This window comes from Bactrocera tryoni, chromosome 4 (assembly GCF_016617805.1).
Source record: "Bactrocera tryoni isolate S06 chromosome 4, CSIRO_BtryS06_freeze2, whole genome shotgun sequence".
Classification (NCBI taxonomy): domain Eukaryota; kingdom Metazoa; phylum Arthropoda; class Insecta; order Diptera; family Tephritidae; genus Bactrocera; species Bactrocera tryoni.
Genome location: NC_052502.1, coordinates 76,365,620 through 76,437,708, shown reverse-complemented (window position 1 = coordinate 76,437,708; position 72,089 = coordinate 76,365,620). Strand labels below are relative to the sequence as shown.

Sequence of the window (72,089 nt, the reverse complement as noted above, 5' to 3'; positions counted from 1 at the left end):
ATTTTTTATATTCGAAATTAGACGCGTTTGCAGTTTGTGTGTGGCGGTGGCAACAATATGTAACATTAGCCACATTGCATTATTGTAACTGCTTAGCAACTTTTGTCTTGTATTTGTTGTAACTTATTGCATTGAGGAGCACCTCACTGCCTGCTGCCACCTTCTAATGCCAACTGTTCCACTGCACTCACATTGTTACTACAGCTGCCTTTGTTTTTTGATACGCCTCATTTTACCGCTGTTTATTTTAAGTTTTTTTGTTTTTATTTAAAGTTTTTAATACTTGCATGGTTTTCTATTATTGTAATTGTTTTCTTTGCTGTGGTCGGCGCATAATCGATAAAATTTTATAGTTTCGAAGCAGGACACGCGAACGCAAGCATATTTACAAGCATGCATGTAGGCAACAGAACAGCGCTACATATTTTCCAATTGCAACCGTGTGCCCAAAGTTTTCTCAAATACTTAGAAATCAAATATTTATTTATTTGCATAATATAGAATTATCTGTTCTTGGACTCATTTTCAAGGTCCTTTAAGGTTAAAAATTTCCAGAACTTTCATAAAGCGTTTATAGATCTATTTTTCGGAGCGAAAAAAACTATCAGCAATACAATCGTAACTACCTGTTATTGTTGTTGTTGGATATTTACTGTTGTAGTGTCGGTTATTTCCGGTTTTGATGCGTTGCAATAACCTAGGTTCAGCAACTAGCAACACAAAAACATGTTTTTAACAAAGTGCAAAATGCAATGTCGAATTATGGTAATTTTCTGTCGAAATCATTTTTTTTTAATCCAGAGCGTTTGCTCTCAATTGATCGTAACTGCACACGGCGTATGTCACTTAGCAACATGTTGCTGGTTGCTTGGTAAATGTTGCCGGTCACTTGGCAAATGTTGCCGGTCACTTGGCAAATGTAGCTGGACGCGTTGCCAACACCAGTCAGCCAAATAACACTACTTTTGTAAAAATGAAATTAACAAAAAATAAAATTTTGAGGCGATTGCTTTGACAGCTGGTTATTGTTGTTGCAAACAGAAAACATTCCTTTTCATTTCAAGAAAGGGTGCCGAGTTGGTAGTCCTTGGCCGGATAATAAACCTGATCTGTTCCGGTTACTTAGAGCCGATTGCCGTCGGAACGGCGCTTTGACAGGTCGCTGCATGCGTTATTTGCATATACTGAACCATTATATAGTGTACCATTCGTGCTGAGCACGTATGCGCTGCAACGCTGTGCAATCTCAAGTTTAACATGCCGTGTTTCATTGATTTTTCTATATTTTCCCACTGCTGTGTTGACTTTACGATTTTTCTTCCGTACTGTTTTGTTACTTTGTACTTTTTCGGTCTGTTTTTTGTTGTAAGTTTTGTTAGTCGCGCGTTTCGCCAGCTCGCCAACGCCGCGCCTCGCCGCCCTTGTCTGCTAACACAATGCAGCGCACAGTTCATTTATATTTCTAAATTCGTTTCCGTGCCGTTTTTTGTTTTTGCTATTCTTAACCTTTTTACGCCAAAGTTCTGAATTTATTTGCTTACAGCTGCTTTTGCTTTTCACCACACATTTATTTTTTTTGTTTTGTTTTTTTTTTTTTATATATGTATATTGTGTGCTCTTTTAACATTACACTTGTGCGCTGACGCTGACGGCGCCGCGAAGGCTACTTCTGCCGCCGCTGCGGCTGCCGCTCGCTCCGTTGTATTCTACTGTAATTGCCAGCGCGTTCGTGCGCTTGTACCAATATACATATTTATGCTTGTGTATGTGTGCAAGTTTTGTATGAATTTTCGTGTTGTGCACTGCTTTTCAGTCCATTTCGGAATTTTCTTCAGTACACATTGTGCGACGAGCTGAGCAACGTGCCCGCGTCTATTTCTTGATTCACGTTCTTTTCCGCGTTCCACTGCCGTTTGCCGCGCGCTCGCAACGCCGTTGAAATTAAAACGCACGCGAGCACTAAAATACAGCTGAAAAACAGCTAAAAAAGCGGTTGAACGGTTGAAACAAAAGCGACACAGTGCAAAATCGAAAGAAGTGAAAGACAAATAAGAAATTTAAAATAAATACAAAAACAAAACAGTTGCGTTGGCGGCAATGCGTGCGGCGCTGGCGTCGACGACGTGCTTTCTATACGCCATATAATAGTTCGTGTGTGTTTGTGTGTGCGTGTATTGTTTGAAGCTTTACGCAAGTGCCGCAGTCGCAGCGCTCACCCGGTGTTACAGAGGAAGTAGTGCCGCTCTGACTACTGGAGCTACGCTGCGTGCGCGAGTGTAGAATTCTCTATCGCTGTGCATATATGCGTGTGTGTGTGTGTGAGCGCTTCTGTCTCTTCAGACTTAACGTGATCGCGTTGCTCATTTTTTGGTTTTCTCCAAATTTTTCGTAATTTTTATTTCTAAATTGTGCTGTTTCGAATGTGAAGTGCTGCTCTGTTTCAAAATCTGCTACAAAATTACTCTTTTTACATAATTATACATAAATATTCTTGATCTCCAGTGGTGTGTTTATGAAGCTTTGCGCTTCTTCTAAATGCAGCTCGTGAAATGTTGCTTAATCGTTGTGCATTACTCGAAGGTAATAAAAAAATGAAAAATCAAAAATAAAAAACATAAAAAAGTCAAATAAAAAACAAGACAAATCATTACCTTCACTATCTGTTGGCGCATTCGAATTATTTTATTCGCTTTGCTGCCACAGCTCAGCCAGTTGCGCGAGTTTATTTGTTATATATAATTTTTATTTTACATTTATTATATCTCTCTACTTATTTCTTCTTCTTCTTCCGCGGCACTAACATAATCGCCGTTGGCTTTGTGGTGTGTTCTACTTCTTGTTTTTCTTTTTTTTTAATTATTTGTATTTGTTATTTGCCATTATCGCCTTCGTCACTTTGTATTTGCCGTTGCCGCGCACTAATTTGGCCGATCGTTTGCTTAGACAACGTTCGACCTCGGCAAAGTGCGCTAAAGTGTCTTCCGTTCGTAGACGCTTCACAACGGTTACTCATTTTTTGCGCCTACAAATATTGTAGTTGTGGTGGAGCAGGTGGACGGCGGAGCGCTGATAAAAAAGCGGTCTGGCAAAATTTACATTGGAAGTTGAAGTGGTATGGAGTAGGGTTACAGCGCTAGGAGAGTTTAGAGTTTGTTTAGCGTGGTTTAATAATTATGAATTTTAATATTCAGAAAATTCAAACTATGAAAAAATTGAAATATTAAAAATTTGTTTAATAAAAGTAAGTAAAAGTAGTATATAACGACGTCTGATAAGTATTACGAAATATAAATGAAATTAAAAACCAAAAAAATTATTTATTTAATAAATGATAAATTTATTTTTGAATACAATAATAAAAAAATAATAGTTGTGTATCAATGCAATAAATATAACAAAATATTTAAATAAAGATATGTAAAAAATAAAAAAATCGCGACTGATATAAAAAAAAAAATTTTATTTACAAAAATAAAAAGAATCGCGAAGGACATAAAACAAATATCCTTAAACGAAAAAAAATTTTAAAATAAAAAGAAGGAAATTCATGAAAAATATAAAAAGGAAATTAAATTAAATAAAAAAATGTAGAAAATATATAAAAAGAAAGATTATATATGAAATAATATAAAAAAAGATGTTTAAAAGACATTTAAAATCAAACACATTTATCAATCACTTTTAAGTTCATATAAAGCAAAAAATACAAAAAAATTAATAAAAATAGCTAAAATAGCTCAAAACTATAAAAGAAACATAAGAATTACAATTTATTTAAATTTGAAAATATAAGTTCTATTAAATACGAAAAAATAATGGATCTGGTAAGGTTAGGTTAGATAATGTGAACAGGTTTTTCCTAACAGGAATGTCGTTTGGACAGTTTAGAACGCCAATTCGTTGTGGAACCGAAAGCTTCTATACGTCGGGTGCCTTTTATATTTCGGGATTTGATAATACTGGTTGCGATTGGGCAATTACTACTTTGTTGGAGAGTTTGACATTTTTGATTTTATTTATCCGTACTCGGAACATTTTGATATACGAGCGCTATTTGTGTTATTTACAGTAACTTGAAATATTCATCTTGGCCTGAAAATGGTATTAAACGCGAACACTTTCGAGAACATTATATTTAACAATTTTCAACGTGGTTTAAGGCAACAATAGTGCATCAATGAACTTAATTTAGTTTTTGGCGATGAAGTTCCATTCAGAAGCAGTTTTTATCGATGGTATAGTAAATTCAATTGAGGTCGTAGATTAGTAGAATCTCGTAAAGGTCGACAAAGCGCTTTGAGCCTATCACAGATTTGTTGAGGCGGCTAATGTCAGTTTCGAACTAGGTTAAGTAAAAACAATTCATAATTATTTTATGCATTGAATTGAAGGTTTTTTTTTCTAGAATTTAGAATGATCCCATTTGAGTTAAATATGCAGGGGTTTGTTCGTTAAATTATTGCTATTTTCAAGGTAATATCATAATACCACTTTCATAGGGAACTTCCTCTACTTGCTTGCTGACAGATTCGGACTGTAAGTTAGATTCATAAGAGTTCCTAACCAAGTTTTCAGAGCTTCTTGCGTTTTGTTATTGATGTCTGTGGCCTGGCGTTGTCTTGCTTAACCCAATTCCTCTCCTATTGACCAAAGCTGGGGGCTTCTTAGAGCTTTCTTTCTTCAGATGGTCCCATTGGTGATAACACAGCTCCGAGTTAAGAAACAATAGCCGCTGGCAAAGCTATCCTCGCATTAAGGACGCTGACTAGGCAGTGGCAAGAAAAGGTATCCAAATTCCATCAGTATGTGAACGAGTGGGGTTCCCCTGTCTTCGCGCATTCGCATGCTGAATTTATGGGATTTTGCGCAAATTCAGCAAGCGCTGATCAGTGGATTAAGTGGACACTGTCCCATTGCCACTCAAGCGGCGAGGTTAAAGATTTTGGAGGACCCAACTTATTAAAATTGTAATGAGAAAGATGAGGTGTAAACATCCGGACACTTTTTTCTCCACTGTCGAGCTTTCGCCAGTTTGCAGCATCTCGGTTGCCATACTCTTTACGTACCCAGCGAATTGACTGTAATTGATATCAGCCATCTCAAGAAATTTGTGGCAGGCTCTAGGCGTTTTTTTTTTATGTACGACGGTGTTTTTGATCCTAGCAGTCCAAGTTGGGTTATTCGTAGCTTCACGAGAAATCAGCCCATTTACGTAACCTAGTTTGGTCGTCAGGGAGCAGCTCATAGTCAATCCTGGCTTGCTCGCCATTTGCTTCGCTTCCTTGAATAAGATGTTTGGTGTCAAAAATATATTAAACCAGCACGTACTCTTTCCATACGTTCATACATTTATTTGACAAATGCCATTATTCGCACTCTGTACTCATCGCCTAACCACCGTCATATGACTGCGCCAGCTTGCGGTAAAACATCTGATTCATACGCTTTTGATGTCACCGCAAAGCAATGCAATTTATTATAAAATTTAGCCAAAGCTAATGCAAACCGCTGTTGTTTTTGTATTTGCTTTGGCGTAATTTTTCAAAATCGCAAATAATGTTAAGATGTAGCTGCCTTGCTTTTGTTGTGCTCTTGCAGGAGCGTTTTGTGTGCGTGATAAGGTGCAAAAGCCAATGGAGAATTTCAACTATGCTTGATCATTTGTCGCAATTAATTATTTCTTTTTTCCTCAACGCATACACGTGCGCCATTTAAAATTGTCTAAACGCACACATACATACATTTTACCATGTTGTTTTTGAAAAAACATTGACGAAATTAAAATATATGCTGTCCACACCTTTTGCTTGCCGCTAAAAATGTGCGACATTGCCGCGTCACTACTAGATTTTAATTTACATTTTTCTTCGCTTTAAATGTCACCTCACAAAAGCGGCAGAAAACCGGGGGCGAAAATGTCAAAAATGCAAAAACAAAAAAAAAAATGGCAAAAAATCATTAAAGAAAAATCGCAAAAAAATGGCAAAAAAATAATATTTCAAAAAGCAAAAAAAAACTGAAGAAATATAAAAAAAGAAACGTGAAGCACATGCACATCTTGTCCGCGCTCGCTGGCCTTTCGTTACTACACAAGCTCATCAATATATGCTTAACGTTTGTCACCGAAAATGACGCAAATGGCGCTTTGAATGTGAAAAATTAAGCGAGAAAGCAAGTCGCCATTCATTGTAAACTGCCTGTGGGTGCTGCCGCAGCATGGCGATTTTTCGGTGCCGCAGCCGCAACGCACAATATCAAGACCGCATCGCCAGCGCAGCGGTCATGCAAATCTGAGCGCCAACTGCCTTTTGTCTACCTGCTTGCTTGCCGTCTGCCACCCGCTCAACCGGCGTTTATGAGATGTCGTGTTCGGCTGCGCAACTGTTGTGGCAGCAATTGCTTGCCGCAGTCGTGTACCGTGTTATTGACCCAGATACCTGAATACCCAGAAAAATGTAAATTTCTGTTGCGGCGAGTGTTGCTCAGCAGCCGCAAAACGCCAGCACTGCCCGGTCCTGTCTTGCCCAGCCCAGCCGTTGGCGGTTTGTGCACTTGTACTCGAGTGAAATTTGAAGAAAATGAAAATTGAGAATAATTATGCATAAGCAAATTTTCACTGTTTTTCGTTTGCACATTTTCACATTCACACTAGAAAGTAGCACCGTAGCACCTGTGTTTTCTCAATACTATATGTTTTCTATATTTTTCGTGTACGCGTTTTCTTTGCCTGCGGATGCTCATATATGTAATTTCATTTTTCTCTTACTGAAATCGGTAAAATTCCACAAAATATGTAAAGATCTACATATTTATGTATGTATGTGTGTACGCGCAGCCATTTGGCGCAAATTGAAAATATATTCATTGGGTTAGGCTGATTTTTGTGTAAATTTTTTTTTGATTTCGAATTTGAGTTTCTATTTATGTATATTCCTCCGACTTTTTATGTGCATTTCATATTCAATTCTATTCGATTTGTTTTTTTAATATTTTATATATAATTATGTTTTTAGTACTTTTCTAGATTTATTTTTTTGTAATACTATAATTTTTTTTGCTTATGAACGTTTCATTTTGTTTTAAGTTCAGTTGTTTTTACTAAATTTTATCTTTATTTTTTTAATCAATTATTTTATTTTATTTATTGTTTCAATTAGTTTTCTTAATTCATTTTTTATTTTTTTTTTTACTAATTTTTAAATATTTTTTTGTTTATCATTATATTTTAATTTAATTTTTTTATTACTATTTTATAATTTTATTTTTTTAATTATTAATTTCGTTTTTCACTTTTTATAATTATGTTCTTAGTTTTTTTAATTAAAAACGAATTGTTTAATTTAATTTTTTTAATTAATTTTATTTCATTTCTCTTTTTAATTAATTTTTATTTTTTTATTAATTTATTGTCAAATTTGTTTATTATTATTTTTTATTTTAATTTTTTCAATTAAATTTTTTCTTACTATTTTATATTTTAATGTTTTTTATTTATTAATTTTGTTTTTTAATTGTTATAATTATGTTATTAGTTTTTTTAATAATTTATTTTCTATATACATATGTATGTATGTATATTCTATGTATATATGTATATATTTTTTTTAATTTATAAACGTTTTATTTCAATTTTGAGTTATGTTTTTGTTACTAAATTTTTTAAAATTAAATATTTAACTTAATTTTTTTAATTAAATTTATTTAATTTAATTATTTTCCTTTTTTTAATTTTTATTATTATTATTTTTTTAATAAATAGTTTATTGTTTTTCTCGCTGTACCCCCAATCATAGAAGCAATCTCCACGTGTAGAGTATTTGATTATTATTATTAATTTTTTTTTATATATTGTTTGCTTATTTATTTATGTTTTTTACTACTACATTTACTACATTTAATTTATATACTTATTTTTTTTTTGCACTCTGATTTGTTGAAGACACCTTCCCCTTTTATTTACTTATTTCTTTAATGTTGACTCATAAGAGCCCACAATTTACCTCCATTTCGCAGCATTGATTACTGCTTGGCTCTATTATTTGAACTGGCAATGAACTGGCAAAATGCCAAAATTCAATCGAAAGCAATCTATAAACACGATTATAATTAACGAACTGACATTATATTTTCGCATATCATTCAATTAAAATTGTTTGCCAAAAGTATGGGTTTCATCGCAAGCCAACAAATTTTTAGTGCAACGAATAACTGTATATTTGTTTTTGAGATAAATTGTCGAAAATTTGAGAGAAATAACGAAATTGACGTTATTTATGCCGTTATAAATATACAGTACTTTTCGAATAGTCGATAACTGTTGATTAACGAATTTCTTATGAAAAGGGGGGTTAGAAATATATAAAAAAGTATATTTAAATTATAAATAATAATTGAAATACAAATAAATAAATAATAATGAAACTAAAAGATCATAAAAAATTCTGAAAAAAATCGGAAAAATTATAAAAAAAAATTCTGACAATCGTCAACATAAAAAAATAAATTTAAAAAATAAAAAAATTAAAAAAATATAAAATCTGAAGAAATTTAAAAAAAAATATAGAATAATTAAAAAGAAAATCTAAAAAAATATTAAATACAAAAACTAATAAGCTAAAATGTAAAAGTACTTGTTTGGCTCTGTATGAATACCTTCATTCATTTTCAATTATTTTTATTTTCAATGCTTTGCCTTGTTTGTGTGCAGTTTTTGTCACTCTTCTTAAAAATATGCGCATCCCAAGTGTTTATCCCGTGATTTACTGCAAAGTGGAATAGAAAAAAATATGCAGATGAATCCGAAGCCATTTTCATATGGCAGCAGGAAAAAGAAACATAAAAATAGAATTGAAAGACAAAAAAACCAATCAGATGATATAATACGTGACAAATGCCTGATTGATTGGTGATCTTCGCTGCGCTGGCTGAATGATGTCACTTGTCAGCCAAATGCGCGTATTTGTTGTTGTGTGATCAAAAGTGCATGACAGTTGCCAGGCGACTAACGCAAGCGGTGAGCGTTGTTGACATAGCGACCAAGTGCTACCGCACTCAAATACTTTGTAAATTTATTACGTACACTTGTAATTTTATCACGTTTATGCGCAGAACGATAGCCAGTTGGACTACAGCTGTTTTGGCTGCTAGGGTAGTAGTATCTATGGTTTAAATTCTCAAAAACCAAACTAATACCGTTTTATAATAATGTTTAATGATAATTAATATTAAATATAATAATTAATAATAATTATAATAATTAAAAAAATTAATAATAATTTATTTTGAAAATATATTGGAAATTTGAAAAACTACTTTTTATCAAATTTAATTAATAATTTTTTTCTTCTTTTCAGGTAAGTGTCCTAAAGATTTTATTCATAATACAAATAACTCCACATATAAATTCTGGTAAGCTATTCTGAACATCAATTTTTCAATAACTGAATTAAGTTTTGAGGCTCAAATTTAAAATTTTCATAAAAATATTGCTTTTTGCTGATTTTTTTAAATTAAAATGTGATTTTTAGAAAATTTGTACAAGTACTATAATGCTTGTATACTGTTTCTATGAAAAACATTTATTGTGCAAAAAATTAACAGCAACAACACTTTTTTTTCATTTGTCACTCGATGGCACGTCTTCGATAAAAAATAATAAAATACATTTAATTGGTTCAATAGTATTATTAAAAATACTAATTTTTGTGTTTTAGTTTCCATTTCCGATGTTTTTGAGTTACTCAATAATGTTTTAGTTTTTTGTAACAATTTTAGTTTTTTATTTAATAGTTTTCGTTTTTATTTTAATTAATTTTTCTTTATTTATTAAAATTACATTTAAAAATTTTTTTATTTTTATTTTATTAATTAATTGTATTTAAATATTTATTGTATTTAAATATTTTTAAACTATTAAATTTTATTTTAATTTAATTTTTTTAATATAATAAATATTATTAAAAATTTTATTTATTAAAAAATATGAATTCTTGAGTTTTTGTTTCCATTTCCGATATTTTTTGTACTTCATTATTGTTTTAGTTTTTTTTTGCAATAATTTTAGTTCTTTTTTTAATAGTTTTCGTTTTTAATTTATTAAATTTTCTTTTCTAATTTTAATTCTTTTTTGTTAAAATTAAATTTTAAACTAATTTTTTTTATTTTTATTTTAATTTTAAATTTTTTTTAATATAATAAATATTATTAAATTATTTTTCAAGCTTAAATAATTAATTTTTCGTATTAATAAATGTATTTTTTCATTAAAATTCTTGTTTTAATTTTTTATTAAAATGTTTTTTTTTTTTAGTTTCAAAAATTTGTTTATCTATTTTAGTTAAAATTTTTTTAAATATTTTTTTGTTGAAATATTTTTTTTTAATTCAAATTTATCTTTTTTTAATTTAACAATAGTTTCATGCATTGATTTATTTTTTATTCTTCCCGTATTCCGCTCAACTCCTACAATTCTTTTTTATTTGTATCTTTTGCAAGCAAGCAAAAAAGCTCGTAGTTGCAAAATCAATTTTCTTTTGTTACCGAGCTTTTACTGATGGCATACGTACACATACGCAGCTCCACTCTCTGTTGCTGTCACACACATACACACACACACACTTAATTGCATTGTCGCTCATTTTTCGCTCACACACATGCTTGTCATTGCATATTTTTAGGCTTCACTGCAAACGTTGACAAAAGTCAATCATGCTCAGGAAATTGTTGAGGAAATTCGCATTTCCAGAAGAAGTCAAATGAAAATAAATAGTAATGAATTGTAAAAGCGATGAAATGGATTGAAAATTGCATAGTGATGCGTTGTTGCCAAAATGCGAATAATTGAATTCAATACACGTTACTCATACGCTGTGGTGTACATCAATGTCGATGTGAAAATTAATTCTAAAGCTGTTAAAAATTCTTAAACTGTAAAATAAATTTAAAAAACAATTAAATAATTGATAAAACTTATCAAGTTTCTGAAATACTTCAATATATGTTATTAATATACCATTAATTATGGGTATTTGTGCGTATCACAAATCTCTATCTGCAGTTTTTATATTTTGCATCGAGTTTTTCATTCATAAATTCCTATTCAAAGTAAAACCAAAGAAAAAGTTATTTCAAAATTCCGCAACAACCCACAAAAAACGAAGTCAATGACTGATTGCCCCATAGTCTGACTTGAAATTGGGCTCAGCGTTGCGGCATCTAAATTTGCCTGCCCACAACTCGACAAACAACAGGTTTAGGAAAGCAGCCGGCAGCAGTTACTACGTCGCAGTTAATTCTCTCTTTTGTCAAGTAAGCGTCAGAAGCACCTTTGTTGTTGGCGCCGGCTTTTAGCGCATGCCTTGGAGTGTTATCTTAGCAGAAAATGAGTCAGTCAACAAACAGTGCGTTTATTTAAACGTGACTTTGTTGAGTTATTTACCTCGCTCTCTCTCTCTCTCTCTCGCTGAGCATAAAAGATCAGTGTACACTCTCTTTTGGTGCTTTTGGCCTCATTGCCCTGCACCGCTTATCTTTTGTTGGCGTTGCTGGTTTATTGATACAGATTTCATATCTTTGCCATAAACTCTGCCGGAATTCGATGAAGCAACAATAATAAACTTACAAAATTAAATTATTTCATATTTTCTGTCTTTTGGCCTATCGCTGGCCATCTAACACGCCGTTATTTGTCTTTCCATCGGAAATGCATATAAAGGTGCGTTTACATGGCGCAAGGCGACAAATTGCCGCAGTGCGTTTTGACAAGTGTCGCGCTGATGTGTAAATTGTGAAATCACGTAGCGTTTTAACGAGTTTTGCTTTGATTTCGCATTTTAATTAAGCATTTCTGATGGCGTTCGGCTTCTTAGTTGTAGAGTTGGTTAGAGTTGTTGAGTACTTGAGAATAGGCGCTCGGGAAAACCAATGAACTAGAAATACCAAGTTGACAGACATGAGCCGGATTACGTGACATTTCGTTTTAAATTAAATGAATTGGTTAAAACAGGAATTATTTATTTTTTATTTTGACAATATCGGAATTATTGTTTTGTAATTTTTATTATTTTTCCAAACTTTTATAATTTTTTAATCTTTCTTTTTGTTTAGTTTTTACATATTTATTTTTTTGTTTTTAATATTTATTATATAAATACATACATATATATGTATGTATGCCATTTCAATCATTTTTCAATTTTACTAAATTATGTATTATTATTTTTATTCCTTCAGTGCAGTTTCAGTTATTTTTTTTTTGTAATTTCTATCGTTTTCTTGGTTATATAAGGTATTTATTTTGTTAACAATATTTTAATAATTTTTTTACATATTTTTCATATATTATTTTTTTATATATTTTTAAATTAAAAAAAATTTAATATGTAAAATATTTTAATATTTTTTTAAATTTTTTTATATATTTATTTTTTTTTTTTTTTTTTTTTAAATATATTTTTTTATAAGTATTATTTTTTAAATTTTTTTATTGTTTCTACTGTTGTGTCCAGTACGGAAATACTGCAACAAAATTTTCGTCTTCCATTCTATCGCATTTTTTTGTATTTCTGATACGCGTGTGTTTGCTCTCTGACCCTTTTGACTTTTTCAGCGGTCTCTGCCTTTCGCATGCATAATTTTGTGTTTTTATTGTTGTCAATGCCCTATCATACTTGAATAATTAATTCCATGTATTAATTTTTCACGCAGGAGACCGGAAATATTTTTTTCTGTATTAATTTTCGTTACATTTCATTAAACACAAATAAGAAAAAGCTGAAAACCGTACGTTAGCTTCTTACAACTCCCAGCTGCTAATTGAATGAACGCTTACAACATATTTTGGAAAAAATATTGTTTTTGAAATTTTTACATTTGTTCATATTTTTTATTAATTTATTTTTTAATATTTATTATTTTAATTTTGGTACCTATTTTGCGGAATTTTTTTTTTACATTTTTAAGTTTTATTTATTTAATATTTATATATATGTATGTATTTACTGTTTTAAATTTATTTTTATATTTTTTATATTTATTTATTTAATTTTTTATATTTATTTATTTAATTTTTTATTTTTTTTATTTAAGGTTTCGTTTTTTGTAATAATTATTTTCTATGTTGAACACTGCGACGTGTTTTAACCTAAGCAAGCTGAATTTCACGACCCCTAACTACATACATACTTTACTAAATTGCCAATTTCTGTTCACCTCAGACAACAATTATTTATTGTTTTTGTTGTTCGTAGTGTAGAGCTCATCAATACCTTCCAAATGCAATATATGTATATACATACATATAGAAATTGTTTATGTTTGTAGCACTTATGTTTTGAATGCTCTGAGTTGAAACTCGCACTGCCACGAGGTGAGCCGTGCTCACGAAGTTGTGCAGTTACTCACTGACAGAGTTGTCAGACTGTCAGGTTTTCGATATTCCTTACAATAATGTCCAAAACTATGTATACAGTTGGAAAATTGAAGTGAGGTTATGAGCGAAAAGGCTTCGAAATACAACGCTCTATAGTTTTTTGAGCTTTCAAACAGAAAAATTTAGATTGCTTAGCTTTCCACATCTTTTGAAAAATTTTATACAACTTCTAACTTAAGTAGCGCGAAAATCTGGCAACACTGAGTCAACTTCTCCCAACCGCGATCGTGGTGATCTTCACTTTCCCCCACTTCCACGGCAACTTGTTATCCAGCACACCGCAACAACAACAAAAAACGCGAAGCACACAGCAAATTCCTTCATGTTGCTTTTCTAGTTTGTTCTGTTGCTGTTGTTGTTTTGCTTTTAGTTGTTGGCGCTGGTTGGTGGGCTATCGATTCTGCGTCCATCCGCCAACAACACCATCGCCCGCATCGTTTGCGCTCGTCACCGCTCCAACACACACTTTACAGTTTAGTTTACTTGTAGACGAGCTACGAAGCAGTCAGAGTGTGCAGTGGTGTATTTTCGTGTTTCTACCAACGCGTGAGTGTGTGAATTCGGTTAATTAAAAACGCCAACCAAAGTATAGCAGAACAAGCTGTGCGCGCATTCGTATTCGTATTTTACGATAACAACAATAACAAATATAACTAGAGCAATACGTCCCCGTCGCCGTCCGTGCTCCGATCGGTGGTAGTGGTCCCGATTTCGTCAGCGATTTCGCGTTTTCGGTTTCGATGTTTTTTCAGCAGTGAATTCAAATTCGTTTTACTCAATTTAAAAAATCTAAATCAATGGGTCATTTTGCAAATACAACAACAAGCAATTGAACTTTCTGCCATTAGTATCGATTGTCAAAAATCGAATAGTTTTTGAATCGTCCCGATCTTCGTAAACATTACGAAAACGGATCTAAAGCGTCAACGTCGTCGCATTCACGATCATCGATGTGTCTGTTCCAGTAAAATTCAAAATTGCATAAGCAAAATTTTTCTACATTCAAATACAACCACGTACGCACAACAACGTCGTCCGCATTTGAAATTCCATCAAAAGCGAAAAAAGCGAAGGAAGAAAAAGTAAAAAGTGCGGCCGACAAAAATATAGTAGATACGTGAAAATTTGTACGTTTCAAACGACGACGAATAGTAGCAGCACATTTGCTGCGCTATTTTGGGAAATTTTTCAAGCATTTAGATGTTTTGGGTAATTAAAAAACAAAAAATATTAAATTTTTGCATCAGAAAAACCGAAATCGATATGAAAAAAATATATCACTAAATAAAAATGCAACGAAAACGAACATTAAAGAAACATGAAATTGAAAAAAATTAAAAACAGACTGATAAATCGGGAGCTTTAAATTCTGAAAGTCAAATTTTCAAAAAAATGTTTTTAAGACATTTTCAAAAATTTCTAAAAATACGAAAAGAATTTTTGAATTTTGCAAAAAGAAACTTAAATAATGTTTATACTTTTCAAAAAAGTGGAGAAAATATAATTTTCCAAAACAAATTCTGATAAAGTTTGAAAACCCCTTCAAATTCGAAAAGAAATTTGTTTTTTTGCAAAAAAACTTAAATAATGTTTATACTTTTCAACAAAATTAAAAAAAATTAATTTTCAACAACAAAATTCGAATACACTTTGCCTAATTGCTGAAAATTCGAAAATAAATTAGCTTTTTGCAAAAAATTTGCTAGCTCCTCAGCATTGCTCGCTTTCACACAGTCGCAGCTGAGCAGCAGTTGGTGCCGACAAAAAGTTCGCAAATACTCTTAACCTATTTTTTATTCGCACAAAAAGAGCAAATTTTTTTTTTTAAAGTGTATGTTGTTGTTATTGTTTGTGTAATTGTTTTTGTAATCGAACACTTGAATAACACGCGCCAATCAAATTTTAATTGAATTAAACAGCAAAAGCAGCCGCCACAAGCAGCTGCTGCTCTTAACGCCTCCAACAAGCATCGGTCGCGCCCACCTACCCGCTCACCACTTTGAAAAAGTCGTGCTTCCACTTAGCGATACGACTTCCTCTCCATAGACTATAGCAGCACTCTCTAATATGACTCTTCATTTTATTGAATTTGCATTTCGCGTTTTTGTTTTTTTTTTTTTCAATTTTTCGCAATGCCTGGAATTATTCATATAAACATGTTATATTAAGAAAAAAAAAAACAAATGAATTCGTAAAAGTTGTCAGAACGTGTCTTAATCAGTAAATATGCATATTTATTGTTGCTACTCTACTGGCAGTTATCGATTTTCGATATGTTGTGCATTTTTGAATACAATGAACGCTATTAATTTGCTGAGGTTATAAAAATACGATTTCATGAAAATGCGTTAACTGTTAATTAGTGTTGTATTCACAAACTTCAATTGCTGCATTTTATCGTTTTTTTTTTGGTCCATAATTTTTACCCAATTGCATAGCCGCATAAGAGTTATTAACCTCCTTCGCTGCTGTCACAGGCCATTTCAAATTTGAAGTGCTGATATGCACTCTAACAAAAAGTCAACAACAAAAGCAAAAAACAAATTTTATCAATGGAAAATTTTCGCAACATTATGACCTGCTCACGCTTCTCCTCAACCACTTTTTACTGCGCGCTCTAGCGATTTTTGCGAATTTGAACCGGTTTCTTTCTATTTATTTATTTCGCCTTTTTTTGCCATGTCGAAATGGCTCTTTTTTAAGTTACTGCCTTTTATACCTGTTCGTTGATTTTTACCTGTATGTATGTACGCTCGAATTTTGGCCAATAAGTCTAGTGACTGGCAGTAAAAAGGCAGCAAAGCTGGCAGCCTCTTCTTGCTTTTCTCCACATTAAACGCATACATAATACATAATACATATAGTACGTAGTTCATATATTCTCCGATGACTACTCTTAACGAAAGCGGTCGGTCGTACGTCGTGGGCTCGCTTGCTAGCTTAGCAAGTCTATGCAGGCTGGCTTAGTTTCATGTATATGTAGGTTTAAAGCGCATCTCTACGCCTGCTCTTTGATATACTTGCCGATTTGAGCGTAGTTTATAGCTCATTCATCTGAATTTCTCGGCTGCATTATTTTCCACATTTGTATGCCTACATTCATAAATGGAGGTGTGAAGTTATGTTTTATACTATTTTGTCTGCTATACTCGGCCCCTTTTAGGCCGAACTCTTCTTTTTCCGTAATAGTGGAAAAGCAAAAATCGGCTAGGAGCTCACTTACGCCGTTGTAGCTTCCGCGAGAGACCAGCGGCAACTCAAATTTCTGTCTACATGGTTGTTCTTTGGTTGAGCACCTTAGAAATTTCTGGAAATTATTTTGCAGTCGTTGACACGTTTGCTTAAACTGTTAGCAAGTGCTTGTACTTAGCGACTTTAATTCGTTTGGTAAATTGATAAATTCCTCACAAGACGTGACGATATTTGGACTACATACATACATACATGATGTACAGATTTTTACGTTCTTAAACTTTTGAGAAACCTTTTTAAAGGATAAATTATAGCTACCAGCCGCTTTTGATGTAAGCGTTTACGTAACGGTTGAAAGGGGTATTTTAGCTATATAAAAAAGCAATCCGTCTTGTAACACGTCAACATTACCGAAAATCCAATATATTGCAACTCATAACTCCTCTGAGTAAGAAAGTAATGAACGATTACCTGTGCACAAGAGTTTCGGTTAGATTTTTCGGATTGATTTAACCGATAGTTCGCCAGTAGGGTTATTGCATAGCTCTCAAACGCAAGGTCATTCATTATAAAAATAACGAGCTTAGTTCATAATGCTTGAAAATTTGTAGTAGTAGTTACATTCCGCAACATCCGCCGCCGCCACACCACCTGGAGAAATTTCGGCCTCATTATTACTCACACGAGCGACGTCACTACTTATTCTTTCACAATTCTCCCTTCTTGGCACTTTTTTACGGCTTTGCGGATCACTCAGCCACATTCCTCGGCAGTCAGCGTTTATTTTAGTACCAAAATGTATGCGCACGTTAGTCTTACATCATGGCTATGTGCACACTTCGGTGCGTGCTGGTGGCTTTTTTCGTTATTCTATGTATGAACGGGGGTATATATTTTCTGACATTAACTTATCGAGGCATCGGCTATGTGCTCATTCCCAAAATGCATGTTTACAGTATTAGTTATCTTGCTCACTATAAATACATTATACATTTCGAAACTATATACATACACTCTATATATATATATGTATATACATATATACATATGTATATATAATATAAATATTTATTTATTAGTATAAATGTAAAAATACGAAAAGACTTTTTCGACTATCCAATATATTAGAATTTCTAAAATATAGTGTTTCTCCCATCAATTCCTAAATATAAATTTCTCAATTCTGCTTTGAAGCAATATCATATGCTTATCAGCGCACCGCATTGAGCTTAAGTTACCACGTGATTCAGATTTTCGAAACGGAGTTCATTATCGTAACCCAACCGCTTGCAGTTGCTTGCCCTTATGCACATAACTTTGTATGTGGTTTCGGTTAATCCCCTAGGAAGAGATATGCTTCTTGGAATACGGCACCTTATGCTTCACTCTACATATGTACTTATTTCTCTCGGCTGCTATATTTTCTTATATTCCTTATTGAGTTTGACGGCCTTCCGTCCGCTTTCGACTTCAGTCTTATGTGCCCGACGTGCTGAGCTGCCTTCAGTTAGACGGTGTTTCGAGTCGCATGATCGATTTTAAATGCTGCCGGCGCTGCTGCTGTTAGCTGGCGCTTACTCGCGCATACAGCATAAGTTTACACATGTCTTACTCGGCCTCTCCTATGAAATGAGTGCCCAAAAAGAGTGGAAGAAAAGCAAATAAATTCAAAAACGAGCAAATATGTAACATTCGAAGCAAAAGTTCGCTGCGAATCGCGTAGTGCGCGAGTCACACTGAAAGAATTCAAACAAAATTAACTTTAAGAAGATAAATAAAAAACCGGCGAAAAAACAAATACGAATTGAATGAAAAAGTGTTGAGAAAAAGACCAGACCACATGTTCGAGTCAATGGAAAATTTCCAACCGGTTTAGGGCAGCGCTACAGTGTATCTCGTCTGTGCTGCTGCTCGCCTGTTTAGCGGGTAATTTTTTGTAGTTGTTGCTTTTTTGTCGATTATGCGAGCAAGAATTTTTTTTTGCTTCTGCAGTATCAGCACATGATTTTTTTGTTGATTTTTAATTTAATAGCAGCGATTTATTTCTCGAACGTTTATTTTGATTTCTGTATTACTGAGTCATTACACGACAAGCACGCTCGGCGCTTTTGACCTTGAACTTTATCCTGCTTGATTGCTGGAGGTTGAGTATAATGAAGTGTCGGTCTTTTAATAAATTTGATTTAGAGGAGGAAGTGCTTAAGTGCTTAGGGTAGTTTCCACGAGTCAGTATTTCACAAGCAGCATAATTCTATTGAAGTGCCAGCGCAGTCATATATGGTATTTTGACTCTTCTGTTTCAACTGTAGGTCTAAACAAAGTTGTCCATCATCCTTAAAAGCACTTGTATTGGTGGTTTTGATTCTGCTGATTGTGAAAAATATTGTTTTTTATGCTTCAACTCTAGGTCTAGAGAAGGTTGACAAACATTCATAAAAGTATTTCAAAGTACTTTATACTGCAACCCTGGATATAGGCCTCGAGACGACCGACATTTCCCAGGCACCGTAAATCTAAAGAACTGTCAGTGCTGATTGTGATTTAAGTTGCCTTTTCTGGTTCAACTCTAGATCTAGAGAAGGTTGTGAAAGATCTCTAAAAGTATTCTCATTCTCATTCAGCCTCAAGACCGGCATTTTAGACCTTATACCCCTTGTTAGTCTCCAGAAGACTATGGTTGTAATCGACTTAGTCTTCATGAGTCGTGAAGTTAGCTATAATTTATGCGGCTAAGTACCTCCGTGCCAGCAGTTTATGGTCTATTCATAAATTGTTGTCAGTATGTGCATCTCTGGGCTCTGTATTTATGTTGGGTAAGCAGCGATCAGCGACTCAGATTAATTGTAATTCCGGTTGATGCACTAATCTCGGGCACTCTCTTCTGCATTTTTTCCATTCTAATGTATTTTCTAATGGCCGCTAATGCGATCATTAAACATTGCATGCATGCCGGGCATCAACGTTGATCTCAATTCCACGACTGGGGTGTGGCAAAGCACAAAAGCATACACACTTACTTTAGTACATGTGTATGTGTGTATTTAGTGACATGCCTTCTGCGGCAGGCGATCCGCTGTATGGCAACATGGCTTTTGCGTGCTTCGTACCTTCAGACTCATTTGGTCAATAGGTGCAGTTGTTGCTTGAAAATATGCCAGTTCTCATGTATGTATGTATGTATTTATGTACATGTTGTTCTTTGCAGATGCGTGTTGCATGCAACATCGATTCAACGGCGCATTCAGAAAGCACAGTTCCAAGTGAAAAAACGGCAACAGCGACAGCTGCCAACTCAATTGCTGCCTGGCTGTTATCCAAGTTGGGTGGCAGTCGCCACCGTTAAAGGAGGCTGGCAGGCAGTGGCGTGGCGTGTTGGTGGGCGACTGCCACGCTGCTGCAATTTTTATGACTATATAGGCTGTCTGTGACTGTCTGCCTATTTTATTTTTAAATTATGCGCCATGCCTTTAAGTGGTTGCTTTGTTATTGTCTTTGCGATGGCTGGCATCGTGTCTAGTTTTCGTCACTGTTGTTGTTGCTTCTCTTGTACGCCGCGACGTGCGTTGCATACACCATTCTCTCACGTACAACAACTGGCGGCCGAACGCGCTTCGTCGATGAATCGTCTTGGTTGGCATATTTTTCGTTGTTACGCGTATTTTACAATTCAAAGACCTCTGCCGTAGCGCTGACGGCGCTCACTTACATTACAACCTTCTTACATCCTTTAGTTTTTGTTGTTCTTCCCAACCTCGTTTGTTTTCGTTTAATTTCATTAGTTTTGTTTTCTATATTTTTACTTAACGTTGTGCTATTTTTATACACCTGTAAGCGATATACTCATGCCAGCGCACACACTAGCCATACACTCGGGCATGTCTCAGCTGCTTTATGCGCTGCCTACAAATTAGCCGCAACAAAAGCGACACTGCGCGGTGTTTTACAGGCTGTCGGCGCCATATTTGTTTTGACTGTCGGGCTGACTGGCTGATTGGCCGGCGCTTGTGTTCATAATTACCCAGCGATTTGCACGTCAATTATGGTAAGCCTTTTTTGGCTTATTACAGTGGAGTGGGTGGATCGGGTGGTAGATAAACTTACTTACAGTGGCGGTATTTGCGATGTAATAGTCATTATACGCTGAAGAGAGTATATTAAATTTACCATGAAGTTCAGAAAACCCTCAAGTTATATATGTAAATGGTCTACGTCCATCTGTCTCCCTGTATATAGGCGAACTAATCGTTCAGTTTTTGAGTTATCTGTCTGAAATTTTGCACACGTGGTTTTCCCTCCAAGAAGCTGTTTATTTATCAGAACTGTCGATTTCGGACCACTACGGCGTATAGCTGCCATAGAAACTGACCAATCGGAGACAAGTGCTTATGTGGAAAACTTTCTCATTTGAAGAGATATCCTCACGAAATTTGGAATAGAGTATTGTCCAATGTAATCGAATGATCTCCGAAGGAATTGTTCAGATCGGACCACTATAGCATATAGCTGCCATACAAACTGACCGATCGGAAACAAGTGCTTATATGGAAAACTTTCTCTTGAAGAGATATATTCACAAAGTTTGACATGGGTTTTTGTCTAAGACAATAGTGCAATCCTTAAAGAAATTGTTCAGATCGAATCACTCTACCATACAGCTGCCATACGAACTGACCGTTCCAAAGCAGGTCTTTGTGTTCAAAACTTTTTATATGACAAGATATCTCCACGTAATTTTGCATGTACTATTTTCCTACACTATTCCATAATATCCAACCATATTGTACAGATCGGACTACTATAGCATATAGCTACCAAACAAACTGCTCAATCGAAATACAGATAAAATTCCATTGTTGTGCTACACGAAATGTTACAGCATCGTCTCCGTTAACTTCACAAATTTCATTGGGGGCTTGCGTGGCAGTCGCAAAATATAGCGAATTTGTTCATTTTTTTAAATTTCTCCGAATTTAACTTTTTTTGGTTAAATTAAGCTTAAAATCTCACTTTTCCAACACTATATGGGATGAAATAATGTAAGTGGTAGCACTGAAGATATACGACTGCAACGACATCTATTTACAAAATACGAAACGACTTTTTCGACTACCCAATATTTATTCTCAATTTGCAAATATTTGGAGCAGAAAAACTTTTTATGCATTAAATATTTTACTTCATTAAATTTGGAGCAGGAAAAGCAGTAAATCTGGTTGCTTCTTTTTTTTTTGTCGTAAAAGACACACTCAGACCGATATTTTTCCACGTAAATTAATTATATTATTTTAATGATAAATATATTCATATGTATGTATGTATACTTCACATATATGTACATATGTATGTATGTACATATAGGGTATTTCACGCAATCACTTACTGAATTTACTGCCACTCAAGACGCTTGTCTCGTTGTTATTACGAATGCAGTATTGCTGTTGTTGGCTATCATATTTGCGCTTGCATGGGCTATACATATAAACAATGGGCTGGGATAATCAAATTTGGTTCGCTCATAAATTTTATTTATTGGAGTCAATGAAATTTGCACATTACACAGAAGTGTCAAAGAGTTGGCGCGGATGAAAGCAAGCGAGCGTTGACATGTGTTGCGGTAAAAGCAACGCAGGTGAAACAATACGGCAGTCTCTTATTGCACAGTTCGCAGTCGCACACGTAACACATCGAGTGTGACAATTACTATGCGAATTATATGCCTTATTTTGTAATAAATTTTTATAAATAATCTGCTTTTCTGTGAGTTCTCACAGCGCAGATGCTTCCGTATTTGAGCTTTTGAATTTTCTTTTCATAAATTTCATACAATATTTTAGTAAAATGGCATTTATTTATGATACGTTGATAATTTGCAAAATAAAATTGCAATCTATTCAACTATGTGTTGTATTTACTCTGGTTGTATTGCTAAAATTGTTCATAATTATTTAGTTAAATGTTGTTTTGGCCTCATTTCTGAGCCATTTGCAACCATTCGATGGAGAATAGGAAGTTCATTGAAAGAATGTATTGAAAAAATTGTCTTTAATTATTGTATTGAATATTTTTAATTTTTCTTGAGTATCTGCATTCAATTGGTCCAAAATAAGAAGTTCAGCGTAAAGACCTTTGCATCTTTTCTCATTTCTTTTACATTACATGCATTTGATCATATGCAATTAGCAAGAATAATTCGGTACTATCACTTTCAACATACCAGAACTTAACGCTTATCGTTGTTATCGGTAAATTTAAATCTTATCGTTGTTATCGATAAATTTCATACTTCCAATTCGTTTCAAAAAATTTAGCACTTAACATTTGTTGGTGGCAAGTGAATATTATTACTTAATTCATTTATTTTTATTAAATTCTGAGAGCTCTGCCGTTGTAATAACGGGGAAACTCGCACATAACTTCGTTTGCGTACGCCTTTTTCACCATTCCACCACTTTTTTTCGCAATTATTTCGCTATATATGTACATATATAGCAATTGCAAATTCATAAACGTTTGTGCGCTTAGTACACAGCTGTCTCTCTATATCATATGACCAAGCGGCTGCGTTACCAACCACACCAACTATGAGGGTCAAGATCTTTTTTTGTATATAGTATGTATGTATGCCGCAGGCATTGGTGGCCTTTAGAATTTTTTTCGCCGATTTCTGCTTGCCACAGTTTTGCCGCTTATTATTTGATTACGCGCTGCTCTTACGTTCTTGCAATTTAATTCCATTACTCAATTTATAAATTTTTATGCGCCCGCTGCTATTAAGTTATACACATATTTGCTATTATTACATGCGTATAAGTTATTGTCTCATTTAATTTATTGCCACGAATTTTAGAGGCTAAAATGCTGACCGCTGATGGCTTGGCCGGTCCTCTAAATTGCAAGGTCGAACATTTGTTTATTTATTTTTTATATATTTATCGTTTGAAGGTTAAGGACGACGCCAGACATTACTTGCATATGCAAGTTATGAAATATTCCAAATTTTGCGTTTTTAGCGTGCAGTTTATATTGCAGAATTTATGTGTTATTAAATGGATAAACTAAAATTCTTTTACGACGCATAATTTTGCGTTATATGATAATATACATTGTGACAAAAAAGTACCCTGATTCTGTAAATAAAATGTAAAATATTCAATTATTCATCTATATTTATTTTGTCGCCTTCAAAGTAATGCCCACTAGATGTAATACACTTATGCCAACGATTCTTCCAGTCTTCGAATCGCTTTTCATGAGTACTTTTTGTGATGACCGGCAGCTCCTACAGCGAATTTTGTTTTATCTCTTCGATCGACTGAAAACGGGCTCCACGGTACGGCAACTTTAGTTTGGGGAACAGAAAAAAAATTGCACCGACCCAAACCTGGTGAATACGATGGTTGATTGATGGTACTCATTGCGTTTTTGGCTTTAGTAACAATCGTACTCTTTTTGAAAAAAAATCAGTTGTATCGGGACGAGTCGAGCAAGAACGCCTTTCGTACCCAAAATATCCATCAAAATCATTCGAACGGACGCGCGAGAGATGTCTTGCCATCTCCATAACTCCATACGATTTTCAAGCACCAGATCCTTCACTGTTTTAATATTTTCATCAATTGAAGATCCAAAACTCGGCATGTCTTCAATGAGCGCTCTACCGTCTTTAAAAGCTTTGTACCACTCGTAGGCTTGTGTTTTTAATAAAACTGAATCACCGTAAACCTTTTTCAACATTTGCTTCGATTCCGCATACGAAATTTGGTTAGAAATAAAAAATTTGAGACAAATTCTTTGTTCTATATATTTATCCTTTGTAAAAATCGCTATGCACTCTTGAGGTGTATCGACATAAGCAGCTGCTGTAAACAAAACTGCTTGACAGATCGTGCTCATATTTGGCATAGTAATTAAGGACAGTCCAACCAACTTAACAAAATAATATAATATTATATATATTATTTTTTAAATCGTTAACTGCCGAATTTATTTACAATTTTCGAGTGCTTTTTTTCACAATGTAGTACATACATATGTACGTGTTTTTTCATTTTTTTGCTTACAAATAATTTTCTTATTTTTATTATTTATTTTATGTTTATTATTATTTTTATTTTTATAATTTTTCTATTTTTTTATTTTTTTTATTATCATTATTATTTTTGTTAATAAATGCTTTCCTATTTACCTTGACTTGTTGAGCCACGACAATCGATTATCGATGACGTTAGTTTTCATAATACCCCAAAAACAACCTATGCGCCTGATTTACATTACAAAGCACGTGAGCCATTAATAAATGCACATCTATCACGCACAAATTTGGTTTAGCAATTCGCTTTACCTTCTCCTCAATACGTGGTAATTTTGCACGCCTGAAAGCATTTTTAAATACCCTTTACGCATAACCTTGACGCTTGCCTGCACTGTGCAACATAGCTAATTTGCTTTTAGCGGCATTAGGCATTCGCCTTTGCTTTGTACTTGAATTGTTCAATTGAAATTGCTAATTGCTCATGACTACTAGATTTTAATAACAATTCTGCACAGCAAATCGAAAGCGCAAATAAGTCATGTAATTGCAAGTATTCAAATGCAAATTTGCATGAAAGTACCAATCAATTCACATGCCCTTGTATGAGTTTTTGACTACAAATTTATTTGTTTACCGTGTTAAATACTTAGCGTGTATTAAAAGAAAATGCCTTTGAATACCGTTGAATTAGCGCCAGTCGTTAACGCTTGCAGCGATAATTGCTGGATTTCTATTTGCCAGCCAACAATGTTGTCTATGTGTGCACAGGGCATTATTCGCACATTTCCTCATACAATTGTTAGCTGCATTTCTTCCACCCACATAGCACTCAATTCAATTAATATAACTGTGCGAATAGAAATCTAAATTGATTAGCTACACATATTCAGCTACATACATCAATCAGCTGTTTCGCGTGTGTTCGGCTTTAAATTACAAACGACAACAACCAGCACAGCGCTGTTGTCGAAGCGCTAATGCGACACGTATACGCCCCTGAGGCCATTTGCCATTTCCGTCGCACTTTACTCTGTGCTGTGTGTCTTATGTTACATACTACATTTTTGCAAGACGATTTTTTTTTATTGATATTTGCTTTAGTTTTTCGCATGACTGCACTAAATATTTCAACTATTAACTCCTAGCTAAAACGAAGATTTTCGGCAGCTTAAAGGCGCAATTATTTAAACAAAAAGTTGTCTAAAATGTATTAATTTTTATTTATGTAGTCTGATTACAAATTATATAAATATTTGACTGACTAATTAGGCTAAATATGTGCTAATAAGTGCGCTGCCTAATTAGGTTATAACTAGTTAAGTGGCTCGCAAATTGCGCTATGCCTTTCATAAGATTTCGCATTTGTTGCTAATTTAAAGGACAACAAAATCTTTTTTTAATATCAATATTAACCACAATTTATTAGATTTCGCTCCATTTCGCAGTCAACTTCCAGATACTTTGTATCAAATATACATACATACATGTGTACATATGTACATGCCCGTTGCAATGCTTTTTTAAATTGAAGACGTAATTGCCAAGTTCAAAGTATCCCTCGTACTATTATTATCGCAATAGCGTTATCTTTCTGGAAATGTACACTTTTATGGCTTAAGTACTATTTTTAGCAGTTTTTAAAAGTCGACAGCTTGATAGATTTATTTTGTCTACTAGAACTAACAGCAATTATTATATTTTTTGTGGATCAAGTTTCAGAGCATAGTTAGGTGTCATTTAATATAATTTTATTATTAATATTTTTATACACATATACAGTTACGGACAATAAAATAGGATCATCCATAATAAAATTTTCCTGTCTAAAAAAATGTCAATTTGATTTAAATTGAACTAAAAAATATTTTTATTAATTACTTCATGTGAAATGCTATTGTATGTATCTATATTCTTCTTTTTTTGTGCTATTTAAACTTTTTTGTTTTTATTTATTTATTTTTATTTTATTTTTTAGATCGGAAGAGCACACGTCTATTTATTTTTGTTTTTTTATTTTTTATTTTTTTGGTTTTTATTATTTTTTTTTGTTTTTTACTTTTTTTTTTGACATTTGTAGAAAAATTATGAATATTCATAAAACTTATTTAACTAATAACGTAAAAATCTTTAAGAAGCACATATTTGGTCATCTGAACGCCATGTAAGCAAACTCCTACCTGCTATCGATAACTCTCCACTTTCAATGTTACTGCATATCTGCAACAATATTTATTTAGCTTGTGAAATGAAGTGTTTACTAGTTTACTGAAAGATTTAGTAACTCGCTGTTAGTAAATTACTGCAGTTTAGACATACTGTTTCTCCAGCGCGCCTAGCGATACAAAAGCTTCTTATCACTTGCTTTTAATAGACTACTGCGCTGGAAAAGTACTTGTTTACCTAGTTCATTATTCTTATACTAATGTTTTTGTGGAAAATTCCGCTGTTTATTTATACACTTAAGGCACGCTTCACTGCTATCAGTTCAACAGAATGTGCATTTCAAAATAACGAACATGTTTTTAGCCTTTGATCGTCTTTTTTTTTTGCTTTTAATACGCACTTTACACACCTTCCGATATTGCAATGATTACCTGCATATTTTTATCACTTCTTGTTTTTTTTATGTACTTAGTATTTCACATCAAAAATTATCTAATTTGTGTCAGCTTACGACATATTCAATCAGTCCCTACCTTATCTGACACTTCGCCGCTTTATTGCGAGAACGTGTATTGTAATAATCCTTAGCTGCCACTGTATATTTCTAAATGTTTATACCAAACGGGCGAGCTCATAGAGGAACATCGAAAATATCGTGCTAATAAAAAAATTGTATTTCAATTATGAGGCAGCAATAATCTCTCTTTTTTGCTTGCTTATCAATACGTCTCTACTAAATGCTTATTTATGCTGATTATATTTCGAACGTGATTTGCGGTGGCAGCACTTATCTGCCCAATTCGTGAGCTATATTTACATAGCGATACCGCAAATGAGTGAAAACGCCTGCGTATACCTTTGTATGTGTGAATGTATTTTTTTTGGATTATCGATAATGGTTATCTTCACACAAACGCGGGTTATTTGACCGTGCACACACACATTGACATTTTAGTTTTTTTTATTTTTGTATTTGCTTACTAATAGCATAGCACTTCATTCAGAAAATCGCACTGTCCTTGCATGCCTACGACAATGTTCTACGTGTGCGCGCTCCTGACGTCATAAATAAAGCAAACAAAAAAGATAAAATAAATAGTAAAATAAGATACATACGTATATTATCATAAATATGTAGCACATATGTACATATATAATTTACACAGAAATATAGTAAAAATATTTGTTTTTATCTTTAAACTGGCAAAATGGTTACCTAAAATTGCACAAAAAATTAAATTTGAAAGTTTTTATAGCAAATGTTTTCTAAATTTTAATACTGACGTCAAATTCCATGCAAATTATTTAGTTATTACTCATTATTTAAATCCCAATACTGGTGTGTTTGCTTCTTTTCTTGTACATACTAGGTGCGGTTCGCAAATATATTTTTGTGCTGAGTTATGCGCTTATTTAAAATTCAATTATCCAAAAGTGAAAAGCCGGCAGGCAAATAGCAATAGATAACTATCGATTTTTGAAGTGCTGATTCATCATATGTTTGCAGAATATTTTTTTGCTTTTTAATATTTAAAAAATATTTTTTGTTTCGATTTAAATTTTTTTTTATTTAATTTTTTTAATTTCTTTTTTTTTATTTTTATTTTTATTTAAATAATTAATTTTAGTTTTTTATATTATTTTTTTATTTTTATATTTTTTAATTCTTTTTTTTATTATACTTTTTTTAATTTCCGATCTATTTAACTACTTTGTTTTTTAATTTTATAAGTTTAAAAATTTATTAATTTTAATTATTTAACCTTAATTTTGTCACAAAAATAATATTTCGTTCAATAATTTAAACAAGCCGATAATCGACTCTTGATGTTATCGATACTCCTTCCGTCACTCTGACTGTCAGCTGAGCTCTAAACCTTTGTTTTGATTTGTGCCAATTATGTATTTTCTGTGCTGAAATCAGAATAATAAATATTTGCCTTGGATGAACTGCAAATCAAATTATTTACGCTTGATATTTAAATAGTTCTAAAGTATTTCCACAACGAGGTATTTGGAATTTATTCTCGTATATTCTAAATCTATAAATGTTTGTAAACGCAGTACACATTTTTATGCTAGTGATGTGAAAAGTAATGCGTATAAATGCATGATTATACAACTAGCCACATGTGCCGTCTCTTGATTACTTTCCAACGCTTATAACTGAATTTACTTACAAATGTATATAATTCAGTACAATGTATTTTTTTAGTCTATAAATATAGTTGAAATCGCTGGTATATCAGCTTTGAAAAAGCAGGGAGGGGGAGTGGATGCTTACATGTAATATTCGCATATGACTGCAATTTGCGGCAACTTCCCTTTCGATTTCCACATTATATTGCTAATGTCTTTTTTATTAGCCTAATCAATTAAACACGTTCGATTCATTATTGCCTACTTTTTTATTGCTAGTAGCAACCGGAAATATTGGCAATAAAGCATTGCGTTAATTTTGCGCGAGCGTGGGTGGCAGTTTTGGCTGCAGCACGTCATATATTTACGCTCATACCAAAATATATGCCAACTTCAATTCTTCTAATTTCGCTTATGCGTGTTATGTCTATACTCGAGATAATTCTTCAGAAAATAACAAAATCCGCATAATGCCGCTGTTTCGATTTTACGCTATGTAAAAATGTGAAATGAGTCACGCGTGGGCCGTGCTAAATTTTACTACAAGCTCATAAAAATGTTTAGCAAACGCATACTATCGTTTGTGTGGGAAAGGTAAGCAAAAATAATTAAGCAGCTCTTCCAAAAACCACTAATGAAACTGTTGAAGTTGCACGAAATGTTGATGTGATGTTAGGATAATGTTTTGCTGCGTGCAGACATGCAACATAGTTAACATTTTGCTGTTAAAAATACGGTAATTTCTGCCACACAAAATACAGAAATTAAAATTTCGTTCAAAATAAAAAAATACGGGTGTATTTAACCCTGGACGTGCTTTGTTAATCGATTTGACTAACAATCATCGTGTTTTGGAAATAGCAGCAAAATATCGATGCCCGTCCTGGGTTAAAATGTTTACACTAAAACTTTCTTCCGCATCCGTCATCGATTATTAAATATTATCGATTTTTTCGTACCTCTCTTTTCTGCATTATTGTTTTTTTTAGGGTCAATGACACTTACGCTCAAAAGCTGATGGCCATATACTTATGTATATAGTTTTATAATTATAATTTGTTATTTTAAATCATTAACTTTGCACGAGTAAGCAGTAATTTCCATTCATCTATTTTCTATCTTGCTTCATCTTTTCTTGGAAGCCTGCTAATTTCTTAAAATACAATCAAAACGAAATTGCCGCGGGCCAAAATAAAAAAATAATGTGCAAATAACAACTTTGTAACCGAAAGTAGCAAGCAAAACAAACCAAAGTATAAGCATATTTAACCGCTCTTACCTTTTACTCGTGTGATTTCACTTTAGTAGTCATAAAGCAGCAAAGACAACGTGTGAACAACCTCTAATCAATAATTGAATCAACAAGGCAAACGTTAGTAATCGACTTTCGATATAAATTCTTCACTTTGCTTAGCTCAATTGTTTATTTTAATGCGTTGAACTCATTAAAACTTTTCAATAGTTTCGCGCATTTATTTCGCAAAGTACCATAGTTGCTGCACAAAAGTCAGTTGTAATTACACTTTTCTACTTGCTGCACTAACAAATCTTGTGTTTAGACCACTTTCAACTTTCCAACACACCAGTTCAGCATCCCGCGACCTTTATTGAAATCACGCAAATGGTTAGTTAAATGCGACTCCACATTTTCGAACCTAAAAAGGTTTTGTCTGGCCAACTGCTAGACTACTTTTGGAGCGCACCATTGCGCTCTTCACTATGTAGTCTTTAACTAAGTTTGCTACATTTGAAGTGCGTTATTGCGGTGCGGCGCCTGACCGCTAGTGTCTCAACCATTATGGTTTCTACAACTTTTTTTTGCGTTTCTTACCCGCTTTACTGCTCGAAAGTCATACAAGTAATATGCTTTTATATATGTATATTTGAAAATATTTTTTGTATTATAAGTGACCTGCTTGCTGCTGAATTTTACTTTTATGTGCCGTCGTGTCTTGACGTGCTACCAGCAAGCGTCAATACATTTATTTCGGGTTTGCAATTAAATTTTCGCCACCTTTGCTTGAACTCAAGCACCTTTCAGTTCACACGTTAGCCCGCGAGCTTCGAATAAAAAATTCTCACAGCAGAGTTGCTTAAGTAGAACTTGGCAAAAAAAGCGAGTTAGCAAATGCTTTGTTGACTTTCATTTGTGCAACTTCTCAGACTTCTCAGACAGTCGTGATTTGTGACCTCTGACTACTGTAGTCCATTTTAAGTTATGTTCAACTATTTACTTGTAAGGATAATTTTTGTCAATGGTGGCATAATGTATTCAAAAATTATAAAGAGTTTAATACTGATTTCAAAAAAAATTTGCGAATTTCACTTAACATTTTTAAATAAATAAATATTTTCGTTTATTTGCATCTTCCCACTTGGACTTGAAAGCGTCGCCAATCACGCGAAATAACCAAACGCATTTACATATATTGCAACTATTTGCCTTGCAAGCTCATTTTTTGTTTATTATTTTCAATGTCTGTGTTGCTGTTGGCGGGAAATTCATTCACGAATTTGTTTACCCTTCACCGGCCAAATGCTTCCCAGCAATTCCCCACACATATTTTCATGGAAACTCAATCAATTAATGCGCTGGCATGGCGGCTGGGCAGCGATGTGCCTAATAGGCTGCGCTTTAAATTATTAACAATTATAAAATTCATGAGCGACTTAGCATTCAATTCGCGCATACGCGTGTCGTTGAGCAGGGGTTAATTGTATTGCCTGCCAGCGGCCCAAACGCGTCCCGAGTCAATGGCTCTTTGCATGATGCAATATTTGAAAACTATTTCATGCGAGTGCGCTAATTGCCAATAACGGAAAGGCGTACGTACATACTTACTCTTAGACCCATGTGCAATTGTTTACAGAAAATAAAACTGCGCTGATTATATACATATGTATATAATATATTTTGTATTGGGGCTTTTTTACTCCTTCTAATTATGTTTGCTGGTTTCTTTATTGATTGTGATTCGCCCAATCCATTTGTTTGGTTGAATGTGTTGACGACATGCCTTGGCTGTCAGTAAGTCAAATATATTTGCCCGCTTCGGTAATTTGACGTTGAGTTCTTTACATTCACCATTTCATTCATATACATACATACATACATACAATATCATAGCAGTAAACAAGCTCTTTTGCACGCTTTAATACGGCTTTAATATTTCCGCAAATTTCCAAAGTTTATCAATTAGTCATAACGTCTAATTAATGTGCGTCTGAAATACGCCACAAAAGTTTGTTTTTCTACATAAATGAGGATTCCAAGAATGCCAAGCTAACAACATTCGAGCTCAAATTTACGTCAGCCAAAGTGAACATAGATTTGGTTGTTTCTTTGATTTCTAAAATGCTGATGGCGTCAATACCGTTCGCTTTCCAAATTAAAACTTTATTATTTGAACAATTCTAGAACCAATTCTTGTTAAATAGCATTTAATAAATATTTGAGCTAGGATAGCATTAAAGAAGAGTAAACTTTATTTATCCGTTGTATGTACAATCGATAACTGTTCGATTTTCCCTCCATATTTCCATTTGAAATTTATTCGCAAAAAATATTAAACCAAAATTATCACTTTATTTTTTCTATATCTCATACCTCAATTACCAATCTATTAATATCGAATACTGGCAATAGTTACTTTTTATTTTTTTGTATTAAGTTTAGCACTTTACTTAATTTTTAAGTAAGTTGCACAAATAACATTTTTGACTACTTCTAAGACCATTGCCATGTTTTTACTGCGTAGTTAATTTTTTAAATATGTTTTTGCTTTTACTGTTTACTTTTTAAATGTGTGTTGGCTTACAATTCGTTTCATTTTTATTTATTGCCTCTTTCTTCAATGCCAACTGAACAGCAGTCGATTTGTTTGCTTGATATTTGAGCGATTTTGCGCTTCACTGCGTCTTTGGCTTTAAGTTGTAATGAGTCACCATGTTGTTGTTTTCAGAAACTAGTTTTTAAAGCAAAATAGAAATAATAAGAGAGATAATGTATAATACATTTAGTTTGCATTGACCTTTCATACGAATTTCGTTGTTACAATTTCGGCCAAATAACCCTTCTTCGACTTTATTTGTAAAATAGCTACAAATATTGCAACACATTAACGTTTACCAATTGAAACATAAGATTTAGCGCATTCTTTTAACTCATTCTTCAAGCAACCAGTTTTTTCGTGCTTTCGTACGAAAATCCCCACTTTACGTTTTCAACTGGCTTTTTAAGGCCGCTACTAAAGCCACAAAAATGATTATATGCATTTAGTTGATGACTAAGTGAGTGCTTTGCATTAATTTTACAGTTTTTTTATTGCAATAAATGCATATGTTAAACATTTGACGTAAGTGCGTATTAAATAATTTATATGCGCGGGTTATTGACGCTGTAAACTTCATTGGAATTTCTGCTACGTCAGTTTCGTGGTATTATGTCAGTTATACTACGTTGTTTAGTAATTTATTTCGACAATTTTTAATTTCCAAGAAAGAAAAAATTTATAAATTGCAACTTTGCTTCTGCATGACTTGCCATTTTTAGTTTATAAAAGTCTGTCAATGCTAAGCCTAGGCGCTGTATAAATTCTAATGTATTTATTATCGATTTTCGATATTATTGCCTAGTGTCATACCAGTGTGTTACTACAACTTTGTAGATTTTAATTTTTCATAAAATGAACTCAACAATGTACTGAAAGTGTGTTTTTTTTTTAATATTGCATTTTTCGATGTCCTACGTAACGAAAATGACATTCGTGTAGTCAGGTGCATGTAAATATCTTCTCCTATTTTTGTTTGCTTCCATTCTAATGTTTTGCCTAGGAATGTTGGTTTTGTTTTATTCCACGCTTAAATTTAAATTTTTTGTGTCTAAATGCAAATAAATAGAATTCGAACGGATATTACAACGCAAACATAATGCCTAAAATCGAAAATGCGACTTCCTGTTACACGTTGTACGTAAATATGTACGTGTTACTTTTGAAAAAAGTCAATTGCGTAGAAAATTATTTTGCTTGGCATCTGCTAGATTTTTGTTTTCGCCATTACATTGCGAATTTTTAAATTTTATTATACATTTTACATAAGTATGTACATATGTATGTATGTGCGCGCCATATTAATGGCAACGTCATTAAAGTAACTGAAGCGTATTGATGACGATATGAGCACTTAGCTGATTGTTTACATTAAGCAAAGTTGAAGTAAAGATCAAAGAAAATGTAGTACAAGCTCGCAGGCACTACGTGATAAATAACGCAAACCTGGTAAATACTGGAAGAAAATGTAAAATTGCATAGGCCAAAGCGTAGTTGGCAAATATTTTCCAAGAACAATTGAATATATGTAAGTCTTCTAGTTAAATTTGTAAACAAATTATATTAAGTTGTTTAGCATTCCGTATCATAAACGACTGCTACCGACAAAAGCCACTCGCACATACATATGTAAGCGTGTGCCGCCAGTGTATTATGTGTGCTGCATTATTGTGTGACGAGTTGTAAAATCGTAATAAAAATGATAATAGCAAGTTTCAAGTGCATTATTTGCCAACACATTAGAAAAACAGACACGGGCATGTCTGTTTTACGCGTGAATGCCTGATTACACGAGCGGTGGGCGGCTGTTAGCAACCCCAGTAGCGACACTAACAATTATTGCGAACTACTTGCCACTTGCGTGTAGTAATTAGTGTAGTAGTATATGGACAGCTGTTGGCAAGTTAATTACTTACAATTCGCTTATCAGCTTTAGACGCTGCGCGCTTGAGTGATTGCATTTGAACGCCCTTGACTCAATTCTCAAGCGTTTAGAAGTGTGGAGTTGGCATTAAATTAATATTAAACTATTAAACTTAAAAGTTGTCTCAACTAACCTAAAAGAGAACTGACCGCTTAAACTCAAGTTTTTGTATGGAAAAATTTTCTATTTGAGAAGATATTTTTACGAATTTCGGCATGGATTATTGTCTAAGAGAATGATGCAATCTTCAAAGAAATTCTTCTTATCCGACCACTATAGCATACATATATGTAGTTGCCATACAAACTGACCGCTTAAAGGCAAACTCTTGTATGGATATTTTAATTTCTGGAGAGTGTTATAACTGCGCTGAAACCAAAGTCACAGTTTTTTCTTGTTGATAATTCTTCTACACAACCGCTTTCTTTGTTCTTTCCCAGTAATCGCGTTAAAAGCTTTACACCACATTTTGTAATTCATGAAACCACATTTAATCTACCGCAATATTGTTGCAAATTTTGCATTACTATTTTTGCATATTTAACTTAATGCAATCTGCGTTGTGGATGCTCTGCTTTGGTCGCATGATCTCATCCAGTTAGTTAATAGTCGTGAACTGGTTATTTGCATATTTGTTTCTGCTAAATACGCCCTTTATTTCACAATCAACGCGGCAGTATTTATCTGCTCGCCAGCCACAAAATGACGAGTGTTTTAGCATACTTTGCACATTTGCTCATCTATTAGTTCCCAAGTGTGTTTTCTTTTTCGCCTGAACTATGTCTTCAAACTCAAACCACAACAACAATGTGCTAATCTCAGCATCAACCGTCAACAAGCCGCTGACTTTTCCACCTCCCACTTTGCTTTTTTCTGCACATATCGCTTGATATCGTTCAATCTTGCCATCTTCTTTGTTGTGCTTGCGCAATTATGATCTTTGTATATTTACATTATTATTATTATTATCTCCCATGAAAGCGGAAGCAGCTTGTCTTTTTCACATGTGTGTTTGTGTGCATAATCTTCACAACTTTTCCATCAGCGCCGCCGGCAGTGTCAACTTCCAACCTGTCACCTTTGTTGATCCTTTCCATAATGTAAATTGAATCCTTTGTTTCTTTCTTTGAGTATTTGTAGTAAATATGTATATGTTTACAAATTTACTTTTCCGTTTTAATGGGCGTCTTTATTTGCTGTATGCTTGCAGAACATATTTTCTTTGACATATGTCCGTCAGCGTACAGTAGCTGCGCTAGCTGAACATGCGAACAAAGAAATACCTAAAATTATATCCATTTCTTCTGGAAGTTTTATTTGACTTTAAGGCTTTATGTAAATTTTTATCTCTGTAATACAAGTAGACTGCTAAAAATCTGATTCAGTTACAATTCTGTTTGAATGCTCGATAAATTTTTCTGTTAACTCGATAACTTTTTGAATGCTGGGTAGATTTTTATGTGTAATCGATAGCATTTCAGGACAATTTTTTGGTGGAAGCTCTACGTTTTAAAGGGTTTTTGTGAAATTCTAAAGCTTTCACGAAGCTTTTACGCAGGTAGTTCTTACCTGTCATGTTAACTTACTTTAGAAATGGTTAAATTTGCCATCAAAACTTTTCTGATACATTTGAACTTTTTTTGAACAACAAAAGGTACTATTTATTTAAACTAAATAACTAAAAACTACTAAATATTTTCAGCAATATTTAAGCTTCACGTGGTAAAAACTTTTTTGGAGCTTGCAAAATGAAGTAAAACTACTTTTTCACACACTTACACAAAATGTTATGGACAACTTGTCAGCCACTATTTGCTTTTCTGGAGTTCGGAAGCTTTTACGAAAACTTTGTAATAATACTGTTATTTGGCGTTAAAAATGGTTATATAGGAAAATAAATTTTTGAATATATTCAAAGCTTTTTTAGAGCTTTCTAATTGAAGCAAAATGATTTTTTCACACACAACATTTCGGTAAACTTTTGCTAAAAAGTTTATCGAGAGCTTTTGCTGAAAGCTTTTACTTTAAAAATTATTAAATAGAAAAATAAATTTGCTACCAAGGCTTTATCGAGAGCTTTTTTCAAGCTTAAACATTAAGCTTTTGATTTTTTTGTTTCACACTTTTCGCTTACACTGTGCGTCTTGTCAGCAGTTTTCACTGTCACCGCTGCTGTCTTGGTTACCGTTTTTTCTTCTCTGCTACACTTAATAGCATTTTCTGCTTCACGTCGAATGCGTCAAGCAAGTTTATCGATTTCTTTTGTGTTAAAAATAAGAAGCACGCAAGAATAATAAAGGCAGGCGACAGTAGAAATGCTATGAATATGCAAGCAAAGTAATACTAAATACAAATGCCTAAGCATTTATTTAGAAGGCAACCGAATTTGAAAGGCGCAGCTTGAGCACGGATGGACGTGCTGTCAATTACATAAATTAGTTAAATTGCTTAGAAGTAAATAAAGGAATACGCAACACAATATTTGAATTGCGCAGGCAGAGATAATCCGTTAAGGTCAATGCATTTTTCCAGCCTTTTATTAAATTGCTTAATGTAATAGTTTTTTCAGCGCGCCTTGCATAATTTGGTCGTCCACTTTTATTCGAGTATTAATTTTTAATAGTTATTGTTTCTAAACTATTTCAACATCATAAATCGTTTTTTGAACTCCCCGCAGTTGGTTAGAAGGATACTTTTCCAGCACATGTCGTGCATGTCGTGCACTTAATTTTTTTTTGTTATTTTTCTGCCATAAATTTTTCATTTTCTGTTTTAAATAGCCCAACAACGCCTTTAACTCTCTGTGTTCGTTTCGTTTCAACGCGGTATTGACTTTTGACACGAAACTTCGCGCACTGTATATTTCCACGCCATAGCTGCTGTTCGGTCAACGTGGCGTATGATGAACACGTTAAAATTTTGACGTGCCAATTGGAACGTTGCTCTTAGCATTGCCTATCAGTTGAAGAGGGAGAAAAGGAAGAACACACAAATGTAATTAATCATTCTATTGATTTATTTACGTACACAAATTGATTATTTGTGCCATTCGAGAGTAATATAAATAATAAAAACAACAGCAAAATATAAAAAAAACATGCAAAACTTATTTGCTTTCAATTTTACCGTGTCGCAGCTCAGCAAATATTTGCAAAAGTATATTTGCATTCATTCGCGTTCACTTTTATAAGAACAAAAAAACAGCAAAACAAATAGTAAAAATAAATATAAAATTGCGTAAAGGCTTGCTGTGATTGTGTTATGGCGTCTGTCGCCCGTTGCCCGCTTCAGCCGTCAGCTACTTGCGTCAGTGTCATTGTGCTTACGGTTAGTGTGGTTTATTTTGAGTGTTGCCAAAAACATAAATTCAATTATTCGGAAGGCTGCCATTTCTACGCATTCGGTCGCAAGTTTTCTTACACAATATTTGCTACACGCAGCTTCACCTTCGCCAAGTGCAGCATAGAAAGTGAAATTTCTCATGTTTGCAATTTATTTTCGCTTTTCTATTTCTATTTTCACTATATACTCAATATACTATAGTGGAATGTCAATAGTTAGCGTAAGCTATGCAGATGTCCTAGACCCAATTGAAAGTGGTTGCACCATTGCAAAGAAGCATTGCACGCACTTAGACTTGAAATTTTGGCGCGCATTCTCACACTAATTTTTTACTTATTAAAATATTTGTTTTATTTTATATTTTTTTATTTTTTTATTTTATATTTTATATTTTTTTTTTATTTTATATTTTATATTTTTTTATTTTTATTTTTTTATTTATTTTTAAATTTATTTTAAATTTTTTTAAATTAATTTTATTTTTTTGCTATTTTGGTTTTATTATTATTTTTTTTGTTATTTTAGCTTTCATTTTTTAATTTGGCATTCAAGTATTTTCTAATATTCAATAAATACATCCGTAAATAATTCCGTTAATGCGGAACGCGAATCGATGAAAAGAATATGTCGCCGAATTTTTCGACAGTAATATTTTATACGCAAGAATTTAAGGTCAAAAGGCCCTAAATACGTGTTGAGCTTGTTGGACTTAATATTTTTTTTTTTTATTTTCTATACAATTTTTGTAATTATTTTTTTATACAAAAATGTTTTACGTAATTTCACCATTTTTAGCGCGTGTGTTAATTAATTGCTGATAAGAGCCGACTTAAAAATAGCTGATCCCATTGATTACTTCACTTTGGTAATTAGCGTGTTCTATTATTAGATGCCATTTTGTCCATAAAATCAATCCTATAAGTTTAAACACATTAACACACTACAATTTGAACTAAAAAGCCGAAACCGTGAAGTAGCACTTAACATACGTTTTATAGGTGCAGTGGAATACTTCTTACAGCTGCACTCGAGCGTGGATTTGTTAAAAAATATGAACTCCTTTGTAGTAGCAATTTCGATCTGCTTAGTAATACATTTTTCTATGTACGCAGTAATGATATGCTCGGAATCAAAAGCGCTGATCAGTTATTTACCCCGTGTTTCTGATTGATTTTTGCATGTCTGCTTTTTTACAACTTTTTTTCATATTATCAACGAACTTTTGTAACTTTTATGGCATTATTTCAATATTCGAAGGCTTTCACTAGAGATCTGAGAGCGCTTTAGAGCTTTTGTCTATCAAATAAATCATAGGAAGAATTTTAGCAACCCTTTTGAGCATTCAAAAGCTTTAAAAGTAAATATTTAATATATTAATCAAATATTCTAAAGCTTACATTAAATGTCAGAGAGCTTTTACAATCTTTACGATATTTTTGTTATTTTTTTGCACTTGTCGAATGAAATTTCTCCTATTCTGTGCTATTCCACGCTATAATCGCCAAAATTATCATTTCTTCTGCGCATTAATTATGAGTTCTTCGTAATATAGACGTAATTGTACACTGCATTATTCATAGCAAATCCGTTCATACTCATTTAAGTCCTTATTTTTGACTTTAGCGCATGCAACACGCAAATTAGCGTGCAATTAAATGTAAAGGACCAAAACACGCGTTTGCATATATATTTAAAAAAAAACTACAAAAATAGTTTTAGGACCAAATGTTTGAGGCATTAGAATTTTCTCTGTTACACGCTTTTCATTTGTATTAGCCATTGACAGTTTGTTTGCATAAATTTTCGAAATAATTAATTAATGACCAGTAAATTATTAACGATTTCACAAATTTAACTAATTAATTTCCTCACATGATTAATATTTAATTAGATTGACTTGAACTGTCATTATTTGTAATAATATAAACTGTGGTACACACTGGAACTTCATATTGAAGAATTTAACTTGAGCACGCACTGTCAATTTATTGATTCACTCTTATTATGAGAAGTCAATGCTTTAGCTTTTAAAGTGTGTTTTGTCACATTTTTCAACTTAACTGTTTTTCTCTCAATTCTTCTTAACTGCAGCTGCAAATTCAAACGAATTTTAAATTTTTAATGCGACCATTTTCTTGCACTCCCCTTTTCCCCGCTTATACAAATATACACTTTTAATAGATCAACTCAAATGCACGTGGCAGTAATTCAGTAAATAAAGAAGGAAAAAATCAATTTCCTTGCTTCATATGCGGGTGTGAGTAGCACATAGACTACTAGGAAAACATTTATACTGTCATGCGTCAATAAGGGCCACGGGCTGTGTTGGTCAACATGCTATATACCAACAACAGTAGTAGCTATAGAAAGTACACCCGCACCTGTTAGTTTGCAAGCCAACTAACGCAGGTGTGTCCGAAAAAAGCTGGCCACTTAGAATGAGGTCATAAGTCGAGTGTTAGTTAAAAAAGGATTTTTAATGTCTGCAAGTCGGCACACACAGTACTAACTGTATTTGCTAGTTTGTATGTGGAACTGTTCTTGCAGCTGAAGTTTAGTCAGAGTGGATTGTACAAAAAGACACCCTCAATTACATTCATATAGTCTGCCCACAAGCCACTTTCGGTAAGCATTTACACAATTTTTTTTTATAAAATCTTGTGTTGTAGGGTATCAAATTTCACATTTCATTAACGCCTTCACAAATTATGTACACAAGTTGTCGTTTATTTTTCACCAAAAATTATACATTAACTTGCTGCGTTGTCAAACGCTTCTTTTATACTTATGTTTAGCAATTTCTTCTCGCCTTACTTTGTTTACTGACATGCTAGACTACGCGCTTGATCAATCTAGTTATAATCCTTAAATTTTCGCTGTGTGCCAATTAGTCACTTGAAATTATTTATACTAGTTTTCGGCAGTTTTTTGACGATTTCTGCAATATTTGCAAATGTCATTTAAAGTAGCCTGAAGAGTTAACGCAATTTCACAGGTTCTTGCACTGCTGGTACTTGAGTTTATACCGTATGAAGTGTACAGATTAGTTATCGATATCAGCCTTGAGTTTGATCACTCACCACGGATGACATATCTTTAAACAACTTTATTTGTTTTTAAATTTGAAGTGGGCACTTGCATGACTGTTCAATTATTACGAAATTTAAGTAAACAAAAAATGTTAATTTAAATTTTCTGTATCACATACACACATACATGTGTACATATGTATCATATTAGACTAACAAGTGTGTTCTTGTGAAATTTACGCCCACTTGGCATACGAGGCTAAAATTCTAAAATATTTTCCGTAAAGAATTAGTTTAAATTTCTGTTGTTGAAGTGTTGCAATATACTTCCAAGTTTAATCTCTTTAATTAGTAATACATATATTTAAAACTTTTAAATATTTATTTCATATTTTCATCAAGTCACATACATATTTTTTTATTATTTTATTTTTGTTTTGATTTTGGTTATTTATTTTTGTTTTGCGCTTCATTATCGCTCTAATTACCAATAATTTGCGTTTTAAGTACTAATTTGTAAATGCTCCATGTAAACCCTTGATAACATGACTTGGACTCGTGAAACTCACATGTAACTTTGTATGTGTGTGTGTGCGGTTAACATATTTACATACTTATAAATAAATGTAAAAGCCCTTTCCGGCTTATCAGCATTTTGCGGTTGAGCCGCAGGCTCACGGCGACTTATCAGCGCTGTTTTTTTATTTTTGTCTTCGCTGCTAAGTACGCGGCGTCATTGCAAGAATTGCAAATGTGCACATTGACTAAGCCCCAGCACTAGCTTGCTGCTCTACCACACATTCCATGCGTTGGTGCTAATGAGTTTCAATTATTTTTTTCCCCCCGTTTACTTCTTGTTTGCCATTAATTTCCGCTAATTCCATTCAACGTAATATACTATGCAACAAATATAAATTTACATACATATGTATGTGTGTATGGATGTGTATGTGAGATTTTTTTTTCCACCACACCGCCGTGTTGACTTCGCTGGGTGCCTCCGTGGTTCTATTACCTGTCGGAGCAATTATGTACTTCGGCTTTTCCACACACTCGCACACACACATATACATATCCGCTCCATTATGCGCTCTACTTGCCCATAGTCGGTTACGATAGCCACTGTTTGGCGCCTTCGTGTTTCTTTTTCGGCTGATGCGGTGTTCGTGCCTACCCGATGTACGATTCGCACATTCAGCGCTGCGTGTGTGTGTGCCTGTGTGCGTGTTTGTGCGCTGAGCGGATATCCAACTTTCGCTTTTCTATTTTCCGCGACCGCTTAAGCAGCAGTGGGTGGGTGGTTGGCTGGCAGCGGGTGGACATTTGGAAAATAGATAACATACATGTTACACATACGCCATGGACGCACATACGGACTTTGCACACGAGTGGATATATGTACATATATGCATGTACATGTGAAAGTGTGTGTGAGCGCTGAAAATGTTAGCTGCCGTCGTCCATTGTGCGCGCTGGTATGTGTTTCATGTTCGCATTCGCACTCACTTTCGTGTGTTCGCGCGCGTGTGAAGTCGTATTCGTATGTGTACGCCGAGGCATTTTTTTGTTGTAATTTTTAAATTCAGCATATTCGTGGCAATATGAGCGGCAACATGTTGTAGTTAGTAAGTCAGTCGGCGTTTGACAGTCACAGTAAGAAGAGGCTATAAACGAGTCCAATAGCCGATGATAATATAACACACGCGCTCATTGCAACAACAATAAGTAAAAGCGAAAAATTTAGAAATACAACAACACGTCAGCGGGTTTGGTCTGCAATACGTGCAAAAAATTCGACAAAATAAAGAGAAATAAACATTTTTATTGAAATTTTCAAATTCGTAACGAAACATAGAAATATAATTTTGTAAACATATCGATTTCGGAAATACAAAATTCATACGAAAGTTAATGCTAAATGTTTGCGAAATTTCTCAACACACAAGTAATGTGTTTTTACCGTTAATTTTAGTAAACAAGTGCAATGTGACTGTTTAGAAACAAAAAGTTTCCTTGAAAGAAAAACGCCACTAAACAAGTGTTTATAATAAATTTGTGCTCATTGTGCAAAACCAAATATTCAAGGACCCAGTGCATGCGTCCTCAGTGTCAGCGTGAATAACTTTCAGTGCAAAAAAAAAAAAGAACATTTAACTACAGTGCCTTCTAAAGTGTTTTTTTTTTCATCCACTGAGATTGTTAAGCCAATTAGTGGCATTTCGAAAGAAAGACACATAAAAAACAACTGCAAATTGTAAAAAGTGCGAACAGCAAGCAGGCAACACATAATTAAGTCGCCAGTCAGCGCGTTGTAGTGTCACAGTTATAGTGCATATAGATAACGTTAAAGACCGCAAAGACTAACAAAGAAATTACCCTAAGACCAACATTTCAACCCTGATGGCAACAACAGCACCGGCCAGCGCCCCCCTTATCAGCCACAGCAGCTCCGCCAACAGCAGCAGCAGCAGCAAGCCGATTACCATACCCTTGCTTGAGCGCTTCACCAGCCAGCTATCCACTGGTTCGGCCGACAGTGGCGTCGTTGTTGGTGGTGCTAATTCTTCCAGCAGCAATTCTGTGGCGTTGACTAGAAAAAGCCTTGCCGCCAACTGTTCATTGGATACGCGCTGCAATTCGCTATGTCTGCATGGCACGAATGTCAAATGGCAGCTCCAGAAGCTGAAGCAGCCCACCAATAAACAGTTGCTGTCGCAGGATAGTGGCATCGATGCCGTTGTCGATGGCGGTAGTGGCGGCACATTGGCCGCTGATGGCGACGCAGATTCGACTGCCGGTTCGCGGCAACAACTTAAGTCCATGCAGTGTTCGTCGTCCAGCAGTGAGTCGCTGGGCGGCAATTCATCGGGCCTGTCGCTGTCCAAATACTCGGAGGATGGCGGCGAGTCGGAGAACTCGTCGGGCATTTGCATGAGTGTCGGCAATGGCCGACGCATTAAGTATCGCAATAGCGCCAGCACCTGCACTCAAGGTTTAGAGGACCGCATCGAAGAGGTAGACATACCAGACGATTACGACGAGGAGGAAGACGACGTGGATAATGACGACGTCAATGTAGACGAAGACGATGATGAAGTCGATGTGGGCGTAGATGATGATTTGGACGTGGATGAGGATGAAGACGTTGAAAGCGATAGCGATTCGGGTAATAACTCGGGTGTTGTGGGCGAAACAGGCAGCGCCTCCATGCCCACAACGATCGGTACACTCAACGGCTCCTTTGGCAAGATCGTGCCAACGAAAGCGCTCGGCGTCAAAGAACCACCGGCAGCGATTCAATTGAACATCAAGTCGTCGCTACATGCGCCGCAGTGCGCCTCAGCGCCGGTAGGCAGTGTTACTTACTCAACGTCCCACCACAAAGCCAATGAAACAAATAAGCCAACCACTAGCAGTAGTAATCATAATAATCTAAACAATAATCGTAGTAGTAGCACTAGAGACCATAGTAGTAGTAGTAGTAAACCGCAAGCAGCCACTAAGTCCAAAAATCCCGAATCACAAGTATTGGCCACTGATGGCAATTATTATTTTCCGCTGCTGAAAATCTCCGACGATCCGTACATTGATTCGAAATTGATTAACAAGAAGGATGGCCTACAGGACACCATGTACTATCTGGACGAGTTCGGCAGTCCGAAATTGCGCGAGAAATTCGCACGCAAACAGAAGGAGAAGGAACAGAACCAACAGAAGGCGCAAAGGAAGCAAAGCAAACGCGAAGAGGAGCGTAAGAAGCGCACAACATTGGCGCCGAACGCCACTGCTGTATTCACGACTGACAAGCAAACCGCTAACAGCGGCGCGACAATGGAGTCCAAAAAACCAAGCAACGTCATAGACGCTGCTGCAAACTGTGATGATAGCTCCAAGGAGCAAAGGCAAAGTAGTAGTTATAAGCACAAATGCGATGCTGCGGCTGGGAGTGAGCACAAGACCGCTAATGAGGCGGATACGCGCATTACAGCGAGCAACAAGTCGCTGTCGACCGCATCCTGCGTGACCTGGAATAAAGTATTTCGCAAGTTCAAAACTGTTTTAGGTAAATGGCGATTTTTTTAGAGTAAAATTTTTTCTAATTCTGATATGGTTTTTAAAAGTTTAAACATTTTAAAAAAAATATTTATGTAAGTCTAAAAAGTTTTTTTTTGAAAGTTTCAAAGATATTTTTTTTTAAGTTTAAAGATTAAGAAAAAAATTAAGTTTAAATTTTTTTAAAAATTTAATTTTTTTTGTATTTAAATTTTTTTAAGTTTAATTTTTTGAAAGTTTCAAAAACATTTTTTTTTTTTTGAAGTTTTAAAGCGAAATTCAGTAGTTGTTTGTCGTGTGATGTTCAGAATTGCAAAGCAGTCGTAAAATATGCTTTCGAATACTACAGAGGCTTATAACATAATTCTATGTTCTTATCATACAAAAACATTTTTAGGAAACAACTTTCAAAATTCGATTATTTGTTTAGTATTTAAATTTTTAATTAACTTACACATTTTTCTTCTCTCTTTATAGGTAAGTCTGATATGAGAACGCAAGCTATAGCCAATACTGGTAAGGCACAAGTTTTTATAAAGTCAATAATTGTTCGACATTAGAAAACGTTTTGAAGCTTTGTAATACATATGTAGATTGGAAAACATTTATAGTGAATGCAACTTGTTGCCTATTTTTAGGCGTGCAGAAATTCGTGAATTTTCTTTGTAGTATTGTAGGAACTGTCTTACGTTTTTTAAAGGTTTTATAGACGTACATACATATGTATGTAAATTCGATAGTGTTTGTAATTTGGAAATTTTTATGTAAAATGTTTATTTTTATGAACTTTTTTCTTTAAATTTATTATTAAATTTTTTTTTTTAAATTTATAATTTAATTGTTTTTTTAATTTAATTTTAAATTTCTTAGTTAATAATTTAGGCAGGCATTTGTAATGTGCTTTTTTTCAGTAATTTCCGTTACTGTTTGCCAAAAGTATTTTCCGCTGTCAATGATATTATGGTTCCATTGTATGCATAAGTATGTATATATGCATATTTAATTTTTTTTTTTTTTCAAAATGGAAACAGCCATGCCAGATTTGCCCCAATTCATTGCCTCCTACGTATCCTATATTATATACATATGTATTTTACCAAGTACTCAAAAAAAAATTAAAAGAAAAAACACGAATTTTTCTATTTTTGTGGTAATTTTATTTTTAACAGCACTTTTCCGGATATTTTTGTAAATTGAAACTGAGTTTCCTTAAATGTGGCACAGCTTGCCATAATTTACTCGTGCAAAGCGTTAAATTAACAATTTGCTGTTTTAAAACTTTTCGTCGCTACGTCATAAAATTAAAATTTTAGTGCTTTTTGACACTTGGCTATTCAAACCTATTTTTCCTGTTATGTACATATTTATTTCGCATTTATTTACATAATTCGTATTTAACTCAGCGATGACCGAGTTAATACGCAACGCATATCGTTCTGAACTTTGATTGCTGCCTTGTGGCCAATATTACATAGTTTGTACGCATATGATTACATGTCTATATGTACAAATTCATATACATACATATATTTACGATGTTGATATTGCTATAGGCGCAAATGTAGCACAAATAGTAAACAATTCGCAGAACAAAGACGCATTTTGCGTGCGTGTATGTAACCTTATTAATTCCTTATCATTACATTTATTTGCTTACTTATTATATTTTTTTATTGTTTTCGAATTTTTTGATTATATACTTTCAGAATTTTTGTATATACATACATACATACATATGTACATATATATTTTTTTTTATAAATATTATTGTTATTTTTTTTCTAAAAAATATTTGTATAAATATTTATAAAAAGCAAAAATATTTTTTTTAGTTTTTATATTTTAAAATTTTTATTATATTTTTTAGTGATTTTTTTAAATATTTTTTTATTAAAAAAAAATTGATACATATGTTTTTATTAAAAATAATGTTTATAAAATTTATAGATATTTTTTTAGAAAAATATTTAAAATTTTGTTTTAGAAAATATATTTTATATATTTTTTAATTTATATTTATTATATATTTTGCTTTATAAATTTTTTCCATTTCCTTTATTTCTGGTTTTTTGGAAAAATTTTTTGTTTTTGTAAAATTATAGATAGGTTTTTATAAAACATATTTTTTGTTAATTTTTTATCTTTTATAATTTTGTGTTTTTAAAAAAAAAATAAAATATACATAGATACATTTTTATAAAAAATAATGTTTATAAAAATTATAGATATTTTTCTAAAAAAAATGTAATAGATAAATAGAAAAAATATTTTTATAAATTTTATCTTTTTTATTTTTTTTTGATTTTTAATTTTTCTTTTTTTTTTTTTTTAATTATAGATATTTTTCTATAAAAAATATTTCTGTATTTATTTAGTAATATTTTTAGTATTGTTTTTATAAAAAAAATTATCTAATTTCTTTTTATTAAATTTTAAAAGTATGTAATTTATAAGTACATTTTATAAGACTAAATAAAGGGATGTGTTTATAGTATACGATTTTTGCTCGCATAATACAATTATGAGAGATTTACACATACAAAGTTGCAATACACGATAAGACTTTTATTATTATTTTTTTTTATTTCCTCTACATTGATTACAAATAACCGCAATGCGATTAAGCCGAGCAAAAAGAAACGTCTTCAACGCGTCATTTACAAAAATAATTCAATGAACGCACAGCAGCACAAGAACAAATGCGTTATTTATCATTTCACTTTGCTGCGTGCATTGGCTGCCATAGCTATAAAGCTGTGCCCCTTCCCCTTTTTACATGCTCACTCAGCTTAGACTGCTTGTCAGTCTTTTTGTCACTTGCCGATAAGCAGGCGCTATCAGCATGACTGTTGCTTATTTCACTTTGCGCAGCCTCTTTCATACATACATTCTCTTTGTTTTTATAAAATTATAAAAATTGTATAATTTTCTCTTGTCTTTTTTCCTTTAATTTAATACTAAGCTTTGTTTTATTTTTACTATTTCTATACAGTTTTTAATTGTATTTTTGCACAAGTTTTTTCGTAAATGAATTTTTGATTGTGTTTCTTGAGCGCGGAAAAATCTACTATCTGTATAATTTGCACAATGAAAGCGGTCATTTAGGTTATCGCGCCTAAAAAGTCAGCTGTTTTATGGAGTGAGCGTACGACGACAGGGAATATTCAAGATATACATAAATAAAACTCCGTAAAAAAAAGAAAACGTAAGAATAATGAACTTTTTTCACTTTGGGTTAGGAAAAGTATGAATTTGCGAATATTTTTGTTAGAATCAAATTTTTTCTGCACATGTGAACAGGGTATTATTATAGCTCCCTTGCGTTAAACAAAATTTTAAGAATAATTTTTAAAACTTTTAACATTTTATTTTATATTTTTAACTGTTTATTTATTTTTTTTTTGATTTTTTTCGCACATTTTTATTGCGCGTGTGAAATACCTTGTTTTTATATAATTCACACTGGCACCCCTATATTTTAAAAATATTAAGTGTAATTTTGAGGATTTAAAAAATTTTGATATTTTCTAGCTTTTTTTCTATTTTCTCTTGAACTCACGCATTTTTACTTGACGTGTGAACAGGTAATTAGTAGTATAGAAATTGCACAAGCCTTCCTGTGTTAAACAAAATTTTAAGTATAATTTTGAAAATTTCAACATTGTTTTTTATTTTTAGCACAGCTAATTTTGTTTTTATAATTCGAATATTTTCGTTGAGGTTATATCAATAAATTTGTGCTAATCAAATTTTGAGCATTTATTTCTGCCATCAAATTTTGCAGCTGCTGCTGGCAGCGCAGTTAGAGACATTAAAAGTAATAACTTGTTTACTAGACATTTTAGCAAAGACATTTCTGCTCAAGCGATATTTAAAATAAACAATTAAAGTGAGGAAAAAAGTAGAAAAAGACCTGTCCATCCGGCTAAGTCAAAATGCTACGGTGATTTGCCTATTTTAAATATAATACATACAAATGTACATATTTAAATAAGATGCGTTGTGCACTCAAAAATACATATGTATGTATTCTATATGTACATATATATTATGCGTCTAGTATATGTATACATAATTTTATATATTATATTTGTTTTAAAGAAATGGGTGTGTCCGAAGCTGCCTCTCATTTGACTTTTTTCAAGTAATTTTTTTATATTTTATTTTTTATTTATTTATACAAATGTTTTTTCCAATACTGTATTTATTTATTATCACTGAGTTCTTCATTGCCTTACTTTTTGTTTTTTATTTATGTTTTTCGTTATTTTTAAATACAAATTTTTGACGCACTTACAACTACATATGTACATATGAGCATCGTATGATTGGCGGCATTTTTTATGCCTGACTTATTTTGGCAACATTTCAAAAATAACAAATAATTAAAAAAAACAGCTGTATTACTTTCCGAATTTACGCACATTTAGACTTTCCTAAGCGTACTTTTAAAAATTTCGTGTTTTAACAAATTTGTCAAAATTTATCTTTAACACATTGCTGGCGCTGCTAGACTACAACCACCATGCCAACACCCACTCAGTGTGGCTAAAAAATTTCAATTGCAAGCGACAAGCAACGAATTTATGCTATGCGTGTGCGTCTGTGTTTATTCTAAGTAGAATTCGAAATTTCGTTAATGCCAATGCAAAAAAAAAATGCTTTTTTTTATTTTTTCGAAAAATGCTGTCGGGAAAGCTCTTCTATTTATTTCTTTTTAAGCTCCTAAATGTAGGCTATAGTGTGTATAGAGACGGTGTGTCGTAGCACACGTAGCATATATTTTTTACTTTTTGCCTAATTTTTGTGCTAACATACATTCAACTGAAACGTGCCGAAAACACTCATGATGTATAAAAATAAATATTTAACGAAATATCTGCAAATATTTTCGACTGACACTTATGTTATTGTGAGTTTTTGTTATTAAAAAGTGTGCGGACTTCTGTTTTTTTTTGCCAAACATTCGTATAAATTCTTATTAATTTTCAAATAAAACATAAATTTAAATTTTCGTATTTTTTTATTTTTGATTCGATAGAAAAGTATTTTTATTTGGTACTTTTTATGTAATACTCTATTAAAATTTTTTATTAAAATTTGTATTTTTTTTCTTTTAATTTAATTTTAAATTTCTTTGGTAAACATATTACATAATTATTAATTTTTTTCAATTTCCATTTATTTTTTCATATATTTTTAATTTTCGTATATGTTTTCTTATTTTCTTCATATTTCTTTTTTAATTGTTATCTATTTTGTTTTTAATTTTGCGTTTTTTAAATTTTCTTTTATGTTTTTTTGTATTTTGTCGATTATTTTTATAAGTTTTAGTTTATTTTTTTTTTTTTGATTTTAGTAAATTTAAAAATTTGTTTGACATTTTTTGGAATTCATCATAATAATATTTTCCGTAATATTTTTTAATTAAATTTTCCCAGAAACCTATAGCATACGAAAACTTACCATCGCACATTGACGTGCATAGCGCATTTAATTTTAACTTTGTTTTCCAAAGAAATTTTATATCCAGTATAAAAAGGCTCAAAGCATACAATAATTAAGTATCCATAATTCAAAAAATAGAAAAATATACATAACTTTTGTAAGTACAAATTTTCCGCGCATGCTACTTTTTGCGGTGACGCCACAACCGCAAGCAAAATTACCACTTTATACTATGTACATAAATTCTATGATACGCAACCAATTTAGCACCTTTCGTCAGCTTTTCTTCGACGAACTAGTTATTCGTCGCTTTTACAACACTCATCGTCCATTCTCACCACTTACTGTAACACGGAATTTCTGCTGCCTCAAATAATATTTTTACATATTTATGCATCCACAATTCTTTGGCTTCCTTTTAATTATTACCGAACACCGTTGGCCGCCTTCGATGCACCTTCTGCCGAAACTACATACATATGTACACACTCACCTCATTTCCCTTAGCGTGTTTCGTAAACATTTACCTTTTCCATTGTTTGCCTCATCATTGTGCGCTGGCGTTGCAGGCTTGCCGCCTGAGGTCACCGCTTATTTCGCTTGCTGGAAGCGTACAATTTAACTCTTTAGTATATTTCCCTCTTCACTCTGTACAAACTAATTAATTTGCTGGTTTTGTGTGAAAATTTCACAGAATATGCAATAAAGTTGGCTCCGGCGGCTATTACATAGTTCTAGCAAAATTTGCCTGACCTTTCTCTAGATAATTATTGCTCATTCATAATTTTTTGAGCCTTTCCTTTTGTGTCTGTAGACTAAAAAAAAAAATCTAACCCACTTTTGACGCCAATTTATTGGTACGTTTTCCTTCTTTTCATTTTATTTATTTTTGTTTTTCTTTTTTTTTTTGAATTTTCTTTTTTATTATAATTTTTTTTTTTGCATTTCTCACTATGTTTTTCCTTTTTTCTTCCATTTGTAAAATTGTATAAACACACGTGACTGACAGCATGTCTTTTCTACAAATTTGCCCCTTACAAATTGTATGTGAACAGAACATAAATGTGTGAATTTGTTTTCCTTTTTCTGAGTGTTTGCACCTGTATGCATATTTTTAGCAATTGCAAATTTTCTCTTAATTTATTTTAGTAACAACATGTGGCTTCTTAGTACTTTTCTATCGTTCGCTATTTCTTTTTGCACCCTTCGTGCTTCAATTGGCAGACCTCCATCGATTTTCTATTGTCTTTTATATACATACATATGTATGTACATGTATAACCGTTGTTTTTGTACATTACTTTTTGCGTTATGACGCTCACGTTTTATTTTTTTTACTGTAACTGCTGCCACTATCAACAGGATCGCGTGACAGAACATCACTTGATGTTTTCGTTGCTTTTCAAATTGCTTGCAAAACATATAAACATGTTTAAATGGGCAGCGATTTCGATTAGCTCGCTTTTCTAATTCTATATTGTCAATAGTTAAGTAATGCGCGGATGTTCACATATGGATTGTATGAGTATAATACTCATGATCAGCAGCTATGGCTCTGCTTATAGTTGTATTTGATATATCGATAACGAGTTTCCAGCTCTGCTGAAAATATTTAATAACAAATATTGATCTAAATACAAAATATGCCTACAAATATTTACATTTCTCCAGCCCCTTAGCGTCCTTAAATTATTATCACGTTTTAGTTAACCTACAAATTATCAGTTTCCTCAATCACGCCTCCAAAAGTACACATAAATTCCATTCAATATCTGCATTCTTGCTATATTTAGCTGCAAATTGATTTCATATGCGTGCTGCCTATTTTTAAACCGATATACATATGTATGCATATATGTATACAGCACTAGTTCCGATCGCTTCAATGGCTCTGATAAACAGTGGCTTATTTTTATCACAAACGCGGTGACGTCGTACGTACATATTATTGCAATCTTGTGATCTATCTTTAGACGTGTTAATATGCTAAACATGATGCTTCTTCCCTCTACAAACAAATACAAATACAAACAATCATAAATTTAAGTTTCACGAATTGTTTTGTCACGATCACATGTCATTAGCGCTCTTTAAGCCAGCACGCCGCGCATACTTATATATTTACATACATACAGACAAACTATACAATATATTAGACTATACAATAACAATAAAGCACAAACAATCACACATGATAGTGTCTGCCTCAATTGGTGTGGAGCAGTTTATTGAGCGAATTAGACAAAAGTATTGAGTACTCATACTTTGATACGACGCTGGCTATGTTCATAGAGCAATTTCGCTAATTGACTGATAAAAGAAAGAAAAGGTCGAAGAAATTTCGATAGCCTAGAAAGAAAGCAATTTTTAGCGTTATTTTTTCTCTATTTTTGCTTTTTTGCAGGGCGTCCCTAAGTACGCTATAATATTGCTATTTTTAATATCAATAAATGAACACGAGTGCCATGAATTATTTATTACTTTTATATCAAGCGATAATTAAACAGCGTTCGTTATTTAAACCACTATAAAATATCGAAAACCAAATTATTCTGACCGAAGTACACACACGCTTAGCTAATTCGCCTATATAAATACATAAAGGATTTTATTATATATTATTTCAACTAAATATATGCAAATTTGTAATTAGTCGCTTAGTTTTGTCTAACTGACGTCTGCTGATCGCAGCCAAATATAATATAATCGATCACTTTCAATGAAACGCCTTTGTAAGCAAACATAACAGTGTGTACACACTGTATCACATAATTACCTAATTATCATGTGCTCATGTGATTTTTACAATTTCAACTATAAAGTAATTATACAGTCGCAATGTCCACAAAAGCATTATAAAAATGTTTGATAAGAGCGCACAATAGGTTTTCGCTAAGTAACGCTAATTGCCATTTTATACCAACACCAGTTAAGACAGCACAGCCCTTTTTCGCATTTGATTGACGTTGATCGGTATTTTTGCTGGATTTCAATTTCCTGTCTTTATTTGTAAGCAAAACAGCTTTTTCAGCCTGCCAAGCCAGTTAGCCCTAAAATTCACATACTCTTTTTTAGTGTGAGCCAATTTATTATTTAAATATTTGTTGCAAATCAAGAAAAAAAAATAAGATGTGCAATGGCTGCTTTAAACCAAATTGTTTAAACTAACTTAATTCACATAAATGTGCTAAAAAATTCATATTTTTATCGCAGCACAATTAACACTTGTTTAAGCAAATCTTGCACTTTTTAAATTCAAATTTACTTGCTTTTTTAATGTTGGATTTTTAGCTTTATTTTTTCGCTATTTTTGTTTTTTGCAGGGTACCTCTAAGTACGCTATATTTGGCTTGCAGAAATTGTTCTTTTAAAAAAATAAGTGACAGATCCGTGTTGTGTACTGTTTAATTAAAGAGAGGGGCGAAAATTAATTTATGCTAGTGGCAAGAACTAATTTATTCAAGTGTCCATCTCCAGTGTAGCTACCTCAGCCAACACTCGTGAATCTGTTTAAATACCACTGAAGATATTTTCCACTCATCACTGCCATAAGTGCTGATCAATAAGTTTTAATTAATTATATTATTTTTTTTTTTTTGCTATTTGTTATTCGCCTTCATATCAGCCAGTAAATATTTGTGCAAAGTGAATTCCATGCTAACTAACTAAACCAACCGTTTTTTTTTTGTTAGTTTTAGTAATGAACAGAACTTATTGGTAATTTTTTGTTCTCAAACATGGGAATATCTCTTGCTATTAATACAATTTATTTATTAAATATTTGATTTCTGTAATGTCCATGCGTACCACAACAATATGCACCCGCGGAAAACGCCAGCTGTCGTAAGCCCATTAAATAATACAACTATGAAGAGGGCTGGCGATGGCGACATTGACATTGCGGCGTCTGTTGATGTCTTTATTAATAGCGTTTGTGCTAACTAATTATTTTTTTGAAAATCTCTCCTTGCAACATTTTACAAATTATTTATTACAATTTAATTGCTCTTGGCCTCAGTGCTTGCTTGCGGGTAGACAAGTCTGCCTACCTGTGTCTTCGCGCTTCACCAAACGCTTTTAATGAGTTCGTTTGCGTACCATTTGCTTAGAAGCTTTTCTAGCTGATATTAGATGTTTCATTGTACCATAACAATTTAAATAATTTCGTTGCAAATTAAGCAGCAGTGCAGGAATGATGAATTCATGTAAATTAAGAGAAAATAATGTGCGCTTATTTGTCAGCCAGAGAAGTGCGCCAATGCTTATCGCATGCGATATATTTTCTGACGTGCAAGATTTTTGCTTTTCAATCCAAATTGCAAATTGCTCATGGAATCAAGATTTCGTCGAAAATCAATATTTCTCTGCGCATTAAATATGCTGGCGTTGACACAAACGGTATTTTTTGCTTTTTTATGCGCTTCCTGTGCATTTGATTATTATCTCTCAATAAAAGCTAGAGTCTGAAATGCAAATATTGTTTTGTAATAATTTTGTAAAACGTTTAGCTGCAGCTTGCATTCGTTCGGTACTGTTTGCTCGCTCACTCATTACTCGTAATTAATTTTCGACAGTTTTCGTAATTACGCGCCGCAAATCAAATCGCATTTTTCATGCGACCCAACACAAACCGAAATTTGTCTACCTTTGATTCTCAATAGTTTATTTATTTTGGCCCATAGCAATTTAAGACACTTTCAGCAGCGGGCCTTAGCTGAAGTGTTGCTTCGGCGAGCACAGAAAGCGGCGGGTGTGTGGTGAGCCGCAATGATTTCCACTATTTTTTACACTATACATATGTTGCTTGAATGCGAAAAATTGCATTGCAAAAGAAAACACAACCGAACTGTTGGGAGGAGAAAAAATGAAGAAGTGCATTCGTCGTGTGGCATTCGTTGTTCATTGCGCTGCTTGGCGCAGTTGCTCTTCATTGACGACAATCGAAGATCGTTTTTTTATTTATCTAACGCTCAGATAACTTTGATTTCTGCTCGTTTTTTTCATCTTTCACTAATCAAACGTCATGCCGATAGCTTAGAGCGCACTCAAGGAAAAATAAAAAAAGTTCGTTTAGCCGATACTAGAAAGAACTAAAAAAATCTACAAAGGAGCAGTTGCCGTGCGAAAGCAATTATTGTGGCTGACAGCGAGTCCCCCGTGATTTGCCAAAGCAGTATTGCAGTAGTTTCCGCTGGTCGTCAATGCAATTAACTCGTACATTTAGTGCAACTGCAACGGTCCATTTTTTATAATTTGTTTTATAGTGCTCACGCGCGTGTCCCTGTGTTGTTGGTATCGTTTTGGTCGCTTAATAAGGCGATTAAACTAGGTCAAAACCAAATTGTTAAGTGAAGTGGCTTGCAGTGTGCAAAAAAAACATTACAGAAAGCAGACGAAATTGTGTCATTGCATTTGAAAAATTTAAAAAACACCAAAGTCAAGTTAAAAAGTAAAGCAGCATCAATACGAAAAAATTGTAACGCTTTAAAACGCTTCCAAAGCGTTACTTCGCAAACCAAACTATTTAAAAAAAAGTACTTTTTCTCCACTCGTGCGTAATCGTTTCGACGATTACATAGTAAACGCCTTCAAAGTGATCAAAACGGGGCGCCCGCGTAAAATAATAAAAATCGTACGTAAGAAAAAGAAAAATGGCAGCGATGGCACCAGTGAAACTGACACCGAAAGGCGTAGTTCCGCCACATCGCTGACCACAACTACCCGCTCTTTTGACACAGACGATGATAATGGTAATAGTATTGGTGATAAGTCAAAATCTGTTGGTATGATACGCGTTTCTTCCGCCGGCGCTGCATTAACGAAGCTCCCAAATACTACAGCAAATGCATCCGGTGTTAGCTTACAGAAGAAGCCGCCCATTGCGGCGGAGACGCTCAAAGCCAAGCTACTTAGTAAACAAAATGCATGTGATAGTACCGACACAACAACTAGTAGCGAGACGACAACGACCACTACAACTACGACATCCACTGATACGTCGTCCAGCAGCAGCGGCAAACGCGCACCGCCACTATCAAAAGTGAATGGCCTCTTAAGCCGCACCAATTCGAAGCAATATGATCCAAGTAATATGAGGAAAATAATAGAAATAGCGCAAATTTGTGTGAAATCGAGCGAGCAGCACAAAAACGAGTTTTTTTTTTACTATACAAAGTCAAATGTAGTGATTTAATTGCATCAAATCATAATAATCATAATCGATATACATACATACAGCAACCAAAGCAACGATTTTCGATACCTTGCTTAAGCTGTAATTGCTTTCGCCAGTATATAGAGATTATTAGAATTAAAAAATTTTAAGAATTGTGTCTACAGAAATCGTTAAAGATAAAAACTTTGTTAGATTTATAATGGAAATCTTTTTAAATCATGTAGGTAGTTATGTATTTACACATGCATTTTGCAGCTGACAATTTATTTTCTCACAAATTATGATAATTGCTTTAAGCTGCGCCAGCATTTTAACAAATAATTTCATACTAAATTTTTATAGCAATCTGTTTTAGTGCTTGTTATCTCTCGTGTGTGGCGCTACCTTACACCAGTATTTGCAAATTGTTTTGACCAACTTTTAAATTCTGTCCTCTTACGGTCGCCGCCAGCTGTGACGCTTCTCTAATGCTGAATATTTACCACGGCTCATAAAATGTTTTATCATTTATTTACTGTTCTTGTGGTTTATTATTTTACACTATTTGCTGACATTCATTGCGCGTTGAGCAGGAATAGTTATAGAATAGAGTTTACTGCTACTTAATTATTAAATTATTTTGCAACTGGTTATAATTAATATTTTTATTTTTACATGTTATTTGGTTTTTTGTTATTAATTTACGCAAACAAGTAATTGTATATTTTGATTGCTCTTTAAATCCACTTAAGATTGTTTATGTTTTTGCTATAATTTTATCTCACTAAACTCTATAACCCTTCAAGTCATGGCAGTTCGGATGCAAATTTTATTCAACAAATCCAATAGTTAATCCTATCTAGAAAAAGTGTGATCACTATATAAAGTATGCTCACATACTAGCAATTACCCAAAAGTAGCTGCAGTTATCGATTTTCGCTAATCTTAATTTTATAGCAATTGTTCGTACATAGTATCTGTATGTATTTACCAAAATATATACATAAGTATTTTAGTATTACCAAAATATATACATATATGCATTTTACAATTTTTACTCTACTTTTAATAGTACGCTCAATTCTTCATCACCTTGACAGGTGCACATGAAAAAAGTGACAATCACAACCTTCGCTTTCTACTTTAAGATACAGAAAAATGTTGTAATTTTGCCAAATTTAATTGAAATAAAAATATTTGCCGAAAACAGCAAAGTAAAAAGACAAAAAAAAAGTGATTGTTGACTTTAAGCGTCCAAAAAATAAACAACAATTTTTATAGCAATTAAAAATTTTAAATTTACTACTTTTGAAAATAATTAGCTTACTGCAGCTGTCATACAAACTTGCTTGCTGCTTACTGCGGCATTTGGATTGACAGTTTAAATGTCAAAGTTAAGGGCAATATGCATTGAGGAAGGGAATAAATACATGTCAACACCTGCCACAGCTGTTTCAAAGCAGCAAGTTAAATAAAAACATAAACCATTGAAATAGTAAAGGAAAAGGCATTGCAAAACACTGCTTTCTCTTCGGTCTTGCTTCCTTCAATGAGATTTGATTGACACATACTTGCCATTGGGTTCAGAGGCAAACGCCCATCCACCCGCATACTACAAGCAATAGCATTACGCTGTATTTTTTCCTCTTCAACGACAACTGTGCACTCGTGCCTTACACGCAATTTTTTTTGCTGGCTTCTAACTTACACAACAACGTGTCTAGTTTATACAACTTAAAGCATGTGTTTACTCGTGTTCCAAAATTAGCTTACTGTTTTTGTATTTGATCACTCACTGTATTTTATCAACAAGGCGAAATTAAATTCTTTGTTAACACTTTTGAGACACTGAGTACACAATATATATGTATGTGTGTGTAAGAACATAACGCTAAAGCTTTTGTCTGAGATAGTAGCAAGTTTAGCGGCCTAAAATTTCTTACTTTCATTACATGCAACTCTGTGTGCATGTTGGTGCTTTTGAAATGTAAACAAATGATAATAAATGCAAATAGCGATTATTCTTCATACAAAGGTGTATATTTATCAAGCGTATTAATCTTCCGAGATTTCCATTGGCACACAGACACATACGCGCAATTAATGCAATAAAAATTAAAGCCAAGAAATGGCAGTAATATTTGTGGCGATAAGCGCACTACTACATAAAAATAGCCACAGAAACAAAGCCCGCCACTGTCGAGAGTAAATTTATTATAACTTTTATTTTTTATTATTATAATGCTATTGTTGAGAATTTACTGCGGCAGATTGTTAATATATATTTTTTATGCTTTTGCTAATAGTAGTAGATGTGTGTTTATGGCTTTGTTTTTAGCAACGCTCCAGTTTTCAGTTGGCAACCAAATTAGTACATGAAAAGTAAAAGAAAAATTAATATTGCTGATAACCAGTTGCGTAAACACCTCATTTTTTTGCGCTGCTCGCTCATAAAGTCATAATTAAGTCTCAAATATACGCAAAAAAAGTAAACAATTACTATTTGTAACCAATGACCATTTCTTTACACCACGCACTTTGCTCTACGCGCGCTATTTCTTAACCCCTGTCACCCTGCCACCATGGTCAAGGTATGCGTCAGCTAATTGGTAAATTAAATGGTCTATGGCCTGAACATAGCGTTGCGAATTCTATACCAAAAGAAATCGATCCAACGAAAGAGAAACTGGAAGGTGCCTGGGAGACGATAGGTAATTTGGAGACCGCAGCAACTGTATTTTTGTGAAATTTATTTTTAAAATAATATTTTCAAAAAAAATCCGCGTATAAATTGTATTTATACAAATAAATAAATAATTTTTAAGTTAAACGTGTAACCGCTTTCTAAATGCAATTTTCGATTTTCGATGATATTAATTTGACAGCAATTTTATTTATGTACCGATGTAGATATAAGTATGCATTTAGTACTATTTTACCAAAATATCTTTTAGAACTTTTACTCTACTTTCAATAGAACTGAGCTTAGAAGCAATAAAATTAGAAACTTTTTATACTAGTATTAGTGTTAATGTGTTATAGAAACTTGTGCCTTACTTTGTAAAACTTTCAGTTAAATGTCGTGCTGTATACGTATACATATATTTTTTAGTTCAACATATTATTTATAGCATTTTTAACAAATATACTTAATTTTCAATCCTCCAGGCAGAGATGGTTCCAAGATTACAACAGTCGTCGCCACACCTGGCCAAGGTACTGACCGTGTGCAAGAAGTTTCCTACACAGATACCAAGGTGATCGGCAATGGTAGCTTTGGCGTGGTCTTTCAAGCGAAATTATGCGATACCGGCGAGCTGGTAGCTATCAAGAAAGTTTTACAAGACAGACGATTTAAGGTAAGCATTTGCTTAGCAAAATAAAATTAATTACTGCTGAAATATATGTAATATATACATATGTATATGCTAACTAATTGCTGTCATTTTTTCTTTCCCGCAGAATCGTGAATTGCAAATTATGCGCAAACTGGAGCATTGTAACATTGTAAAACTTTTGTATTTTTTCTATTCGAGTGGTGAAAAGGTGAGTATCTTTTTTCAAAAATCAAAAATGTTCCATTCTATTTTCATTAACGTATGAACGCACACACGCGCCAAAACTAACAACAACTACACATTAATCAAATAATTTACCAGAAATTGCATAAAATGTACTAAGCATAACGCCTGCACCGATTTATAACCATACCACTCTACCTCATATGGCCAGCAGCTAGCAACACTACAATCAAGTGGAAATGTGTCATATGATGTGTGTTTATTAATTTCGCATGCAAAAACAACAACGTATATGAATGCACATTTGTTTGGTCAACTTTAACCACATAACTGCAATTATCATCACATATTCGTGGACCTTTCTTACTTTTTAGTTTCCTTTCTCAATTATTTCATACAATATGCCACGCCAACCTATACCTATCAATATTTTAAGTTTAAAAACTAATATATCAATTCTTTTTTTATATTTATAATTATATGTACAACTATAAACTGCGCTTTGTTACGCAAAAAATGCATTTCGAAAAACAATCGAATTTCGCAAATATAAAATTTACACAAATTGTATGAAAATTTGTGTACGCGCCAATTTCTAAAAATTGTTTTCAACTTTCCAATGCAACTCTAAAACCAAAAACATAAATCAAACTAAAAATGCAGTTAGCCGAATTCCCGATCGATATTGGCATCTTCGCCAGTGTCCTTAAACCGCAGGTAGCTAAAAAGTGTTACATGCAAAAAATAAATCAAACAAATTTGTAAAATATCAAATATCTTAGATACTCATCTCATCGATAAGAAAACAAAAAAAAATATTACGAAACAAAAGTTACTAAATTAAACAGCAACTACGACGACTGTCGCAACAACAGCAAACATAAATAAAACGTATAACTCATGTCATCACGACATTTGTTTTGTTAGTGCTAACTAAAAATTCTTAAAAATTACTGCTATACTCTACTGTAAAAGCTTGTTGCAGTAAAAATGTGAGACAAATTTACAAACTGCATTGTATATAAAAGTACACACTGCTTACAATTTTTCTACTACGCTCCCCACACATGATAATTAACTTACTGCTCGCGTCGCTGTAAAATTAATACAAACAAAAATAAAAAGAAAAACTTGAAATTTCAAAATGTAAATATGCAATACATAAAACTTAGTGGTAATTGCCAGCTACTACACGACGTAATAATATTCGAAAAATTATCTTACATACTCCCCACATTTTCTCACCATCCTAACCGATTTAAAAGTGTTTTCGTTTTTTATCAAACGTTTTATTATACGCCAGTCGCTAAATGTGCACTCTTTCTGTGGCTGTTCTGCATTTGATTACTAAACAGTTATTTAATAATGTTATATGTTCCCGCTTTCTCTTTACCACAGCGTGATGAGGTATTTTTGAATTTAGTTCTCGAATATATACCAGAAACCGTATACAAAGTGGCACGTCAATATGCCAAAACCAAGCAAACGATACCAATTAATTTTATACGGGTGAGTAAACGTGTTTTTCTTTTCTTTACATTATAATGAAAAAATACATATGTATGTATATAGAAAAGTTATTTTATATAACGTATTTTTCTTATAATATTTATTTACTTACTTTATCTTAACCTACAAAAATCGATAAGAAAAAAAAATGATATAGTGTGCCTTAGAAAAAAAATATATTTATATATTTATTGTTATTTATATATTTATATATTTATATTTATTAAAATATATTTTTACATTTCTTATTTTATATATTTTTATTGATATTTTTTATCTAAATAAATTTTTTAATATATTAATTTATATTTCTATTTTTATATTCAAAAATATTTATTTTTAATATTTTAATTTTAATTTATATTTTTGTATTCATAAATATTTATATCTAATGCCCGCCTTTATTATTTCATCCGCAGCTCTATATGTATCAACTATTCAGAAGTTTGGCTTACATCCATTCATTGGGTATCTGTCATCGTGATATCAAACCGCAAAATTTACTCTTGGATCCAGAGACGGCTGTGCTGAAATTGTGCGATTTTGGCAGCGCCAAGCAACTTTTACACGGCGAACCGAATGTATCATATATTTGCTCGCGGTATTATCGTGCACCGGAATTAATATTTGGCGCCATTAATTACACTACAAAAATTGGTGAGTTTTCAAAATATATGTATGTATATATTTTCTAAAAAAAACACAATCAAAAAAATGTGCTGAATATAAATTATTTATAAGCCGTTGATATTTTTTTTGTGCCCATTGCAAACCAAGCAACAATTTGAGTATTCTTTCTTTTCTTTCTCACTTTTAGATGTGTGGAGCGCCGGCTGTGTATTAGCTGAATTACTACTCGGCCAACCAATTTTCCCCGGCGATTCTGGTGTCGATCAATTGGTTGAGGTCATCAAAGTTTTGGGCACACCGACACGAGAACAAATACGCGAAATGAATCCAAATTACACGGAATTCAAATTTCCACAAATTAAGAGTCATCCATGGCAGAAAGTAAGTGCTAAAAATATAATTACTTTAATTCAATACGTAAAAAAACACGTAATTAAAAGCAGTTAGTCATTGAAGTTGAAAGTAATCGAAAGTCGATAACTCCAGATGCGTAATACAAACTGAAATTAATGTAAATAAATAGAAAAATGTTAGGTTTTGAAAAATTGCATGTAAACATTTCTACAAATGTATCGGAAAACAACGGTTTATTGTCTATTTGTTAGCTCAGAATTTTGTGCGTACTTGTTCATCAATTATTGATTTATCGAGTTTCGACTATTTTTTCAGTTACAATTTTAAACGTTTTCACTTAGTGTAGCCAGTGTATGCGGTATTTATTTAATTGCTGCCTTGTACGTACAAACATACGTATGTTTCATTGTTAGTCGAAATTAGTATCTTACTCTTAGGCTTTCGTTAATATCATGTTCTATTCTATTTTACGCCACCCATTACCAAACAGCAAGCAACGAACCACCCACATCATTCACTCCACAATATTATTTGAATTGTTTCCCTTCACTCTCTGCCACTTTACTATAGTTTGCACATCCATATTATATATAATATTTTTCCATTTACGCTCTAGTTAGAAAATTTCTTATATGCCATTCGCCTTCAAATTGTCTATTTGTATACAACTATTTGTCTTTGTATTTGTGTTTAACCGAAGTGTGAACTATTTGCAGTCACTACTTGAACGTAGCCAATTTTCAAGCGCCCTAAACCAGAAGCAACGTTGGAGAGTAAGCAAAAAAAAAAAAACTAAAACCGAACCGAACACGCCGACATAACAACAATAAGCAAAATTTTCTAGTTAACACACACAAGTAAACAAACTAAAATCACAAAAAATATACACAAAAAAAACTTGTACAAGCACAAGTGCAGTACGAAAAGCTCAAGAACCTAGTACTTTGAAGATAAGTTCAAAAGCAAAAGAAACCAAAAAATTGTGAAACCGAACAAAAGCAAATTAGTGGCTTACCTACCACCTCCTCTAACAGTCGGTATCGATTTAAATATTTACCTTAACTTAACGTTTCATACACTTGAATTGTATTGTTTTCACTACTGAATTGGCTGCCTCATGACTGACTACGCTAACTTTCTAAAAATAACTATCGATTGGCTGTGTTTTTTAGTTAATTTGATTTTCCTTTTGATTTGAAAACAAAAATTGAAATGTATCGTCCGCTTTGAAAACAATTGAATTAATAATACGTATGAATTTGTATCTACGTGCGTGTGTGCGTGCGCATACTACACGTTGCTTCCACAATATCGGCTCACACTGCAATTAATCCACATACAAGCCAGCAGCGCGCCTACATTTCGCCGTTCCGTTTCAGCTGCTGACCCTAGCATATACTCGAGTGCGTGTGTCATGTAGGAAATTGCTGTAAATACATTACAAATATTTGCATACTTTATTCATTTACTTTCTGTTTTGTTTATCTTAACCTCACTTAGCAACAATATCACACATTATCCTTCTACATTTTTGCGCAAACGGCCAAGTTGCGCTACTCTATCACGCCTATCATGTTTTCTCACATCCAAGGTTCAAATATGGGAGGGAAATCGAAATATTATAGTTTTTGTTTAATTTCCCTGCTTACACCTCAAATATATACACTTGTATAAATTATGAACATATTTAAGCAGCCACGACTTTTTCATGTGTATAGAAAAGATGAATCGGGCTTTTAGAAAAAACTTTTGCATAGCTATAAAATTCAAAAACAAAATTGAAAAAAGTTCAAGAATTAAAGTAAATAAAATAAATAAACATAGCATACCTTTAGGCGCATAAATGAAAAACAGACCATTTTCACTATACATAAAATTCATAAAATCCCCTGCCACTTACATTTTTTCAAAGCTTTAATAGTATACATTTCTTAAAGCACATTTCAGTCAAAAAATAAATTCTTTTTTAGTTACTGTACATATTTATTTAGTTGTAAACAAATGCTGAAGCTTACAATCCAGTTTGTTTCATTGGATTTGACGGAATCGTTCGCCCTTTTTTCCAAACCAAGTTTTAATATAAACTGCGTTCCTACGTTTTTTCCTAATTTTGTATAGTTTTTGAAATGACAATTTTTCAAATTCTAAAAAAAAATAATTTTTAATACAAATTTATTAATTTTTTTTTTCACTTATTTCTCATTCGCGCAGGTTTTCCGTATACGCACTCCGACAGAAGCTATCAATCTGGTATCACAACTGCTCGAGTACACGCCCAGTGCACGTATAACGCCACTAAAGGCGTGCGCACATCCATTCTTCGATGAACTGCGTCAAGAGGGCAACACTACATTGCCCAATGGTCGGCCTATGCCGCCATTATTTAATTTCACAGAGCATGGTAAGTGTGCGCAATCATAGTTTAATTTCCAACTTTTCCAATTTTGTGGACTTCAATATTTATTCGTGTCCGCTACGTTTTTACACAGAACTATCGATACAGCCAAGCTTAATCCCACAATTGTTGCCAAAACATCTGCAAAATAACAGCGCAGGTCGACCGGTTGCCGGTGCTGGTGGCGAGGGTGCTTCTGGCTCAGCATCAAATCCGTCAAGTGGCGCCGGTACGCCAGGCGGCGCAACTTCCCAAGCAACTTCAGGTTAGTACTCTTTCGAAACTATAAAAATTCAAAAAACAAAAGTATGGAAAAAAACAAAAAATTTGGCAGAAAAATTACATAAAAGACATTGTTAATTGTTAATTTTTGCGGTTTTATGTAAATTGTTGTTACTGTTTTTACCTACACTTGTTCTGTGTTGTGGCCTTACCGAATTGTATTTACAACACTAAAAATTAAAACTGAGTGTATCTTCGCATGCTGCGCCGTTGAGATTGAAAATATTGAAAAATATTATGAAAAGGCAAAGAAAATGTCGACGTTTTGTAGTTTTTTTTTTAATTTGTAGGCGGTTTTGGTTTTTCTAGTTTCATACTCTATTATTTCTACAGAATTCTTTATTACTATCATTTATATTATAAACAAAATTCATGGAAATTATGTAACTAAACATTCATTGTTTGTAATATGGCATAACTTTATTTATTTTTTTATTTTATTTTGTTTTAATATTTGTTGATTGAAATTTTTGGTTTCTGTATTAATTAATTATGCTTTTTATTGTAATTATTTTTTTTTTGTGTTTTGTTTATTTTTTGTTTTTATTAATTTTTTGTTTTATTTTCGTTAATTTTTTTCTTTTATATATTATTTTTGATTTTATTTTTATGTATTTTATCAATATATAAATATGTATATACATATATATATTTTAATTTTTTAATAAAGCAGTTTTTTATTCCTTTTTTATTTTATATTAATATATTTTTCTTTTTTTATATTAATTTTTTTTAGTTTTTAATTTACTTTTTTAATTATTTAGTTTTTTTTTAATAATTAATTTTTTTTATTTTTTTAATTAATTTTTTTTTAATATTTGTTGTTTGAAGTTTTTTGTTTCTGTATTAAGCATGTACTGTCCATATTTCAACTTCCTTTATTTTGTGAACTCACTCTATTACTAAGTTACTCTAAACTTTCTTCTTTTGTGTTTATATACTCCTTTCCCTTTCTTTATTTTATCTGAAAATATATATATGTTTGTATATTTTTATTTTTTTACAGATTCATAGTGGCATAGTTCTTTCTTACGTTATGTTGTAATAATAAAAGAATATAAAAAACAAACAAGATTTCTTTAACAATATTAAAAAAAACAAAAACAAAAAACATAAAATTGTACCTATGCATACATAGAGAAGCAAAAATAAAAAATAACTAAATCAAGAGCAAAAAGAGATAGCAAAGAAAAAGAAAGCAAGCACAACAATCACTATATCTATCTAAATATACATATATAATATATTTATATATATTTAGTAAAAAAGCAAAACATATAAATTTAAATAAAGCAAAATTTCTGCAAAAAATATGTAATTATAAGCGAAGCACTGTAAGCAAGCAAAATTGCAACTTAGCAACTTAGAAGCATAAGACGGAGCAGCAGAAAGCGGCACAAGCAAGCAACTATTTCTTAAACCAAAACAAAACAAAAACAAAAAACAAAAATAAGTAAAGTACAGCGCGCAATTAAGCAACAAGAAAGCCGCACTTCTATAAATATATTCATAATTTTATGTAAAAAATTTGCATTAAATTTGTAGTTGATTTTTTAAACTTCTTTTTCTGTTTTGTATACGGTTTTAAACTTTTACAATTGCGCTGCTATAATTCTGTTTTTATGAGAAGCTGGCGGAAATTATTAAAAGCATACAAGAAAGAAAACAAAAAACTTTTTTGTTAATTTATGCAACTATTGCACAACACACACTCAGCCTCTGCACAAAATGCGTCCATTTTTGGTGTTATTTTAAAAGTTGGCAATTTTGAAATTTTTCGTAAACAAAAAAAAATAATTACGAAAATTTTTTAATTTAATAGTGTAGTTTGTGACTTCCATCCATATTTTGTGTTATTTCAAAGGTTGTCAGTTTTAAAATTTTTTGCAAAAAAAAATTGTAAAAGCGAAATTTTTTTCCTACGCATCGCGTTTGAAGTAGTGAAAGTTGAGGACCGCACTTTGAAGTTGGAGCGCTTGTGGGAACCAGTTTATGCCGTGCAAATCTATCGAAAGTCGATAACTAACAGGGTAAACCGCTGACTGATTCTGATGTGGACCGCGGTGCCGTCAACAGAGCCTAGAAAATATTTCAAAGAATTATACAATTTTTCAACACTTAATCACCCATGTAAAGTGAAAACACTCATGTAGTCAAGCGTAAGCTTAACTTAATAGCAAACAACTTAAGTGTGAAAATCCTTAATTTTAATGCGCACTCAAAGTACTAAGCCTGCGCACTTAATGAGCCTTTTCACTATAGCAGAAATTTTAAGAAAATATTTGTTTTTAATCACCACTTTATATTATATACCTAAACGCTCACACACAAACTATTTTATTTAACAAAAAATTTCATTATATTATGTAAACATATTTGCATGAAACGAAGAAGCTAGTTTTATATATAAAAAAAAATATGTAAACATAGTTTTTTTTCGTTTGCCTTGTTTGCCTTATTTTAATTTTATTTAATTTTTTAACGCAAATTAAGTCAAACCATGTTGTAAATTTTAAAAGAAAATATATAGCGTGGAATTAATTGTTAAATACAATATACATTTAAAACAAAAACAAAAAAATAAATGCTTTAAAAATAGAGAATTAAATTTATAATAATTATTATTTCTAATGAACAAACGACAAAAATATATGAAAAATTAAAAACAAGTAAAAAGAAATAAAAACAAAAATATTATATTAAAAAATGGAATTTGGGTTTTTCTCACTGTACGCCTAGTTATTGTTGTAGTTGTAGTAGTAGTCTTGTATTTACCGTTGTTTTTTGCTATTTTTCCGTTCTATGCTCCGCTTTTAGCTAGCAGTATGCTAAACGTAATTTTTTTTAGTAAAATTTCAGTATTCGAATTTTTTACCGTTAGTCGTAATTTTTATACTTTTTGTGTATTGGTTACAGTTATGACCATTTTTTAAAACATTTGAATTTTTTTTTATTTGCATATTTTTACTCGATTAAATATCTTGATATGTTTTATATACAGAAGGAATTGTATGTTTTTTAGATGTAATAAAAAATTGCCAGTGTAAAAAACTTTTAAAAAATCATTAGTTAATCAAAAATTATAAATTAAAAAACATATATATATAAAAAAAACGCTAAAATATAATAGTAAATAAATTAAAATATTAAAAAAATATTTAAAATAATAAAAATATGAAAAAAAAATTATTTAAAATAATTTAAACATTTAAAAAAATATATTTGAAATAATTAAAATATTTAAAAAAATATAATTGAATTAATTAAAATATTAAAAAAATTTTAAATTAATTTTTAATTAAATTATTAAAACTTTTCAAATAAAAAAAATAAAATATTAAAAAACATTAAAAAATTTAATAATTTTCTAAAATACTAGTTCTTTAAACTAAAAAAATTACCTAAAACTTAAAGTAAACAATCGAAGAAATAAATTTTAGCTACACCAAAGACATACCGATATTTTTATTGACGTATTCTCCAATATATAAGATAGCACAATATATGTACATACGTTTTGTTATTTTGAAAATATTTTATGACTGTGGAATACAATTTTTTAACCAAAAAGTATTAGTAAAAAAATAATAATTTACAAAAACATTTATTAAAAAGAAAATAATTATAAATTAAAAACAAAAATAATTATAAAGTAAAAAACAAAAATAATTATATTTTTTTTAAACAATAAAATATAACATTTTGAAAAAAATTTCATATAAATGCTAAATACATTTCACAAATAATAAATTTTTCTAACATTCTGTAGTGTATCGGTGCCATATTGTTAACGTCTTTCGCAGTATTTTCTATTGCGAAGAAATTTTTTTGGCAAATTGCTTTTTTGCATTTCAAAATCATATCAATATAAATAATTTATTAAATTCTTCTCTTTTAGCACGTAACAGTATTAAAAAAATAATAATAACAGTAGATGCCAAGCGAGCGCTAACCTTTGGCTGCTATTTTAGTGTCGCATGCAATTTATTAACATTTTTGTTGTTATCACACATACAAATTTACAATAAGAATTGCCGAATACATTAATATATTTAATATGAATTAAAAAAATTAACAATTAACGAAATGTCAATTTTAAGTTATCGAAAAGGTACGCCATTTTCGCTCTCTCTCACTGTCACCTGCTTTGCAGGCTAAGAATTGTCAAATTTACTAATCAAATGTACGTTATTATTATTCTTCTCCTACCCCTCCTGCATTTCACCAACAACTCCACATGTGACTCCACCACCGTGCACACACATACATACATCACACATCATTTGTTCAACCGATTTGGGGGAATACACATGCTGCGTGCAGGCACACAATCGAGCGCATCAGCTACAACCAGCAGTGGCGGCGGCAATGCAACAGTGGCCAACCCATCGTCCAGCGTCTCAGCTGCTGCGGCAAGTAGCGGCGCGCCTTCAGCGGCACAAGCAGCGCAAGCGAGCGGCGGCGATGCGGCCAACAGCAGCAATGGCGGTAACCAACAGCAAGCGTCTGCCAGCGGTGCGGCAGCAGCCGGCGCGGGTGATGCCACTTCGATTTCAAGCGCCGGTGGCGCCAGTGGCGGCAATGGCAATGGCGGCGGCAGTGGTGGCAGCAATAATAGCGGCGGCGGCGGCGGCAATGGCACACAGCCGCAACAGACAGCGACGACAATGGGTTAGCGAGCTGCAAACGAAGAAAATGGAGGGCCTATTAATTCTAATAAGAATAATTAAATTTAAAAACATAAAATATATAAAAGCTAAAATAAAAAGAGAAACATTTAAAAATAAAATAAATAATGCTAAAAATATATACATACATAGAGAAAAATAGTACGAGTACAGAAAGCAAAAACCGAAAATATAGAATGGAAAACATTAAAACAAAACACTAACATAAAATTAATTATATCTTATATAATAAATAATACATAATTATTAAAAGTAAAAAAAGCAAAAAAGGTAAAAAATTTGAAAAAAAATATTTGCAAAAAAAAATTAAAACTTAATTTGAAAAGGAAATAACTTCGTTAAGTTGTTAAATGAGTAACAACAATAACAACAAAACAAGAAACACAGCAAAGCGAAGTGTGAATTTGATTTTGAATGTTATGATTAATTTAATTATTAGCAGAAAGCATAGTTAGCAGTACAGTGCAGGCAGTTAGTAAGCGTATAGCGGCATATAAAAAAGTAAATAAAAATGTGCATAAAAAAGTTATGGAAAATCAGTAAAACAGAAGAATACTAATCAATTTCATATTGATAGCAACTAAAAATACACAAAAATAACAACAACAAAAAATTATAATAATATTTAAATGAAAACACTATTTAAATTTATTATTAACAAAACATAAAAAATAATAAAGAAAAAACTTAGCTTAAATAATAATAATCTGAATAAAAGATCACACATTTGAGTTGTATAGTTGAGGACTACAAATGTCACTGATGCTGATTGAAAATGAGTAGGGGCTAGTTAAGGCGCATATAAATAAGTAGCGCATGAAGAATACCAGCAGTTGCAGCAGTTTAAGTAAATAGCAAAACAGCAGCAACCGTTAACAGTTAGTGGTAAAAGAAAATGTAATCAAAAAATAAAAATAATATAAAAAAAAATAATAAATAACATAAATCACACAAAAAATTGTAAGAAATAAGCGTACATGGAACAGTGTAGGTAAATAAAGTGCGCCAGCAGGCAAGCGCGCGTACGAAACCGAAAATAAAGAACGATTTTGTCGCACTTTGCACTACTGTAAGCAAAAAAGAACTCATAACTGTATAACTGCAAGCAGATTCAACTAAAAACTTTATTAGCTAAAATCAACAGCAAACAATTTACAAATATAATTAAAACACACATAAGAAAAACAAAGCAAAACAAAAACTAACAGCATAAACAAACATAACTCTAAGTAAAAGCGAAAGAAAAAACAAAAAAATGCAATCAATCAAATGCGCTTCAAAAGCTAAACTACCAGCATGTTTGGCAACGCCATGCAGTGACAACAAGCAACACATACAAAACTAAACAAAACTGTGCATGTTTGTCAAACTTCAATTTCGGCATTGCAAACAAAAGCTAACATGTATAGCCGCAGTTTTGCCTATTTTATCGTTTTGTTTGCACGCATTTCGCCATTATGCCTTGCAGCTATTTAAAGTTTCAAATATAAACAGTCGAATGCTTGGCTGTAAGTAAAATAGTGTGATTTGGCGTCTGTGCGTAAACAAAAAAAATGTTACGTTATGGTGAAGCAAAATATTGATTTGCAATTTTCGCAACATTTTGTTTTAGCATTTCAAGTGAATTTAGCAAAAGTTACAGAACAAAATAATATTTTAGCTGCGTTTGAAGCCTAGCAGCAAAGCGCATTGGAAAGAAAGAAAATATAGCAGCAGAAGTTTAAATTTAATTACTAACTAAGCAAAATATGGAAATATATATATATACTAAATAGTAAAGAAGAAGAAACAAACAAACGGGGAGATTGCACGTCGCGGTAAGTTTTTTTTTCGAGTTTCATTTATTATGTGTATGTCGTTCTTTATACGTTAAACAAATAATTAAATGCAATTAAACTAATTAATAATATATTAGTTTTTATTATGATTATTAATAAATATTATTATTATAATTATTATTATTTATGTAAATGTA

General features: G+C 32.6%; 1 protein-coding gene across 2 annotated transcripts; it reads left to right on the top strand.

Moving 5' to 3' along the window:
• The first annotated feature begins 42,728 nt into the window (after nt 1-42,728).
• LOC120775825 (cyclin-dependent kinase 11.1) lies at nt 42,729-70,920 on the top strand. Of its 2 annotated transcripts, none has more exons than XM_040106181.1 (9): nt 42,729-45,143; nt 59,904-60,094; nt 60,198-60,281; nt 61,655-61,765; nt 62,185-62,422; nt 62,583-62,776; nt 64,961-65,150; nt 65,239-65,409; nt 69,750-70,920. In XM_040106181.1, the coding sequence occupies exons 1-9, from the start codon at nt 43,481-43,483 to the stop codon at nt 70,100-70,102; spliced, it is 3,195 nt and encodes a 1,064-aa protein (XP_039962115.1). In that variant the 5' UTR covers nt 42,729-43,480; the 3' UTR covers nt 70,103-70,920. The 2 variants fall into 2 exon arrangements, with proteins under 2 accessions (XP_039962115.1, XP_039962117.1); XM_040106183.1 differs by lacking the exon at nt 69,750-70,920 and adding an exon at nt 66,433-66,495 and having other exon boundaries at nt 42,730-45,143.
• The last annotated feature ends 1,169 nt before the right edge of the window (nt 70,921-72,089 follow it).

Excerpts from the sequence above, each read along its gene's own strand:
- LOC120775825 (XM_040106181.1), top strand. The coding sequence starts at position 43,481 with ATGGCAACAACAGCACCGGCCAGCGCCCCCCTTATCAGCCACAGCAGC. Across the intron at positions 65,151-65,238 it reads ATTTAATTTCACAGAGCATG|AACTATCGATACAGCCAAGC; the intron begins GTAAGTGTGCGC and ends GTTTTTACACAG. Across the intron at positions 65,410-69,749 it reads AACTTCCCAAGCAACTTCAG|GCACACAATCGAGCGCATCA; the intron begins GTTAGTACTCTT and ends TGCTGCGTGCAG.